Source organism: Lygodium microphyllum, chromosome 20 (genome assembly GCF_053477565.2).
Source record: "Lygodium microphyllum isolate KBCC chromosome 20, Lygodium_microphyllum_v1.1.10, whole genome shotgun sequence".
In the NCBI taxonomy this organism is placed as follows: domain Eukaryota; kingdom Viridiplantae; phylum Streptophyta; class Polypodiopsida; order Schizaeales; family Lygodiaceae; genus Lygodium; species Lygodium microphyllum.
Genome location: NC_141154.1, coordinates 140,006,779 through 140,078,867, shown reverse-complemented (window position 1 = coordinate 140,078,867; position 72,089 = coordinate 140,006,779).

Genomic DNA, 72,089 nt, shown 5'->3' with positions numbered 1-72,089 from the left:
GATGACAATGGTCAAAGATGGTAAGCATTAGACCCATGAAGAATAGACATGTGAATGCAATCCAGGCTAGAAAGATGAAAGATATTGTGCCTCTAGTGGAAGCCGAAATCAATGGGCAGAGAGTGTCAAAGACATATGTGGATGGAGGTGCAGAGATTTGTGTCATGACAGAAAAGTTGATGCATCGTTTGGGATTAGAGGTAAATGAAACTACTAAATTTGGGGCCAAAATGGCTAACAATGTGGTAGTAAATTGTTTGGGAGTTATAAAGAAGGTCAAGGTAAAGGTGTGTGGAGTGCAATTGGAGCTTGACATGTATGTGATGCCAGTGAAGGGGGATGGCTATCCGCTCATTCTTGGGCGCCCATGGCTAATGGGAATGAAAGCCAGACAAGATTGGGAGACAGGGGCTTTAGAGCTCAGGCCACAAAAGGGGCTGCATAAAAAATGGAAGAGCACTATCTACAACATGAAGGAGGGCCGACAAGAGGATCTTGTGTTAGAAACCACCGCTGATGAATGGAGTTCCAGCGAGGGTTGGTCATCTATGACAGAGGGAGAGTCTTCTAATGAGGAGGAAGAAAGCTCTCTAGAAGTGATGGGGATTACATTAAAAGGGCCTTCTGGTAGTGAAATTCCGCAGCAGCTTCCAAAGGTCTAGAAGGAGGGGTTAGAAAAAATGTTGGCTAAGGATCTATCAGTTGAGGAGAAGGCAGCCTACATGGAAGTGGTAATAAAACACTCTGCACTTTTTATTTCTGATTATGAACACATCACAGGTGTGACAGCAGTACAACATCACATTAATCTAAAAGAGGGAGCACGACCAGTGGTGCAGCGACTACGACGATTGGGAGTAGTTCAACAAAACGCTCTACTCACTGAGGTGCAACGACTTTTAAAGGCAGGCTTCATCTATCCAATAGGGGACTCAGAGTGGATTTCACCTGTGGTGGTGATACCCAAGAAGAATGGAAAATGGAGGATTTGTGTGGATTACAAGCCGCTGAATGCTGCAACAAAGAGAGATCACTTTCCTCTTCCCTTTCAGGATGAAATACTCAACGAGGTGGCTGGGCATGGGAGATACACTGTTTGTGATGGGTATTCAGGTTATTTCCAGATTCGAATAGCTGAGGAGGATCAACAGAAGACCACCTTCATTACACCTTGGGGTTGTTTTGCTTACAAAGTAATGCCATTTGGGTTAACAAATGCCCCAGCTACCTTCCAGCGATTCATGAATTATGTCTTCCAGCCATATTTTGGAAAATCCATTAGGGTCTTTATTGATGACTTTTGTATTTATAGTTCTAAGGCTTTACATCTAGGAAAGGTGGATGAACCTTTCAACCGACTCACACAAATGGGGGGGCAGTTAAACCATGAGAAGTGTCGCATTGGCGAAAGCAGTGTAACTTTGTTAGGGCATGTCGTAAGTGAGAGGGGCATTGAAGCAGATCCAAACAAAGTTAAGGCCCTATTGGCGGTGCCATCACCATCTTCTGTGAAGCAACTAACCTCTTTCATTCAGAAGGTGCGATATATGGGGCGATTCATTCATCTCCTCTCCCAATTAATATTTCCACTACAATAGTTAACCCACTCTAAGGAGCTCCTGTGGAGTGACGACAGCGAAAGGTGCTTTCACGAGGTGAAGAAGGCTCTTAGCACCCTTCCTATAATTTTACAGCCTTGTTGGGATCAGGAGTTTTTTGTCAATTCGAGTTTTGGGAAAGATGCTCTAGGGGCAGCACTAATACAAAAAGATGCTAAAACTGGCCTAATGAGACCGGTTTACTTTTCTAGTAGAGTAATGACAGCATCAGAATGAGGTACAAGATGGTTGAGCTGATGGTTTTGTCTCTAATGTTTGCTGTAAGAAAGTTTCGTCCTTATCTTCTTCCTAGGCCATTCACAGTGATCACGACAGAAGAGCATTTTCCCTATGCCTTACAGCACATGAATGTTTCAGCTAGAATCGCTAAGTGGGTGATACAACTCCAAGAGTTTGACTACACCTTCAAGGTGGAGGATTCTACTCGAGCTTGCCTAGCTGATTTGTTGACCCATAGATGCCATCGAAAGAAGGAAAAGGAGAAGGGAAAGGTAAAAGAGGAGACACCTCCTCTTGAGGAGCCGCCACGGGTGGAGAATGCCCATGCTCTCTACTTCGATGGGGCCTACAAGCGTATCAAAGACAGAGCGGCAGCAGGAATAGTGGTGTTCAGTCCCGAAGGTGACAAACTTTATGGAGAAGGTATCAGCTTGGAGGATGTCCATTCTAACAATGAGGCAGAATATCAAGCCTTGCTTTTAGGTTTGAGGTGGTGTCTCTCACATGGTATCACTCGGCTTAATGTTTTTGGGGATTCTATGCTCATTGTTAAGCAAATGAAAGGAATCTGGGCTTGTAAAAATGATAACTTAGCAGTGAAAATGAGGGAAGCTAAAACTCTCATGAGAAAGCTACAGAAAGCCCAAATCTATTTTGTGCCAAGGCACACAAATGGCGACGCAGATGCTCTAGCAGCTGAAAAATTGAAAGAGGCAATGGTGGGCATCATTGCAGTAAAGCTTCCCTTGTTTCAAGGCAAGTTTCAACTACAAGATGTGTTTTATTTTCTCGAGCAAGGTGAGGCACCTACACATATGAGTAAAAGTGAGAAAATGTGGCTAGCTATTAAGGCCACTAAATACCGCTTGATAAATGATGTATTGTATTGCAAAGGAAAGGATGCAATGCTTAGAAGGGTGCCAACAGCAAAGGAGATTATAGATGTGATTAAGAGCTGCCATGAAGGGGTTTGTGGCGGACATTTTGCTCAAGAAATAACCAGTAGGAAGATTCTCCAAGCCGGTTTTGTGTGGCCTAGTCTACACCAAGATGTGCAACATTGGTGCCGCACTTGTGACAATTGCCAAAAGGCCGGACCAAGGAAGCTAGTGCATGAGGAACAAAATCCCATAACTACATATGGCCCATTTGAGAAATGGGGGATTGATGCAATAGGGCCACTCCCACGAACTCAATCTGGCAAGGAATACATCATAATGGGAGTGGACTACATGACGAGGTGGGCAGAGGCTTCAGCAACTAGTAGGATCACAGCCCAAGAAGTGGGAAAATTTGTGTTTGAGAATATTTGTTGCAGGTTTGGTACACCTTTGGAAATTATCTCTGATCGGGGTCCTGGTTTTAGGGCAAACCTAGTAGGGGAGCTAATGGAAAGGCTAAAAATCAAGCACAGACATTCTACTCCCTACTACCCACAGTGCAATGGTTTAGTCGAAAAAGTAAATGGGTTGATTTGTAAGATAATTACCAAGCAAGTACACATGCACCCCAAGCACTGGGATAAAAAATTGAATGCAGCTCTTTGGGCCTACAGGACTTCATTTAGAACCTCGCTTGGCTATACTCCATTTCACCTCGTCTATGGTCAAGAAGCTTTGCTTCCTATAGAGGTGGAACTGGCCAGTTTGCGTGTTTTAGTAGCCAGTCAAGAGAAGAATCAAGATAAGAAGTTAGAGGAAAGGATCTTGGATCTAGAGAGGCTAGAGTTAGATAGAGAAGCAGGAGTCCAACACTATTCCATGCAGGCTGAAGAGAGGAGGAAGACCTTTAATAAGAAGTTGGCTAGCAAACACATAAGGGAAGGATCACTTGTGCTACGCTATGATAACCGCTTTGATAATAGAAAGGATGCTAAACTTGTGTTCAAGTGGGAAGGGCCATTCATGGTCATAAGGAGATATCCAAATGGCAGCTATAAGCTAGGTGACATGGATGGGAAGGTTCACAAGACAAGGGTAAATGGATGGCGACTGAAGCCTTATTTTCAAAGAAATATGAACACTTTCGAGCAGTCATTCAATGAAGAGCCACCAATGAGGGGGTGTAGTCCTCCTTGTTCTATTGGACCATCATTATCAAGCTAGAGGCATGAATGCCTCTAGCCTAAGGGGAGAGCTAATGATCCGGGTTTTTTACAACCCGGATTATTACCACAAAATTTTGGCCAAAGCCCCTATCAAGAGCCTACCATATCACTCTGGGTTTACTCGTCAAGCACTAGGTATGCTACATTGCTTCTCGATTACGATAACTCTAGCAAATGGGGGGAACAAGTTCTTAGGAGGCATGTCAATGTAAAGGGTAAAAGGGATGCTTATCTTAGTGAAGATGAAAATGGATTACACCTAGGAGTTGAGTGAATGCATAGATTTTTCAAAGGACTAGCCTCCAACTACACATGGGCCCCGTCTGCATCACTAAGATTTGGAATCTATCACCATCATTAGAGGACACCTCACCCTTGCACACAAGTCAATATCCACATCATGGTGTCATTTGGATCTTGCACAAAAGCTTACAAGCATGGACCCCTTTTGTCACATGCTTATATGTATTTATATACATATGGGGGACTAAAGTCAAAGCAGCTTTTAGAAGCCATTTTTTATAATCTCAATAACTCCCAAGAAAAAGCGAATTTCAAGAAAATTCCCGCGAAACCCGATCGGTTTTGACCTGGTCTACAAAGTTGCAGAAGAAACTTTTTTCAAATTCCTCACAGATTTGAAGTTACAAAGGCGCAGACTGCTGGCTACATGCAATTTTCTTCTCTCTTTCACCACACCAACTTTCCACTCTATCCTTCTTGTAAATATATTATAATAATGTGCTTTGGGCACCCACCTCTTGTAATCTAGCTCCATTTCTCTATTTTGCCTACCACCACCCTTGGCTTCTTGCATGATGATCAAGGTAGGGACTTGTCCCATCCACTACTCTCCATATTTTCAAAGATGCCATACATCATCTAGGATTATGCTAATCAAGAAGATTAGATTAATCTAATCCCTCATGGAGGCTATATAAAGAGCCCATGGAGAATGAAGGGGGGGAGGACAATGACAAGCCCATGAGAGCACTCTAGAATACCCTCATCTCTTGGAGGTGAGCTATGAGTGAGTTCTTTCATTATGTAGCCTAATGGCAAGCTTCCTCTACCTCTTCTTCTATTATCTCCCTCTCCTCTCATCTTCTCATTCCATGTAGCATAATGGCAAGCTTCTTCTACCTCTTCTCCTCTTCTCTCCCTCTCCTCTCATCTCTCTCTCTTATATTCCAATATGGTGTCTAGTACATATGTTCTCTCTTGTAAATTTGTGTCTTGGTTTTCTTGATTCTCTTTGAGAAAATGGATGTCCTAGTCCATCCTCCCTTTGGCTAGGTGGTGCCCCTCTTTAGTTCTCTTAGTGAGGATTGGAGGTTGGATGGGTAAGAGGCAACCCGTTCATCATTTCAGCCCTCAAAGGGAAGGGACATCTCATGGACCATGCCGGAGGGTTTACGATCATTACAGCCTGCAGGGTCCATCGTCTGAGAACGTGTAGTGTGTGTGGGATTTCACACCACTACGAGTCACGACCGATTGTCAAAATATGTTGCGGTCCTGGCAACTTGTGGAAAGCTATCCCCCTTTTTTCTTTTGGAAACGATAAGTTGTATTCATAAAGGTAAAAAAGAGAAGTATTACAGAGTTTGGAGTCTTGGACTTGTGTAGGAGTCCAGCCTTACACTTAGCAGCCTAGTAGCTATTTACATAACCATTGACCATCAGCTATGAGAACTTTCACACAGTGCGTTTAAAAATGCACTATCGGAAACCCAACACCTTCACACGACATGGTAGGCGTACTATACTAAAACTAACGGAGGCTCCGTGAGTTTCTGCTAGAGCAAAAGTTTGCAAATTGTTTGATCGTTTCACATAACTATGCCGATGGGAAGGAACACTCCGTCTGCAACCTGTTCCTTCCTCTGACACACCGTGTGTTTCAGTCCCAGTTGGGGAACGCACAGTGGGAAAGTCCCCTATTTACATAACCAGTGACCATCAAAGCTTGGCGTGGCTCTCCATGACATTGAGGGTGTTGAGTGTAGGCTTTTCAAACATGGCCAAGAACAAGGCTTCCCTGCACTCCATCTTCAATCTTCTTTCCTCATGAACAAAAAACTTCTTCATCTTGATCCCCAAGCCTTCGTAAGGATCTTCTTTCTTCTTCTTTTGGGCTGAAGGGTGTTTACTGCAATCTTTAGCCAGCTGCTTACCTTTTATCTTTGCCTGTAATAGAAATTCATTACTACAATCTTTAGCCAGCTGCTTACCTTTTATCTTTGCCTGTAATAGAAATTCATCAGCTTTAAAGCTATGCATCGGATCCTCATTAACTTGTTCAAACATTTATTTATTACGACACAAGTAGATTTGCCACAGATATAGACTTTGCAACCAGTTCCAAATGACGAGGATGTAGTCCGTAGGCTTCCCCAAGAATAAGCTCTTTCCACTACTGTCCAGGTTATTGACGAGGGGTGAAAGGGAGAGATCATGGATTGGAGCAGGTTGAGGGCGTTGCCATTGAAATGACATGTAAAGAAAAGATGGGGGATGGTCTCTTCTTCTTTGTGATAGTGTGGGCATAATCTTGTGCCTATCCTTAATTTCTTATCTCTAGAACATGTCCAAACCACTTCATCAGAATCAGCCACATTAAACAGGAGTTTTTCAGTTGAATGCTCGGTAGCGAGATCATGGGGAATCTGTATGACCACTGATGGTTGGTCCAATTCATATTGCATCTCTTTTTTAGCTTGCTCCCAATCTTATTGGGTGTTTCTTTCTTCTCTTGGATAGGTAATAATGGCTTGTCATCCAGCCTAGCAGATTGCTCTGTAATTGAATTCCTTATTCGGTTGGATTGTCCTGCTAATATGGGCCCCCCCAGCAATCCTGTCTCTATTGGAGTAGTGTTAATTCATCTCTTGTCAGTTGAAACTGGTCAACCAGAGTAGCAAGGTCCATCCATCTTCTTAGGTTGTAGTTCCACATGTCTCCATTTTTGGATTCCCTTCCTAGATATCTTGTGTGCAAGTGGAGTTTTGTCCTCCTCTACTATTCCATGAAATATGCTGAACCATATTGAGTCAGAAGCACTGTAGGGAAGTGTGAAGTTGTAATTTTGAGAGATTCCCACTTGATCTTTGAAGGAGAACTAGGCACTCCAAATACTCCTCAATTAGATTTGAGCACCCTTTGATTCTCACTTTGACCTAACTAAATGCTACTATGAGGGGGTCCAACTCTTTCCATCCGGGGAGATTAATTAGTGAGAAGTTTTTACAGCTGTGCTTAATCAGTACTACCCAGTTTTCCTGCTCATGTTGGAATGCCCTAGGAATCCACTTGGCAGCCATCTTGTTAGCTAATTTGTCAAGATTTGGGAGACCTAGTCCAACCAGCTCCTTTGGGTGAGTGCAGTCTTCCCATGCCACTTTTAGAATTTTGAACTGCTCACTGCTCCCTGACCACAGAAAATTTATGGCAAGTGCTTTAGAAGGCTAGCTTTAGAAGGCCTCCAGCAAGCTAAACAAAAGATTGTTGGTGGTACTAGAATATGCTTTAACACCACCATTCTTCCTACAAAGGAGCATTGCAAGCCATTTAGGTATTCGAGCTTCTTTTTGACTTTATTCAGCACCCATTCCCAGCATTGCTTCAAGGATACACCGGGATCCCCAGGAGTCTGAAGACTTTTCCTTCTTCCAATTCTTTGCACCCTACATCCAACAGCCACAATGGAAGGGGATTAATGAGAGTCTTAATTTCTGTTTTACTAGGATTTACAACCGAGCCTGAAGCTAGACAAAATTCTTGGATGCATCTTGAGAAGGCCTCAACTGAAGAGGGGTCATTGATGACTGAGCCATTCGTGTCATCTTCAAACAAATTAAGTACTAGCTCAATGTTATTAGGAAGTTGTATTCCTTTTAACGTGCCTTCTTTAACCTCTTCCTCTATTAGCCATCCCAATGCATTAGATACTATCGCAAAGAGTAGAGGGCCTAAGGGACAGCCCTGTCTTATGGACCTGTAAAAAGGGAAGGGGGTAGAGAGCTCACCATTAATGGCTACTTTAGCACTAGCATTGCCAAGTAATGTACTTACAAATCCTATGAATCTTCCTCCCATTCCCATTCCTTTTAACCTGCCTTCTTTAACCTCTTCCTCTATTAGCCATCCCAATGCATTAGATGCTATCGCAAAGAGTAGAGAGGCTAAGGGATAGCCCTGTCTTATGGACCTGTAAAAAGGGAAGGGGGTAGAGAGGTCACCATTAATGGCTACTTTAGCACTAGCATTTCCAAATAATGTACTTACAAATCCTATGAATCTTCCTCTCATTCCCATATCCTACAGGAGTTGAAGAACAAAGCACCAGTCAAGTCTGTCATATGCTTTATCAAAATCTATTTTAAAAAACAAAAAATCTTGTTTTTTCTTCTGGGCATATTCAAACCCTTCCTAGAGACTATTAACAGCATCAAGGATATATCCGCCTTTACTGTAGTTGTAAATCCATGCAAATGACTTATAGTCTAGTAAGCTTTCTCTCAAAACTAGAGGCTTAGAAAGTTTTGTTAGAGTAGTACATCACTCTATCTCTCCCTCTCTCACATGGCTACGGGTATCCATTTATTAGATGTCAGAGCTATACCCATATTGTTATTTATAGACCTTGAATTTGAAGGGTATAGAACACAATGAAAAGAGGGGCTTTATTCACAAGAATGGTATAAATAAAATTTCCCTTTAAAATATTCTACCCTTGCAATCTCTTTCACAATAATTTAGGTTCTATAATAAAGCTCTTCAAAATTAAAAAGTTGGGACGTCCTTACTGTCCTAAAAATTGTACATATATCAACATTTGTAGTTGAAAGGGGGGAACAACTCGGCTTTTTTAAAGCAAATGGGGAAAAACAAGCAAAGGCCTTCTCTTTTAAGTATTGTAGCCTTCGAATCTCTTTCACAATGACATTCAAGTTTTAATATGGCTCTTAAAACCAAAATTTAAGTTGTCTTGAGGGTCATATTGCACCACGGCTAGTGGGGGAAATAATTGCTACTCCCCCACTAGCCCTAGGGTCCCACCCTTTGGTAATGCTCACGAAAAACCTTTTCCCCATCCAATGGAAAAAAGGAGAAGGTTGAAATATGAATGATTTTTAGGGGGTGGGATGACAATAGTTTGGTTTTATTACTAAAATCTAAAAAATAGTTAGTCTTGATGAGGACAAACTTAACTTTCAACTAGTTTTTCCGAAATCCAGCAAGGAAAGATACATTAAAGCTTGATTTTCTATGAACATTGCCCTGCGGTCTTGGGGGGAGTGGGGGTATAGTAACATTGGCATTCCTCTATTGGCACCCCCTCAAAAGGGGATGTTAACAGAATGATAGCGGGGTCTAGGGTTTAGGGTTTAGTGTTTCACTAATTTGATAATAACTTTCACATGGATTATTTATAGGAAATAAGATTAATCAATTCTAGATTAATAACTATGCTAGAAAAAATTTGAATAATCTTATTTCACGCTTTTGAGTAATTTAAAAATGGCGTTACCAAGAAAGCCATAAAAGTAGTATTATTTTTTCTTCAATTGATATAATACCTATATGGATGACTTTCATACACGTCAAAGTATTTTGATAAAAAGTTTGGAGTGCTAAACATTTATTGATAAATTTGTCAAATACCATCTTTTCATAAAACACTCTTTATGATACCCCTCAAAAAATATACTTGCTAAACCAAAAAGCATATTTGTAAATTTTTTGAACTCCTACCTTGTGTTGACTACAAATCCTTGAAAGGAATTCTATTGATATTATATACTTAAAGAGAAATAACTATTCTAAGAAGGTATACAAATAACCACAATTATGGCTTTTTTGCTATAAGACTAGTGTTAAGGCCATAAAACCCTCCCCATTGGTTTGTATCTTTTTCTTTTCATAGTTTGGACTTTTGCCACAATCAATAAGTGGCTTCTTCTTTGTGTGCCCTTTACCCTTTCTCCCAAGGCACAACCACTCCATTAGTGGGAAAAGGTTATCCTCACTCACATCCTTATGAGGGCCTAATCGTACGTAGGGTTAGTGCAGAGAGTAAAATGCTACTATCCCCACTACCTTGTGGTCCCACCTTACAGTGGGGGGTGAAGAGGGTTCTCTTAACCCCCATCCTCTCCAAAGAGGAGATGCTAGTAACATGCTAGTAGGGTTAACCTCATTCAAGGCTTCTCATTGTGGTTGCAAGCATGCCATGTGTCATATTTGAAGTTGACAGTTCCTACTTTTCTAACCAATCAAGGGGTATGTTGCTAGGAGAAATTTTTTGATTTAGCTTGAGAGGCGTACACTGAGTGGTACGTCCATGAGAGGCAGATTCCTTTGTAGATCTAGCTTGAGAGACATACACTGGTATGTCTGTGAGAGGTGGATTATTTTGAGCTTGAGAGGTATATGTCTGTGGAAGATATGTCTTTGAGAGGCGTTTAGCTTGAGAGGCATATGTTTGTGAGAGGCAATCTGAGAGGCATATGTTGTCGTAGGGTTTCGTGATTGGCCATAACCACTGGGGTTCTTGCAAGAATCACAAGACGGAAGACGAGAGAAGGGAAGAAAATAGTGACACCAAAGAACTCTTTAATTGCGAGTAAACTCTGTACAATGAAACATTGAGAAAATCTCAAATCAAAACAAAACTCAAAAATACACTCGGGACGAGGTGACCTCAATGGGCATAAGGCACCCCATTAATCAATTTTACTCTTTATCCAATCATCAACCCACAATGGTGAGTCGATGTTGCAGGGTTTCGTGATTGGCAACAACCACCGGGGGTCTTGCAAGAATCGCAAGATAGAAGACGAGAGAAGGGAAGAAAATAGTGACACCAAAGAACTCTTTAATTACGATTAAACTCTGTACAATGAAACACTGAGAAAATCTCAAATCAAAACAAAACTCAAAAATACACTCGAGACGAGGCGACCTCAATGGGCATGAGGCACCCCAGTAATGAATTTTACTCTTTATCCAATCATCAACCTGCAATGGTGAGTCGACACTCGGATAGCCCATGACCTCCAAAATACATCTTTACCTCTTATATAGAGCACTTTTCCTTGTTTTCCAAACACAAAAGCTTGCTTTTGCCTTCCTTGCCCTGCTTTTTGCCTTTCCTATTTTCGTTTTTCTGTACGCCCTGAGTCTAGCTGCAACTTGTTTCAGCCATAACTTTGTCATATGAACTCCGAATATGGTTGTTCAAGTACTCAAAACGATTGGAACACACTTGATCTACAAGCCATCATGTACAGAATTACAAAAATCCTTCAAAAATAGTTGAAACGACGCTTTTCGTAAAACTCATCATTTTCTTCTATCTTTGGGTTTGGACGACTTATTCAACTTAAAATAAGTCACAATATGTGTTTGGTTCTATCCAAAGTTCTCAAACAATCATTTAAACTTAATATGAAATTTTTATACTATTTTGGTAGGCCAGTTCTGCTTTTGTTGAAAATCCTCTAAAGATCCTGTTCACACTGCCTTAGGTCATGAAGCTCTTGTTTCTATAACTCATAAAATTCCACATATATTGAACTGGCTTCGGGTTTTCATACGTGGACGCGCAACACCACGACAATATCCATGAGCAACCCATAACTTGAGAGGCGTGTATCTATGAGAGGCGTATTTATTGACCAGGTGGATATTTGTGTGGTGATAAGTGATATTTGATATTTTAATGTTGCAAAAAATGATTTCTTATTTATGATTCTAATACTAATTTATTTAATGTTACACTTGGTTGACGTGTAAGAACAGGTAAGGATATGCTTGCGATGTCGTGACGCTGCACATCCATAGGCTGAAAACCCCGTAGGGACTCCACAAAACCGGATTACAAGCCGAACTACGAATACCATCTAGATGACCGCCATTCGACTTGTTTGAGTTTTCTTTGTGTGATGCGTATGTATGCATGCTTTATTTTCGTATGCATGAACTTATCGTGTTTCCTAGTGTGATTTTTTGTTGTGTCTGTGTGTAAACAAACCCATTATGTCTCATTTTAAATAACCGCTTGAGTGTATTTAAGCTTGCGTGTGTGAATGACTACATGTGTGTGTTAAAAATAATCCAAAAGGATGCCATGGATTTAATATTAAAGTTGCCAAGAATTCAAGTACAAAGACGGTAAGAATTTTGTATATCCGCAGAAGAAAACCGAGGAAACAAGCTCTTAAGGTGAGAAAGCCCTCTAACATAAACTAGTTCACTTCATTGAAGTATGAACACCTCAAAGTTGGGTTAATTTAATCTAGTTCACTAGAAGAGTTGTGAAAGTGGTTTTCCCTATGATTGCTAACGATATTGGGAGGCTTCTAAAAAAGCTCTAGAATGAGCTTTTTGACTGCAATTTTTACGAAGGAAAGAAAGTGTTTTTGCAGGGCACTAATCGTGGGAGGTCGTGAGTATGCTTTTGCAGCCCGTAAACTACACGAAGGCAAATTAAGAGGTATTTGAGATCAAATGATGACCAAACGGTTCATTTGCTGATATGATTACCAAGCTTAAGAAAATCATAAGCTTAAAAAGCTTATAACAGCAAGTTAAAAAATTTATCTTGCTTATGAACCTTATAAAAAGGCATAAGAGAAGGCTTCTATCTGTGGAGAATAAGAGGGAGGAGGGAAGCTACTGAAGAAAAAGAATTGACAGTGAATGTAAGCTAGAGCCTAAGCATACAAAGCAATAGGCTGGGTTGAGCATCAACATATTTTGGATTTACAATATCAATTTGATTTATGTCAAAGGATGTATATGGCATAAGGGAGACGAGTCAAACTCCAAGCAAACTTGGAGTGTTGTCTTGCACTTGAAGACCCAAGCTGTGCATAGGTTATGGTATGGATATTACGTGAGTGCGCATACATATTTATGTATTACTTTAGCTAGAAGACTGTCGGTCTGATTCCTCGTAAGGGTGCTGAAGCAAGGGATACAACAAGATGGACATATGCAAGTGGCTTAGGGTGACAGGTCTAACCATAGGCAAGGTGTGCTCCCTAGGTATGTCCTGCCCTTGATGTGCCCTGAGTGGTGGTGGGGAAATATGCGAGGGTTAGGAGATTAGGGATGGAGCCAGCCAACCGAGATCGCTAGGCATACCTAATTTGAGGACCCCTAGGTGTGGTGCCATGATTGTGCATGCATTTTTATTTTTAGTTCTCTTTTCTTTTCTTCTCCCTTTTCTTTCTTTTGGGTGGAATAACATAATCAATGCTATACAATGAGGCTTTCAACCATTCAGATGGGGAGAACAATGTTGGGGTTCAAGCTAAGACTGATGAATACTGTAGAGTGATTACTCCATAAGCCTCGATGATAGAGGACATGTGTTGATGAAGAGACATACTTGGAATTCGTGGCCAACCCCAATATTTCTTGTTGAAACAATAGAGGATTTGAGGTAGTAGGTACAGTCCTTCTTGCCTGGCAGGATCAGCTTCTTGTTGTCTGGTTTCATCTTGCAAACCCATGGAATGCATCAAGAATTCTTCACATCCTTGTCGTTAGATGTCCTGTGTTTTTTAGCACTTGGTTGTTGACAAGCTTGCTGTTTGCTATGAGCTCACCATTTTTCACGTATTTGTCTACAATCACTTGATAAAAATTGAGAGCATGTGTAGTAGAATCCACAAAAATTATAACTTGACAATTGGTTGAGTCTCTTACCAGATTCGAAGCCGCTGCTTCGCTGGTTCATCCCCCGCACATAAGAGTGATATTTTTTCAAGTGACACAGGGATCGTGATCTTGTGGTGTGCGTGGATTTTTTCTATTTTTGGTTTCATTTATACACAAGTGTTGAAAACAAGTTTTATTTATATACATGCTTATGGCTCAATGTTCTCCAAGAGGATAAAAGCCAATTGTAGAACTTAGGATTATACTCAAGTGTAGCATAGATATCAAGGAATCGTGGTATTTTTGCTAGCAAAAATAAATATTTTGCAACATCAAGTAGTAGAGTTCCTTGTCCAAGCCGGCTAGCGATAAGTAGCTCCTCCTTTGTGAGAATTTTATCAAGAAGGGGATACTCTAGACTAGTCCCTGTTAAGACCACACCTCAAACAGCAGCTAGTACTCGAAGGGAGATAGGAGTTACATATGTCGAATCTCTTTGGGATTGCGTCATGGCTCACCGCTTCTCCGACATTGTCATGAGTTGGGCTCCTAGCTCAGTCATTGAGATGTGCTTTTGAAACCAATATTTCTCAAATTGGCTTCATCCTTTTGCTTTTCATTTAAGCTAGTTTATTTCTAAGAGGTCTAGTTGGCAAAGCACTTCATTGAATATGATAGTCAAGCAGTGCTCCTCGGCTTCTTCGTCTAAGATGTGTCACATGCGTTTATCTAGAAGATCGTCATAGTGCATGCCAAGATGTTCCTGCTTTTTCCATGATAATGGATATGCTAGGTATTCTTCGTGCTCTTTGGGCAACGTGCCTATGTCAGCATGGACATAGATACGTGCAAACAATTTCAGCCTAGCATCGAACTCTGTAAGGCACTCTGTGACATCTCTATTTTCTTTGCAAGTCTCCTCAGTTTCCATCTCCTTTAAGGTTCTAAGCATTGCTTTGGGCTTCAGCGTGGCTGGGGGCTCAGGTTGCAATGGGCAAGATTGGTCAACTACAAGGTTGCGTGCGCTTTTGGGGTCCTCATGTTTCTCCTGAGGCTATCTAGCTACCATATTGTGTTTCTCGTTGGATGTGACAAGTGTGGTCACAATTAATGGTTGCGATTGTGTCAAGTTCATTCTAGATTCATCCTCATGCTCTCTGCTAGCGATGGATTGAGCTCTGATAATTTTGAGTTGGGCTGGAAGCTTATGCAGGGTTGAGCGTGGCTTGAGAGACATTAACTAAATAATGGAGGAAAAATACCTGCTACACTGGCGGGTATATAAGATGTAAGGGACTTGACTTCTCTCCCTCTCTCCAGCTTTCATGGCTTCCTTCCTTCCTTTTCTGTCTTTCTCTCTCTTCTTTTAGTATTTCTCTCTCCTTGTCACTCTCTTTCTCTCTCTTTTGCTTCTCTTCTTCTCTCTTCTGCAAACTTCTCTCTTCCCAGTCCTCTCCTTGACAACTGGTATTAGAGCAATAGGTTCTTGATCTAGTTGGCCAACATTCCATTCAGTTATTCTTTTTCAGTCACACAGATCTAAGAGCCACAGGTACATAGGTACAACATGACATGGAGCAGCATTGTAGTTATCAAGAATCTCTGGATCACAAGGATTGCAAGTTAGGAGCATTAATGGTGGCATGGACCAAGTTTGGAGGCTAGAAGACCAAATTTAGCCTCTGATGGGTCATTTTTGGCAAATTTTGAATGTATTTTCCTAAAAACAATGGTAAATGGAGTAGAAGAGGGTATAGTCTTGGTTACTCTTCAGGAGGAGTCTTCTCTCTCTTCATTAGCTCCTGTCAAGCTTCCATGGAGGAAAACCAGTTCACCTTTTTTCCCTCCCATATCCATTGATCAAAAGGCTTCTACCAGAGCTTGCTAGGGACTTTAAGCTTCATTTCAAGCAACCATTTCATCATTTCCACTCTACCCTGGCCTTTAGGAGGCAGCCCAAAAATCATGAAATACTTCACACTGCCTTACTTGATCAAAATCCCAGCACTCTTGAGCTCCAGCTCCTCAGAAATTGCCATTTCTACCTTCTCTAGCAAGTTATGAACAGTTGGAAGCTTTGTTGCATCATTCTTTGACTCTCTTGACTCTCTAAAACCCTAATGCTAGAATAACCATGAAATTTCTCTCTAAGGTCTTCAAATCTTGAGGGCTTTTGCTTCTTTTGGTCCTAGGAGCTCGTGGCTACAGGTACATTTGAATATTAGAGCACTAAGAAGCATGGATTGAAGGAGGAAGCATTGGGACAACCATATCCATAGTGCAAGAACCTCAAGATTCTTCAAGTTACCTTCAATTTTTGGTCATGAGGCTTCAAGATTGGAGTCTACAAAACCATTGGAGCTTGCTTACAAGTTTGGAAGAGCCTTTGATGCTTGGAAGGCACTATGGGATACATTTATGAAAGATCTCCCTTCTATGCCCATCAATGCAGCTATGAGCTATTGAGAGCTCAATCCTTCCATCCCAATTGGAGAAACTATTGAGGGTCAAGTTGCCAAGGGAAGTGAAAAATTTAGTACTCAAATATGCCCAGCTATACATGTTCAGCTTGCCGAAAATTGTGGGTAGAATGTAGACTTAATTGCACTTGGCATGGGGCCAATAGACATTGTGTTAGGTTGTGATTGGCGAAAGACTTTGGGTACCATTTCTATGGATTTTTGTTTGCTGTATATGCAATTTTTTAGTGTTGGATAGCTTGTTTACTTGCACGGAATCAAAGCAAGAGTGAATATCAACTCATTATAGCCAAACAAATTACGAAAGGGTTCAAGAAACACTCTTAGATTTTTGTATTGTAGTTAAATTTTAAAGGCTCTTCTTGACGAGTACAGTGATTTATTTCAACTACCTATAGCACTACCTCCCAAGAGAGCAGTTGACCACCCCATTGATTTGGAACCACACTCAAAGTCGGTGAATAAGCCTCCTTACTACAGGTTGTCCAAATGTGAAAGAGAAGAAGTAGCCAAGCAGGTCAAGGATTTATTGGATATGGGTTTCATATAGGCCAGCTCATGTCCCTATGCATCACATGTCTTGTTGGTAAAAAAGATAGATGGCTCATTTAGAATGTGCATAGACTATAGAGATTTGAATAAAATCACCGTGAAGAACATTTACCCTATCCCCAGGGTGGATGACTTATTGGATGAGTTGAAAGAGGCTAAATATGTCACAAAGATTGATTTCAGATCCGACTACCATAAGATATGCATGTGTGAAAGGGATGAGATTAAGACAACATTCAACATTGATCATGGGGGCTTTATCACTTCTTGGTTTGCCCTTTGGTTCGACAAATGCACCCGCTACTTTTTGGAGCCTAATGAGTAAAACACTTTAGCTATTTTTATTCAGATTTGTGTTGGTATTTTTTAATGACATTCTCATCTATAGCCGTTCATTGGAAGCTCATCTATTGCACATGAGGCAAGTATTGGATGTACTTAAACAGCATAGACTCTTTGCTAAGGAGTCAAAATGTTCATTCATGTAGACTGAGGTAGAGTATTTGGGCCACATTGTTAGTGAGGCAGGCATTACAACTTATCCAAACAAAGTGCAATGTGTCAGAGATCTGCCTACACATGCAAATACCACCTCTTTGAGCGAATTATTCGGTCTTTCTTCATTCTATTGTAGATTTATTCGACATTACACCACTATTGCAGTTCCTCTCATTTGATAGGCTGAAGAAAGAAGTATTTCTCTGGGATGCCATTGCAGATAGAAGCTTTAATCAGCTAAAAGATTTGCTTACTTTAGCCTTGGTCTTGCTTTGCCCTCATTTCTCCAAGGAATTTACCATTTAGTGTGATGCCAGTGGGTGAGGTATTGCTGCAAGAACATGGGGTAATAACTTTTGAAAATTGGAAACTTGTTGAAAATGAGATGGTAATAAATGTTTATGATCAGGAAATGCTACCTGTTCTTCATGCCATAAAGAAATGGCACCATTACCTATATGGCAGCAAGTTTAGAGTCAAGAGTGACCATAGGGTCCTCAAATATTTCTTATCTCAGTCCAACCTTACTCCTAAGCAACGTAGATGGATGGCCACATTGCAAAATTATGACTTTGACATTGCTCATACTCATGGGAAAGACAATGTAGTGGATGATTCCTTGTCTGGAATTGGTGGGCTTGTAAAGTCTCTGCCATCATAGAATTACATAGTGATTGGATACATGAGCTTCAGGAGGCTTACCTATTGGATGCTAATTTCAGCAATATATTTCAAAAATTACAGCAAGGTCAACGTACAGAAAACTCTCCATTTCAGTTAAAAAATGGGCTTTTATGGCTAATGGCAGGATTGCTATCCCTCACACTTCCCCATTTAAGCTGAAGATCATGCAGGAAATGCATTCAGCACCTACAACTGGTCATTTGGGAGTGTTCAAAACCTATGACCAAATGGCCAAGAGTTTTCATTGGAAGGGCCTTTGGAGAGATGTTAAAGAATCTATCCTGAGCTGTGTGCCTTGTCAGCAAAACAAGGATAGCACATTAAAGTCGAGTGGGTTGTTGTAGCCATTACCTATTCTCGAGGGCAAGTGGACTCATATAACCATGGATTTTATTACAGGTCTGCCCCCCCACCAAGAAAGGGTGGAATAGCATCTATGTGGTGGTGGATAGGCTCACAAAGGCGGCTCATTTTATCCTCACTAAAGCCTAATTTACTGCATCACAAGTAGCCAGTCAGTTTATGGAACATGTGTTCGAATTGCATGGTTTATCGCAGGTCATCGTACATGATCGGGATACAAAATTTATGAACAATTTGGTTAGATCACTTGTAAGGGTATAACCCTCAAGGGATTCGTATAAGCATAAGTAGTTAGTATAACGAACACCTCAAAGTGCTAGCTAGGGTTTAGCATGTTAGAAATTCTGCCTAGTATCGCACTTGGTCGCCAAGTTGAGACCCTCAAACCCAAAAGCCCTACCCACAATTCACAGAATGTTTGGGTTAAATTGGATGCCCATACACTAACGATCTAGGGTTTTACCCTAAGGATTGATCGACCTAATACTAAACTTTTGATTGAGTCTAGAATCCCTAGGACCAAGCGTGGTGACCTTGTAAGGTTAGGGATTGGCTTGGGTAAGAAGACACCCCAAACCCTATATCCTGACTAAACACATTTCTTGACCAAGGAACATCATTGATGGGAGATTGAACCCGCAAGTTAGATGCGACTCTTATGCAACAAGATTGCAATGTTGTATGGTTTTGTGTTAAATCACAAAGTAGAGTTGCCACTCTTTGGAACAAGGTTGGCAGGTTCTAGCACAAGTCTAACTTGCAAGAGGATGAGTAGACATCCTGCTACATCATCCTTCTTGGGCTGATTTGCCAAGTTAAGGGAAGTTATTTATTGCTTAGAAAGCAATTGACAAATCAAGTTAGAGCGACATAGTCGCCAGGATTTACTGTCTTAACTTAAGAAACCTAAGGTGTTTGCTAATTTGGGTTGACAGGGTATAAACCCTAACCCAAGGATAAAGGGGTAAATAAACAAACCCTTGGGGATCTTGCCAAGTCGCAATTGATCCCAGATCGAATGCTAGATGCATTCAAAGAGAAGGATTCACTCCTTAGTAGTTGGCCAAGTAAATGATCATCGGTTTGATTGTGTTTGTACAGTTTAGGAGCATTGTTTGTATTGCTTTGCTCAAGGAACTAAAAGATAAAAAAATAATCAATGCTTCAGGTTCAAGGCCTAGAGGGAGAGGCAACATCAGTTACCCCTAACTATCTGCTTGACCCTAACAAAGGGGGTTGTTAGCTACTTCGGGAACATGGACTGAACCTGAGAGGTCTCTCTGTTGGGTGCTATTTGGAGCAGGATGCTTGGGTGCTAGGGGGCTCTGGCCGTAAATCCCTTGCCTTTCGGGCCTTACATAAGAGGCCGACATGACTCGGGATTGGATCTCGAGGCCCGCATACTAGTCTACGGGCAGAATCTTGGATTAGTAATGCCTGTGGATTGCTGGATTGCCTTCGGGCGGATTATAGATTACCTTCGGGTGGATTATGGATTGCCTTCGGGCAGATTATGGATTTAGCCTTCGGGTTGGATTATTATATGATGTATTCCAAAGATAATAAGATAACTTGTTGAAAAGGAACTTGTTTGACACTGTTTTTCTATGTCAAGTGCTATGATTACGTGAAGGAACTGGTGACTAATTGGCTAATTAAGGAAGTTGTTTTATGCGTGTCCAACTAAATGTGGTAGGTAACTAGACAACTAAAGCAACCCCGAGGAAAGTGCGGTGGATGTAGCCATGGGTCCATCCTACGAATAGGTGGTCCCGCGATTGGCCAAGAAAATTTCTCAAAGAAATCGACAGCAAGGCACGTTGACCTAGAGTCTAGGTTACTAGAATCCCGATTTATGCTATTTTAGGGGAATGGAATGGGACTATGCCTTATGGTCAGAGAGGTCGAGCTTTGCATCCCTCTCGTTTCCCATTCTCCTTGAACCAAGTGTAGCATGAATCCGCTTCGACCCTGACGTTTCTGCGTAAAGTAGTTCGCCTGGGGTTTGACTCTAGCTGCCATTCTAGGAATTTGACCACTAGAAAAACCCTAATTCAGGTCGGTCCTAAGTGGAACAGCCGGAATGCTTCTGCTTCGTGGTAGACTCGGGCTCGCAAACCCCCTGACATTCCATGGGAGTGCCGGGCACACTTTTTGGACTCTCTTCCCGATGGGTTGCTAAGACGTATCCTACAAGTGAACAGGTGGACACGTTACAAATGCCTCATGGTTATTGATGAAGTTGTTGAAGAAGAACTATACTATTGGTAAAGACTTGTGTACATGTTGATGAAGCAATTTGTAACTTCTCAGAAGGCAGCACATAACCATTGGATGTTAAAGTTAACGTATATCTTGGTCGAATAAATTGGAACCTCATTGTGAATTATTTCCACGTGAATTATTTCTCCTTGTGAATTGATCACAAAATGATTCACAATAAGGTACCTTAGGGTTAACCAAGTTGGGTATACCCTACACCCGAATATAAAGGATCTTGCCAAGTTACAAGACATCTTGATAACGACTGCTGATACACTCAAAAAGGAAAGAACACTTCTTTAGCAGTTTGCCATACAACTGGGTTGATTAATGGAAATGTTTGTGCTTACTAGAGATTTTAGGGCTCTGTTTGAATTAAGAATTACAAATTAAACAAGTACCTATACTTCAGGTTAAAGGCCTGAATGGAGAGGCAGCTTCAATTACCCTGGACTGCCTGCCTGACCCTAACCAAGGGGGTTGTTGACCGCGCCGGGAACATGGACCGAACCCGCCGCGAGAGGTCTCTCCGTTGAGTTCTACTTGGAGTAGGAGGACGCTTGGGTGCCAGGGGGGGCTCTGGCCGTAAACCCCTCGCCTTCTGGGTCCTGCACAAGAGGCTAACGTGACTCGAGATTGGATCTCGAGGCCCGCATACTAGTTGACGGCTTGGAATAGTGATCCCTAGAGATTACTTGTTAGCCTTCGGGCAGATTATGGGAAATCCTATGGGCGGAACCCCTTGTATTTCAAAGATAAAATGATGAAATGTTAAAAGAACTTGCTTGATGTTGCTTTTCTATGTCACGTGATAAAATTACGTGAAGGAACCAGTGCTTAACAAGGTTAATTAAAGAAGCTGATTGTTATATGTCAAATTAATGTGTTAGATAATTACATAACTAAAACAAACCGAGGAAAGTGCGGAGGATGGGCCATGGGTCCGTCCTACGGTTGGGTGGTCCCGGTTAGCCGGGAACTTTTCTCAAAAATCTCGAAAGACAGCGGAATGATCATCATCATAAAAAAGAATAACAAGAGCGATGACCTAGAATTACATCTTACCCGATTTAAGTTGTTTTAGGGGAACGGAATGGGACTATGCTTTATGGCAGAGAGGTGGAGCTTTGCATCCCTCTCGTTTGCCATTCTCCTTGAACCAAGTGCAGCGTGAATCCGCTTCGGACCTGGCGTTTCTGCGTAAAGTAGTTCGCTTGAGTCTGACGCTAGTTGCTGTTAGCTAATGACCCATTAGGAAAACCCTAATTCTGGTCAATCCTAAGTGGGAACGGCCAGGATACTTCCACTACGTGGCAGACGCGGGAAGAACTAGATCGCAAAACCCGTAACATTCCATGGGAGTGCCGGGCTAAGCTTTCTAGACATCCTTTCCGATGGACTGCTAAGACGTGTCCTGGACGATATTAGGGGACACGTTATAGTTGGTATCAGAGCCGACCAACAACGGAATTGTTTTTATGATATCTCAATAAAATGAAGTAAAGAAATTGTTGCTGTCCAAACATTTCCTCATCTTCAATGCTGTCTTGCAGAACTATGAAGCGTGGAACAAGTTTTTGGTGTTTCGGGTCATGTTTATGACTACAATGCATTCTCCGCTTTATAGACAAAGAATTGGGATGATGAACATCTTGGAGCAGATTTATAATCCATCACCTTTATACATAGAACGAAGATGGACGGGGTCTTCAGGAATCTACTACATAGCTGCCCACCAGTTCGCTTATCTACAGATCAACCTAAAGAGGATCAAGTGGTTGGAAGACTTGAAAGCCATGAAGTTGTTCATTTTTGTGGAAGCTCACGTAAATTCGACTTTACATATTCAAGGTCCGAGGGTTGAAATGAACTCATATGTATATGAGGAAGTAACCCGTGTAATCCCAGCCGACAGGATTAAAGTGTTGGGCCGCCATGAGAAGTATGGATTCCAACGAAAAGGGTATCCTGAACTTCCAATGAATTATCGATTCCTAAAGATCCATGACCCAAAACCCTACTATTACACAGTTCTTGTAGACAAATGCAATACAACATTGTTCTCCCCAAACTGAATGTAATGATTGGATTATCATCCCACAAGATGTTGTATAAGGTTACGCCCATGTAAATATAAATAAAGGTTTCTTTTATCAATATCTGGCTGTGCATTAGAGTTGTTAAAAAGTTAAGTAGCTTCATGATTTATGAGATAGCTGAACTAAAGATAAGCTAACGTCAATTATCATATAATCACGTTAAGAAAACTTTTATCCAGGCACAACCCCAGGTACAGGTTCCAAATTCACCCCCTACATCAAGTACTGCTGTGACCCAGGAGAAGAAGTTCCTCCTCAAGCAGATAAAGCCACCCGAGTTTTGACGGGAGAGGCAGATTCGTCCAGTCTAATGCTGAAATTTGGATTGAATCTATGGAAGATTACTTTGAAGCAGCTGGTACTGCACCTACCAATCAGGCCATGCTCGCCAAGTTAAAACTCACCGGTGAAGCTAGGCTATGGTGGAAACAATGGTGCAAGGATCAAGGGGCTTTAGAGGGGTCCGTCACCTGGGAAAAGTTAAAGAAAGCCATGCAGGGGAGATATTTGCCACCTGCATATCGTACACAGAAAATGAATGAGTTCTACGAGCTAAAACAGCTAGGACTCACCCTTGACGCATACTACTCTAAATTTGTCTCACTCTTAAAGTATGCGCCACAGATGGACATGACGTAGCAGGTGTCCAAATTTTGCGCAGGCTTAAATCCACCCGTAAATACCCATCTCGAATCTATGCGTCCATCAGATCTTCAAGATGCACTCATTCAAGCGGCGCCTATAATTCAGGAGGTGCAAGCTAGACCAAGGGGTAACAAAACTTGGTCCTATAGTGACCCGAATAGAGGAGCATTCAGACCTCAAGTGAAGAGAGTTCAAGGTCACAATTAGGGACAAAGGAAGAAAGCAAGGACAAATAACGTCAATAACTTTGTTCCTACTCAAAGTAATGGCCGAAACCTCCGATGTTTCCACTGCAACGAACCCGGTCACTTTAAGAGGCAATGTCCCAAGCTCAGCGAGGGACGTCGTCAAACGCCTTTCCAAGGTGCAGGCCGCGGTCAAGGAGCCACCACCCGTGGAAGAGGAAGAACTGCTTGCATTACCAATAGGCAAAGATGCGAAGCAGAAGAAGAGGAAGATCCGACTATGGAAGCAGAATTCGAAAGAGCGACAGTCCATGCCACTTTACACAAGAAAGGGCCGAATCGCCAGTTCTCGGTGATTCAAACACCGTCGGACTATCAAGGTAAAGGTTTCAAAACCTTGATTGATTGTGGCAGTACACATTCCTTTATCTCACCAGCATGTGCAAAAAGATTAGGAATAGCCACAGTAGAAGCACCTACACTGCTTGTGGAATTGGCAAATAGTCGTGAGGTAACTTGTACCAGGCAAACTGCTAAGGAAGAATTCTTTTTGGGAGGAAAGACAACCTCAGTCAAATTCAGAGTCATGAATTTAGGTATCCATGAGTGTCTACTCGGGATGGATTGGCTTAAGCCTAATGACGCCAACATCCACTGTGGAAAGGGTCAAGTTTCCTTTCGAAACTCTGAAAAGGAGTTTGTCACAACTCAAGGTGAGGCAGGAGTGCCAAGAATCCAATTAGCCAAAGTATCGCGGATCATAAAAGGAGTCAGAAAAGGATTATCCATTTACCTGATCAAACTCAATAAGTTAGATCAAAAGCAAGAGTCTCATGAAGGACCTTCTTGGCTAAAGGAATATGTTGACATATTCCCTGAGGAATTGATTGAACTTCCGCCTCCAAGAGAAGTAGATCATGAAATTAGGCTAGTGCCTGGAGCTGCACCAGTTGCAAAGAGACCTTATAGAATGTCCATACCTGAAGCAATTAAGTTGAAGGAACAGCTCAAGCAACTGTTGGATCAGGGTTACATCCGGCCTAGCAACTCACCGTGGGGAGCTCCAGTACTATTCCAGAAAAAGAAAGATGGGACACTTCGACTATGTATTGATTACCGAGGGTTGAATCAATCAACAGTCAAGAACAAGTATCCTATCCCTAGAATAGATGAGCTCCTTGATCGTCTTCAAGGTGCAAAGATCTTCTCCAAGATTGATCTCAGGTCAGGTTACTATCAAATAAGGATCAAGGAAGAAGATATTCCAAAAACGGCCTTCAATACAAGATATGGGCACTTTGAGTTCTTGGTTATGTCATTCAGGCTTACAAATGCACCTGCCACCTTCAATAGGTTAATGCAAGATATTTTTAGACCATATCTTGATGATTTCGTGCTTGTCTTCTTCGATGACACTTTAGTCTATTCTAAACAGGAAGAAGATCATGAACCTCAACTTTGGATTGTCCTTGAGACAATGAGGTCCCATAAGCTGTATGCAAAAATGAAGAAGTGTGCATTCTTTAAGCGTCAAATTGAATATCTAGGATTCATAGTATCATCAGAAGGAATATCAGTAGACCCAGCCAAAGTCAGAGATGTGCTTGAATGGCCAATACCAGTATCCGTCAAAGAAATACGTAGCTTTCTTGGCTTGACAGGATGGTATAGGGTCTTTATAAAAAACTATGCTTTGATTGCAGCACCTCTTACAGAATTATTAAAGAAGCAGACTTCTATTACATGGTCAACTTCTGAACAAAATAGCTTCGACAAATTGAAGCAAAGTTTGGTATCAGCACCTATTCTAAAACTTCATGACCTCAATAAGGAGTTCGAGGTAGTAACTGATGCCAGCATTCTTGCCTTGGGATGTGTACTTATGCAGGAAGGTCATCCAGTAGCATACTCTTCAAGGAAATTGAAGAGTCATGAAAAGAATTATGCCACGCATGAACTGGAATTACTAGCTGTCATCTATGCTCTAAAGCTTTGGAGACACTACCTGCTGGGTAACAAGTTTACTCTAGTAACCGATCATAAGAGTCTCAAATGGATTTTTACCCAGAACGAGCTCAACATGAGGCAATGTCGGTGGATTGAAGTATTGGAGGAATATGATTTTGAAATCAAGTACCGACGAGGGAAAGAGAATGTAGTTGCCGATGCAAGGCATTCCTAAATTCCCTAATCTTGCAGAATCCATCAACGGCCAGATCTCTGGCTACAAAGGTATCTATGCCAAACAACCCTATACTTGAACTAGCTAGAGAGGAAGCATGCCATGATTTGGCCTACCAAACAATGATAAAAGAAATATCTACCAAGGAGCATAATCAGAAGTTACAAGCTAAGTTTCAGGAATTTTCCATTGATAATGGACTTGTCTACTATAGAACAAGGCTGTGTATACCAATAAGCCAGTCACTTAAGCAGAAGATATTATGGGAAGCTCATGATTCTCCTTTCGCAGGACATCCTGGCTATGCAAAAACTCTTAATGTAGTTAGGAAGAGCTACCACTGGGAGAGGCTCAAAGGTGACGTTCTCAAGTATGTCACTGAATGTTTGTCTTGCCAACGTATCAAGGCCGAACATGTCATGATGCCATGGAAACTGCAACCGCTTGACATTTCCCAAATGAACTGGGAATTCATCAGTATGGATTTTGTTGTGGGCTTACCCCAAGTCCAAGGAGGATACAATTCCATTATGGTTGTGGTTGACATGCTTACCAAGGTTGCACACCTGATTCCAGTAAAGACAAACTATAGAGCCTCCGACATTGCAAGATTGTTTATCAAGGAGATAATCAAGCTACATGGGTTACCTAAAAGAATCATTAGTGATCGAGATTCTCTCTTCACATCCCACTTCTGGAGAGCTATCTTTGAAGCTATTGTGACTCAACTCTATTTTAGCACCGCCTACCATCCCCAAATGGATGGACAAACAGAGCAAGTGAATCAAATCATTGATAATATGCTTAGGGCATACTGCTGTCGAGAGCTGAAGGGGTGGATTCAATACTTGCCATTAGTTGAATTTTCCTACAATGCTTCTTACCATCAGAGCATTCAAATGACCCCTTTCCAGGCATTGTATGGTCATGATTGTCGAAGTCCCCTAAACTTTTCTGATCCAACCCTAAGAGTTGAAGCTTCAAGACAAATGTTGGAGGACATGGATGATCAAATAAGGTCAATAAGACAAGACATACAAGCAGCCAAGGATAGACAAAAGGCATATGCAGATTTGAAACATCAAGAGAGGGTCTTCAAAGAAGGAGACATGGTCTTCATTCGTGTACGCCCTAAAAAGAGTTCTCTATCCCTAGGAGAATGCAAGAAGCTAAGTTCCTAAGAACCTAAAGGTTCACAATGTATTCCATATCAACCTCTTAAAAAAATATGTACCCAACCCTAATCATGTACTTGATGACCAACAAATTGTAATGCCTAGTCAAGGAGTCCTTGAACTAAGGCTCGATAGGATCTTAGATGTTAGGGAGAGACAGTTAAGCTCTAGAACCTTGAGAGAATGCATCGTCCAGTGGAAAGATTATCCCGAAGAGGATGACACTTGGATAGATGAAAGCTCTCTCAACCATCAATATCCCTAGTTTACTTCGAGATGAGGACATCTCGATTCCTCCAAGGGGGAGAGAATGTAATATTTCCATTATGAGAATATTTCTAAACCCATGTGATAGTCATGCAAGGGAATTCCAACATCCAAAAATACGCCGATGGTGTGATTTTCGAATTACATACTACGTATCTTGATCTCCACTTGCATAAACGAGTTAAAAGAATTTACGTAGGAACCTCCTCCTAGAAAGCCAAAAGGATAACCTTTAGAATAAGGGAAATTTTTTTTCTTATTATTATTTCCCCCCTTTTTCCCCCAGCGACTATCGTGCTGGAGGGGAGGGGAATAGCAAGGATGACTAAGCATCCTTGCTGGGGGTCGTAGAGGGGATAAGCTCATGCACGAGCCGCGTGGGGGAGGGGAGGTACCTCTCCCTCTCCCATATAAACCCCTGTGGGAGGAAGGGAAGGATTAGGGAGAAAGAGAGAGAGACGGGCAGCCTTCGCTCTGCTGAAACCACGAGTTGAGAAGGGGACGAGCTCTGTTGGTTGCCTGGGAGATCAAGAGAGAGGAGGAAGCACCGCGTAAGGCCACATCATCCACCAAGAGTGGAGGGAGGAGACGCCAGGCTGGGCCGACAGCCACCAGTCAATGATTCGTCCTTTATTCCCCCCACGTACCTTCGTAAACCCTCTAGAAGGCCCTTGGAAGCTTCCAAGGGGCCTTCTTGAGCCCCTTTCCCACACCTTTACTTATCCCCCCCCCCCCCCCCCCCCTCCAGGGATTCTAAATCCCCCCCTAAGCCCCTTATTCTCCCCCCCTCCCGGGATTCTAAATCCCCCCCTCAGCCCCTTATTCCTTCCCCCCTCCTGGGGTTTTAAACCCCCGTAAGGCCTTGTTTCCCCCCCTCCCGGTATAATCCCCTCCTAAGCCTTGTTCTTCCCCCCCCCCCCCCCCCCCCCCAGATTTTTAATCCCCCAAAAGTCATTAACCCCCCGGGTTTAAATTTTCCCCCTAAGCCCCTTGTTTCCCCTTCTGGTTTTAATTTCCCCCCTAAGCCCTTGCCCTTTTTCCCTCCGGATTTTTCTTTAAACTATTCAAGTCACACCCCTAAAGCTTACTTTGTCCTTAGGCTACCTTGCAGACTTCCATTTTTCTTGCATAAATTCCTTCACTCACTTTTCAAATCTTTTTGTGCAAGTGCTCTCGTAGCTCAGCTTTGTATTCTAAGTCTTATCAAACAAGCCGGTGTCCACACACGCCCATGTCCTAAAAATCCGTCATCATCACGGCCTCGTATGGTACCCCGTAAGGAAGAATATAGCCGTGAGATAAAAGATAGGGAGGGAAGCAGAGGAAGTGAAAAGAGGGAGTGAAGGAGGAAGAGTGGGAAAAAGGTAAAAGATAAGGAAGGAGAAGACGGTGGAATTCCAAGAAGAAAAAGGAAAAGGCTATCTCACATTCGAACTACGATGCCGCCGAAGAAAGTCCAAGGTGTAGCGGCAGGAGGGTCATCTCCCGGTATCCATGTGGATATCTCCCCTCAAAGCCAAGTTTTTCCTCTTGGTGTTAATTTGGTTTTAAGTCAATCATGCAAAGAAAAATTGTTAAGGGAAGATATATTTGTTCGAGTTTTTTTTTTAACGAAGGAGTTAGCCTAGGGACGACAATGTATACAAATTATCTTTCTTCAAATTGCATCAAGCATTATAAAATTATAGGCAAGATTAACCATTTACTATAGTAATATATTCCTAAAGTGTAGAAATTATATCTTGCACCATTAGTTTTATTCCTTTCGCAACGAATCATGGTAAAATGGCTAAATTCATGGAAGGTTTCTTCGATGCTCAAATTACTAGGGAGTTATCTTTGCTAGTTGCACATCTTAGCAAGGCAACTGTTGTTATTTGGCATGAGTTCATCTTTAAAGAAAACGAAAGTTAATGTTAGGAATTAACAAGTATAAAAATTAGATATACGAACTCATTTGGAAAGAAAATGCAATGGGAAACTGCTGGATGACACTCTTTCCCCCCCCCCCCCCCCCCCGCTATTTAGGACTTGGGACTAATAAAGTGTGTATACACCAATTTCACAGCTAGGCCTTTTTGTCCAAAGGAGAAATTGTCACTCTTTGTATCACCTTGGCATTATGCTATATGCCAAATTAAATTGTATTGATTGGGAAAGTTAATTGTCACAAGGATAGTCAAACCGTGACAAGACGATTAAGATTACCTTCCAAAAGATAACTGAACCAATCTAAACATAGAAACATTCATACCCTAAACACTGGACTACTTTCCTTACCGCAGGGACAATAAATTCATAAAGATAAGAAACTAGGGTTCGTCCCTAAGGTTCTTAAATGAAGAAACCCTAGGCCGTCAGCTTAAGGAATCTAAACAGATTATTCCATCACCGGACTTGCGCAACATGTATGAAATCATTTTGTGATCAATTCACAAGGAGAAAAGGGAAAAACCCTCTTCAAGGATGGCAAATCCTTACACAAGTTATCTTGCAAAAAGATGTAGTTTTTGGATATCCTTCTAAATAAGGAAAGTTGTAAAAAAGAAACTAGCACATCTAAGGTACCTTAGGGTTAACCAAGTTGGGTATACCCTACACCCGAATATTAAGGATCTTGCCAAGTTACAAGACATCTTGAAAATGACTGCTGATACACTCAAAAAGGAAAGAACACTTCTTTCGCAGTTTGCCATACAACTGGGTTGATTAATGGAAATGTTTGTGCTTACTAGAGATTTTAGGGCTCTGTTTGAATTAAGAATTACAAATTAAACAAGTACCTATACTTCAGGTTAAAGGCCTGAAGGGGGAGGCAGCTTCAGTTACCCTGAACTGCCTACCTGACCCTAACCAAGGGGGTTGTTGACCGTGCCAGGAACGTGGACCGAACCCGCCGCGAGAGGTCTCTCCGTTGAGTTCTACTTGGAGTAGGAGGATGCTTGGGTGCCAGGGGGGGTCTGGCCGTAAACCCCTCGCCTTCCGGGTCCTGCACAAGAGGCTAACGTTACTCGGGATTGGATCTCGAGGCCCGCATACTAGTTGATGGGCGAAAGCTTGGAATAGTGATCCCTGGAGATTACTTGTTAGCCTTCGGGCAGATTATGGAAAAGCCTACGGGCGGAACCCCTTGCATTTCAAAGATAAAATGATGAAATGTTAAAAGAACTTGCTTGATGTTGCTTTTGTAACTCTTCATTCGAAAGGAATTTATCACTCAAGGGATGATTTTGGGCAGGTTCAAAAAGTTTGATAATGTAAATAGTCAAAGCACTCATAGGGAAGTAGGGGCTATATATATCAAATCATGCATAAAAGATCAGTAAATAACAGGGCTAAAATCAGTGTTTGAAGGAAGCAGAGGGTTCTACCTATTTCTTATGCATATTATCAAGTGGAACCATTCTCAATTGATGGTATCTAACATATGCTATAGTGAATTTAGGGTTATATCTTGCTTTGAGAGGTCTATGCTTGGGATTGGGCTTATGTATAGTAGATGTTTTTATGTAAACAAAGTATTTTTTGAGCTATTGACTCAGATTGGGCTATCCTCCCTGTAAACATAGTTTGAGATGTTGCCTTTCCATTCCAATACTTCCACTTTCTCTTTTCTTATCTTGCAGTGCTCAATGTAAAATGAGGAAATCATATGAAGCTCCTTAGTTTTAGCCTTGGACATAAGCTTCGTGACTTCTTCCACTATTGTTGAATAATGCAAGCATATGTATTCTTGTTCTTTCCACGTGAATGGATTTTCCAAGAGCTTCTTATGTTCCCCAGTAGGAACTCCAATGTTGGCATGAGGAGAAGCACAAGCAAGTGAGGTTAGTGTATCATTGATTTTGGCAAGGTACTCTCTTGCGAGTTGATCATCTTATTGTACCATCTCTTTAAGTCATTGCTTGATCAACTTAGGCTTTAGATTTGGGGGAGGTTTTGGATTTAAGAACATGTCTTATGAATCATTGGATTCATTAGGATCTTTGTGCTAAATTTTCTATCCTCATGTGATACGGAAGCTCTAGAGACTTGTAGCTCAGATAAATTGATAGGCCTGGTCCTAGCCAAAGGCTATGACTCTATGGGCTCCACAGTGAGCTGGGAAGTAGTAACTACATATTCCATGGATTGGTCAATCTTGGTAGTCAAAGATGACTACACACTTGGATCCTCAGACTTGTCTATTGCTTGTCAACATTTAAGACTCCATTGCATCCTTCTTTAGATGTTTTCCTTCATCTTGACTAGCATCACATGAGTGTGGCTACTTTGTCTCCTCCTCGTGAGTTGATGACTTCTCAAACACCACAAATTTTCCTGATGGATTATTAAATCCCTAAAGTGTTGCACTTTAGTGACTGTAAGCTTATGTGTCTTTTCTCAATAGACATGTATAGTATAATTACTAGCTTCTTAGTCTCTAACTTGTTTGTTTTCATCTCCTCCATTGTCCTGGTTTGTGCCCTAGATCTACTTTTGGTCCCTTCTTTTTCCTTGATTTTGATGAACCTTGGGCTATGGTCAGTGGAGGTGGTTGTGCAAGCAGTTTTAGCAACTAGATCCATCGATTTCCTATATAATATCCTTAAGGACGCAGTTGCACTTTGGGAACCCACCACAATATTGTGCTAACTCTCGTGATGCTTTCGATTGTATGCCCTAGGTCTCCTCTTCCTTTTGGATACCGTTCTTTTTCAATGGTTGTAGAAGTTGTTGTGTTGTAGCAACTTGGATCTTTCCTTCAATTCTAGGAGAATTCTTACTAAGTAATTCTCTCTCGATTTTCTCTTCTCCTCTTGTGCCTTGAATAGTTTCTTGAACTCGTTGTTCATCCTCACTAGGACTCTTATATGACTTTGAGACAAGCTTCTTTCCCTTCATTGGATAAGAGACAAGGTTGCCTTTACTAAAAGTGATGCTTATCTTGACACTTGATAAGCTCAAGTATATCCAGTATGCTGCATAATCCACATTTTTTTGCATGCTTGAAAGGTTTTCCAAGTAGTACTTCCTTCCCCATGTCTTCTCAATTTGGAAGGACGTAAAATGTGATGGGTACACTTCTAGTTTTGATGGTCATGATAATTTTACATTTTTCTAAGAGGGAATATGACGAGCCTTTGTAAGGTTTGATAGCTACATTTTTTGGGATAAATTTAGGTTGGCTCATCCAAGATGTTGTAATCTAAATCTTCATCTATAAGAGCATCAATAACAAACTCTTGCTTGGTAGTTTTTTTAACCCTAAAGTATGCAAGAGGTATTAGCTTTTCGTCTTTTGATTCTCTATATGTGGCTTTAACATTTTGGATGTTAGGCTTGGTAGACGTGAGTGGGGTGCTACTAGATTTCTTACATTTAGGAAAATCATGATACATGTGATTGATGCCACACTCAATGCAACTTAGATTAGCCTTTGGGCATTTGTTAGTCTCCATCAAGTCCACTAGCCTTGGTCGTGGCTCTTGTTTTATTCGAGGACTCATAGACTTGCACTTTAGTCTACTCTTTAAGCACGTCAATCAAATATCAAGCTCTCAATAGCCAAATGAAAAACACTTCAACTCTTCTTGCAATGTCAAGTTTTTTTGTGATTTGTTCTTGTATGTATGCTTCCTTTTTTTTTTGAATCTCTAGGATTGTTTACTCTTTCTTGTTCTCTCAAATGATTTCCTTTTTTGAAGTTCTACCTTTCAATTTTTTAATGATGATTTTCTCAAATATATGGTTCAATGATCTTCCTTTTGTCAAATTTCCTCTTGATCTTGCACTAATCACAATTATCTTGGGCCTCACCTTCACATGTTTCTATATTTAACCTCTTTAGGCCTCATAATTGTGGACCTCTTGGATTTTCTGATCCAATTGGTCTTAGAAGTTTGGATGCATCCATCCTTGGTCCTTGTGACACTCAACTTCTCAAGCTCTAAGCAATTGTCCTTCTAATCAAATTGGGTCATGAACAACAAAGCATTTTGATTGAGGTCGGTTCAAGGTCAAGTATCTCAATCAATGAAGTGAGTAAAACTCACTTGACTTTGGCTCAAAGCAGATAGAATATGAGTAATTAGGGTCTAGTCTTGGAATTTTCAACACAGCACTTGGGTCTAAGCTTTGATGATGTTGCAATTGTCGACTCAATCATTTTCTTCTCTACAAAATGCCTTGGTATTGGTGCACTATTGAGTTTTGCCTAGTGGGGCATGGCTAATTGCATGTAAACCTATGAAGGTTAGGTCTAGGATGTGAACCTAAAGTCCAGATGATCTAAAAGGAACGGCACCATATAGATGGCCTAAAGAAAGTGAATCTAAGCAAAACCTATCATAGGTTGAACTTTGTGTATAGGGAATTTAGTGAATGAGACCTAACCTCAGAGGATAGGATGTGTTTGTGGATGTGGCTAAATGTGTACCTAAGGTGTTATAAACCCTATCTAAAGCTACTTGTAATGGATGGCTAGGATCAAAATTTCTAAGTTGTAATGTCATAGTACTAACGAAGGAAATTCGGTATGGCAGCCTCTATACTATGCCAAACTCCCTTCTGCCACAAAGTCAATGAGATAAGGGCACCACCTAGTCATGGAAGAGCGGACTAGGACGCTATACAAGAGGGAGAGGAGATTGTAAGGGAGAAGAGATGAAAACTAAGAGAGGAAGAGAGAGAGAGTGAGTGAGAATGAGAGAACTACGAAAAAATAGATGAATCAATAAACTTAAGAGATGGAGAAACCTGAGGACATAACCAATATACACAATATGGACACCAATATCCTGGGCTTATTACATTGTAGAGCACACATAAGTTATAGTAAGAGAAGGAATTCCATAAGCTCATGAAGGTGAATGGGGAAGGCTCAATAGGGCTGAAGGAGGCCTCTTTGCTCTCTCTCTTCTTACAAATTACAAAGGAGAAGGCCTCTTTATATAGGCCTTGAGGGTGTTTAGGGAGGAGGTTAAGGTGTAATAGGAATTAACACCACCAAAGCTGCATTAAGGCGGTTCCACCAATATGGAAGCTCCATCTAGATGTTTTGTTGACCAATTTGTACTTAATCAAGCTCCATCATAGATGAGTTGTCTCCATTCTCCCCCCCATAGCTTGAGTCCAAGAGCTCTCCTATAAAAAAATATAGAGAATCTTCATAAAATAAGATCATATCTAGCAATAATAGAGAGAGAGTAATGAGAGTTCATACATTACTACTACAACTAAGGATGATTTGAGGGTGATTTAGGAGGGGAATTCTAATGGTTTATTAGCTTGAGAGAGAGGATAAGAGAGGGGAAAGGATTGGGGTCAAATGAATGATGTTTTATGGAAGTGTTAAGTGTGGGGAAGAAAGTATGGATGTGTATTAAATTGGGAGGTGGTCTCCACTGCAGTTGAAAAAAGTTGGCATCCACCATTTTGGCCATATCTCTTGATTCGTAGCTCCAAAAAATTATAAAAAAATACCACTCGAAACTTCAGCTCACGCGCTACAACTTTCATGTTGAAAAGTTTTTTTGGATCGGAGTGGAAGTATTTTTAAAAAATCTTACAAAATCATGTGCCTGATTTTTCTTCCACTAATACTTCCAAGAAGGGTCCCATTTGGTTGAATTGTCATAAGGCTCCAAAGTCATGACATTATGAGCCTCACATGCCCTTTGGATGGCTCCAAATCCATTTCATATCTTTCCTTTTCACATTATACATTTTTCCTTCACCTTCCTCCATTGATCTTTACTCTTCACCCCCCCTTGGTAAACCGGTCCATGAAATATTTTCATCCAGTGATGTCTTGGATTTCCCAAGAGGTTGTTCCCACCCTCTTCTTTATTTCAAAGCTCCAAATGTACAAAAAATCAACAAAATGTTAGACAAATATTTTTTGTGATTTTCTCGGATCATATAGCTCCCCCCAACCTGGCTAGAGGTATTTATGCCTCTAGACACTCTTTGGTATCTTGAGCTAACCCCACCCTAATGTGATAGGGTTTTAAGCGCCATCCATTTACACTGGTCTTGTGAGCTTTTCCCTCAATGTCTTGAAGTTTGTAGGAGCCATTGTTGAATTTTTTTGTGACCCAAAACGGTCCCTCCCACCGGTAGAGAAACTTGCCATCCTTTCTTTTATCAAAGCGATTGTCATATCGAAGCACTAAAGATCCCTCCTTGATATTTTTATCTGTTAGCTTCTTGTTGAAATTTTCTCTACGCTTCTCAGCTTCCTGGGAGTAGTGGTTGATGGCTTCTTCACGATCCAATTGTAGCCTCTCTAGGTCCAGTAATCTTTGATGTAACTTCTCCTTTTGAGAGCCTACTGTGCCACCTAATACTTGAAGGCTAGCTAATTTTACCTCAATAGGCAAAAGAGCCTCTTGTCCATAAACTAGATGAAAAGGTGTGAACCCTAACATGGTTTTGAAGGAGGTTCTGTAAGCCCATAGAGCTCCACTAAGGTGCTTGTCCCAATCCCGGGGCCTTGAATGTACCTGTTTGCTGATGATTTTACAAATCATTCCATTTACCTTTTCGACCAATCCATTGCATTGAGGGTAGTAAGGGGTAGAGTGTCGTCGTTGAATATTTAGCTTTTGCATGAGTTCACCCACCACATTAGCTCTAAACCCTGGTCCTCTATCTGATAGTATTTCAAGAGGGGTACCAAACCTACAACAAATGTGGTCAAAGATGAATTTACTCACTTCCTTAGCAGTGATTCTTCTAGTTGGCATAGCCTTGGCCCATCTAGTCATGTAATCTACCCCCATGATAATATACTCTTTTCCTGATGGAGTGCGTGGTAGAGGCCCTATGGCATCAATTCCCCACTTCTCAAAGGGTCCATAGACCTTGATTGGGGTTTGGGGTTCTGCTATAAGCCGTCGTGGTCCTGATTTCTGACATTCTTCACATGTTTGACACCAATATTTGACATCTCGGTGTAGACTGGGCCAAGTAAAGCCGGCTTGTAGAACCTTTCTACTTGTGATGTCGTGTGCAAAGTGGCCTCCACACACATCATCATGGCAAGCTTTTAAGATTTCTTCAATTTCCCATTTTGACGGCACTTTCCTAAGCACACCATCCTTACCAAGACAATACAAACTGTCATTTACTATGCGATATCTTGTAGCCTTCCGAGCTAGCCACTGTCTTTCTCCCTTAGTCAGGTGTTTGGGAGCTTCTCCTTGTTCTAAGAGATGTAGAATATCTTCTAATTCTTCCTTGCCTTGTCGAAGTGGGGGTTTGATAGCCACTGCTCCCACCATTGACTCATTCAACTTTGATGATGCTAGATGGTCGGCATCTTTGTTCTGGTCTCTTGGCACATGATGTACTTGTGCCTCCCTAAATCTTCTCATAAGAGATTTGGCCTCTCTCATTTTACTAGAGAGGTTTGTATTTTTGCATGCCCATGTACCTTGCATTTGCCTTACCAATAGCATGGAGTCTCCAAAAGCATTCAATCTCTCGATTGAATTACTAAGACACCAACAAAGACCATGAATTAAAGCTTGATATTCTGCCTCATTGTTAGAGTGGACACCTTCCAAGATGATTCCTTCACAATAGATTTTCTCTCCTAAAGGAGAGAAAACAACAATGCCTGCGGCTGTCTTATCCTTAGTTCTCTTGTATGCACCATCAAAGTAGAGGCTATAAGCATCTACAAGAGTTTTTATGGATGGGGGTGGTGGAAGGTTCTTTCTTTTCACCACGAGTTTTTTCTCATAGCACCTATTTGTCAAAATATCAGCCAAGCATGCCTGAGTTGTTTTTTCAACCTGCACTGTATAGTCAAACTCTTGAAGTCGGACCACCCACTTTGCTATTTTGTCAGAGATTTCCATATGTTGTAGTGCATAGGGAAACATATCCTCCACAGTGATGATCACAAACCTCTTTCGAAGTAAATATGGCCGAAATTTGGTTACTGCAAACATAAGGGCCAACACTAGTTGTTCCATGGAGGTGTAAGCCTTCTCTGAGGCTTTCATCAGGCGGCTGGCAAAATACACAGGCCTCATGAAGGATGTTTTTGGATCTTTTTGTAGGAGAGCAGCACCAATGGCCTCTTCTCCCACACTAGGGTTTACAAAGAATGTTTCTTCCCAACAAGGCTGGAGGATTATAGGAAGTGACCCCAACATTTTCTTTATCTCCTTAAAATGTCCTTCACTCTGTTCACTCCATACAAGTGTTTCTTGGCGTGTCAGTTGCTGCAGGGGGTATATGGCCTGAGAGAGTAAGTGTATAAATCTACCCAAATATCTTAGCTTTTGTAAGAAGGAGACCAATTGTTTGATGGAGGTTGGGGAAGGTAGTGCTAGCAATGTTTCTACCTTATTTGGATCTACCTCAATTCCTTCAATTGACACTACATGCCCTAGTAGTGTAACCTTGCTTTCCCCAATGTGACATTTATCCTTATTTAGTTGTCCACCCAACCTAGCTAAGCGAGTAAATCCTTCATCAACCTTGCGTAGATGTACGTTCCTTGAGCTGTAAATACAAAAGTCATCTATGAAAACCCTTATGGACTTACCAAAGTAAGGTTGGAAAACCATATTCATGAATCGATTGAAATCTTCAGGTTCGAGACCCCTTTAGTTCTCACAAGGTTACTGGGGCATTTGTGAGACCAAAGGGCATGACCCGAAAGGCAAAACAGCCCCATGGTGTGATGAAAGTGGTCTTCTTTTGATCCTCCTCTGCAATGCGAATCTAGAAGTAGCCAGAGTAGCCATCACACACCGTATACCGCTCATGTCCCGCTACTTCATTCAAGATTTCATCCTGAAATGGTAGAGGGAAGTGGTCCCTCTTTGTTGCAGCATTTAGTGGCTTGTAATCTATGCATACTCGCCACTTACCATTTTTCTTTGGCCTCACTACTACTGGGGAGACCCATTCTGAATCTTCCACTGGGTATATGAATCCTGCATTCAAGAGTCTCTTCACCTCCATCAACAGTGCATCTTGTTGCACAACTCCCAGTCTTCTCAATCTTTGTACTATAGGTTTGCTTCCTTCTTTGATTTGGATGTGATGCTTCACTGCAGTGACACCTGTAATGTGAGTATAATCAGAAATAAACAATGATGCATGCTTCTTGAGAACATTCACATAACCCTCCCTTTCTTCATCCGTTATATCGTTGGATATCATCTTCTCTAGGCTAGCATCCCACACATCTTCTCCTTGGATTCTTGGGTTGTCTTCTAATAAGGTAGGTTCTTTTAAGGTGACGCCCATAACTTCGAGAGTGCTATCACTCTCTCCACTTGAACTCTCTTCCTCTTCTACTGATGAGGAACATCCACTTGAGCTCCACTCATCGGCAGACGTTTCTAGTTCAAGGTTCTCTTGACGCCCACTCTTCAAGTTGTAAACCACCTTTTGATCGTGGCCACCCACCTTACGTGGCCTCAACTCCAGATCTCCTGTTGCCCAATCTTGCCTAGCTCCGATGCCCATAAGCCAAGGTCTCCCTAGGATGAGGGGATATCCTTTCCCCTTTACTGGCATCACATAAACATCCACTGCTGCAGTGATTCCAAAAACAGAAACTCTCAAAGCTTTCACTACACCCACACATGTGACCGCATCATTGTTGGCCATCTTTGCCCTGAAGGTTGAGGATTCCATTACTTCTAAACCTAATTGATGCATAAACTTTTCTGTCATGACACAAACCTCTGCTCCACTATCGATGTATGTTTTTCGAATCCGTTGACCTTTAATTTGAGCCTCCACTATAGGCACTATATCTTTGAGTCCATATGCCTTGATTGCACTAACCATTTTACCTTGCCTTGCCCTTGTGCTTACCATTTTTTACCATTGTCGTCGTAGCTTTGGAGAGGCATGAAGTAGTTGTGGCCAAGTAATTTTTGGCCCTTGAGAGCTCACGTCTGCTACCAGATCATAAGGTTGTGTCCGAGAACCCAAAGGGAAGTCAGAGATATCAATTTTAGACCTAGTTCGAGTCTTTCTCTTCTTCCCTTCATCTCCAAGTGCCCGTGATGTACTTGCCTCATTGGTTGCTTCCTTGCTTGCCTCAGTCTGGACATGTACCCGCTTGATAGGCATGGTCTCTACTACATCTACCTTCATCTTACCTCTTGCTATTTCTTCTTGGAGCCTTCTATCCCTGACCACCTCCTCTATTTTTATGACATTAACATTTGGTTGAACAACAGGGGTTTCAGCTTGAACATAAGGTGGTTGTAAAATTGCAGGTCGTGATTGCTCTTGCTCTTGAGTCCTAGCACGAGGAGGGCTTACTTGTTGTCGAGGACCTCTGGCAGGGTGATCATATCTTCTAGGGTGAGGACAATTGTACATGCCATGTCCATTTTCTCCACAATTGTAACACAACATCTCCCTTGCTTGTCGCCGCATTTGTGATCGATTCCCACCATTCCCCTTGATAGGTCTTCTTGCACCTTGCACAAGATTCACTCTCAAACCCTCTAGTTGATTAGTAAGATTGTTTATTTGTTGGATCATGTCTTCTTGACCTCTAACAAGGCCTGGTGCATTAGATACATTTGGGGAAACTTGAGAGGCCTCCATAGTTGTGATGTTGTTTGCCAAACCTGCTTGGCTAGCTTGGGCTTGGTACAGAATCTTTCGATTATTTTCCCTAGTGATTCTCAAAGCATCTTCAAAAGTGTTTGGAAATTTCACCTTTACCTTCTCCCTGAGCAAGGGATACAAACCTAAAATAAATCGATCCTTTTGAAGGCAGTTTGGAGCTCTCTCTCCAGAGTTCAGTGAGTCCGACCACTGCCCCCAAAGCTTCAAAAACCCTTCCTCATAAGTTGCATAACCATAAGGATCACTTTGATGGAGGGCCAAAAGCTGTTGCCATAACTCTTCAGCTGAGTTAGTTTGTTGAAATCTCTGCAAGAAAGCTGCCTTCAATCCTTCCCATTCAGCTCTTTGGGCCGGATTTAGAGTTTGGAACCACATTCTAGCTTCTTTCTTGAGCACCAAAGGAAAAGCCCTCAACTTTAATGCTTCATCATCCCTCCCAGAGACAAGGAAGGCCATCTCAAGGTTGTCCAAAAAATCCAATGCATTTTCTCCATTGCGCCCAAAGAAGCTTGGAAATGCCATGTTGCCTTAGTAGAGTACAAAGATGAACACGTCTAAACTTAAGTTGTATTTTATGAGGGGAAGGATGAATGGGTTTACAGATGCATTGATTTCAGCAAGACGTCTAGGCCCCAATATGCTTCTAATAATGCCTTGGAATCTAAGCTTTGTGCTAGCTACAATATGCACAGTTTGTATAGCAAGTGGACGGATAGGTCCATACAACTCGTTGTGATTCATGAGAAACTATTATAATAGGATAAAGACATGTACATTGAAGGATGCATTGTAGTCTAGCATTGGGAAGATTATAGGTTCTGGTGATACAAGAATCTCCCTTAATCTTTCAGCCCCAAAGTACATGACAAGACGCTGCTGGAAGAAAATCTTCCTACTGATGCATACATTAACTTGGATGTTTTGTACAGAGTGGAAGGTGTAGAAATTCGGGCCATTATTATTATTCATGAGTAGAAACTACTTAAGGGAGTAGAGGAAATGCACTTTCTTGAATTATGAAGGATTTTTCCCAGAATATTTCTTTTGGGATTCCACCAACTTTGCTATACGGAGAATTTGCTCACCAATGATTGTTCTTGCCTTGGTGTGTCCATCCTCGGCGACATATATTTCATAAGGTGTGATGGCCACCTTTTCAACCACACCCAACCTTCGAGCTAACAACAGTTGAAGGTAGTCTTCATACTTTGCACTTCTACAAAACTCCACACCGTTCATGCATAGTTGTCCTCCTTTGATGTGGATTAGGCCAGAGAAAGAGAGGGATTTGATGATTTGGAGATGAGGACCTCTCGGAAGGGCTTTCACTTTGTTTGCAAAACACTCACCACAATTATGAGAACCTAGCAATTGATGGCAACATATTTTTTCCCCTTGTGAGATAATGGAATTTCTAAAGTGAACACCTTTTACCCTCATGCGTGCCGTCATCCGATAGGCATACTTTCTTTCTTGGGCTTCCTTGGGAGACCATTGTGGGAGTTGTGGACTTCGATCAGCTTCAAAAAGAGTTGGTGAAGGCGTTGGAGAAGAGCCACTTGGAGTACTTGTTGTAGAGGATGCACCACCATGTGTTGTATCGTCCCGCATGGATGAGAATATCCTTAGTGGGGGCACCAATTTATGACGAAGGAAATTCGGTATGGCAGCCTCTATACTATGCCAAACTCCCTTCTGCCACAAAGTGAATGAGATAAGGGCACCACCTAGTCATGGAAGAGCGGACTAGGACGCTATGCAAGAGGGAGAGGAGATTGTAAGGGAGAAGAGATGAAAACTAAGAGAGGAAGAGAGAGTGAGTGAGTGAGAATGAGAGAACTACGAAAAAATAGATGAATCAATAAACTTAAGAGATGGAGAAACCTGAGGATATAACCAATATACACAATATGGACACCAATATCCTGGGCTTATTACATTGTAGAGCACACATAAGCTATAGTAAGAGAAGGAATTCCATAAGCTCATGAAGGTGAATGGGGAAGGCTCAATAGGGCTGAAGGAGGCTTCTTTGCTCTCTCTCTTCTTACAAATTACAAAGGAGAAGGCCTCTTTATATAGACCTTGAGGGTGTTTAGGGAGGAGGTTAAGATGTAATAGGAATTAACACCACCAAAGCTGCATTAAGGCGGTTCCACCAATATGGAAGCTCCATCTAGATGTTTTGTTGACCAATTTGTACTTAATCAAGCTCCATCATAGGTGAGTTGTCTCCATTCTCCCCCCCATAGCTTGAGTCCAAGAGCTCTCCTATAAAAAAATATAGAGAATCTTCATAAAATAAGATCATATCTAGCAATAATAGAGAGAGAGTAATGAGAGTTCATACATTACTACTACAACTAAGGATGATTTGAGGGTGATTTAGGAGGGGAATTCTAATGGTTTATTAGCTTGAGAGAGAGGATAAGAGAGGGGAAAGGATTGGGGTCAAATGAATGATGTTTTATGGAAGTGTTAAGTGTGGGGAAGAAAGTATGGATGTGTATTAAATTGGGAGGTGGTCTCCACTGCAGTTGAAAAAAGTTGGCATCCACCATTTTGGCCATATCTCTTGACTCGTGGCTCCAAAAAATTATAAAAAAATACCAGCCGAAACTTCAGCTCACGCGCTACAACTTTCATGTTGAAAAGTTTTTTTGGATCGGAGTGGAAGTATTTTTAAAAAATCTTACAAAATCATGTGCCTGATTTTTCTTCCACTAATGCTTCCAAGAAGGGTCCCATTTGGTTGAATTGTCATAAGGCTCCAAAGTCATGACATTATGAGCCTCACATGCCCTTTGGATGGCTCCAAATCCATTTCATATCTTTCCTTTTCACATTATACATTTTTCCTTCAATTTCCTCCATTGATCTTTACTCTTCACCCCCCCTTGGTAAACCGGCCCATGAAATATTTTCATCCAGTGATGTCTTGGATTTCCCAAGAGGTTTTTCCCACCCTCTTCTTTATTTCAAAGCTCCAAATGTACAAAAAATCAACAAAATGTTAGACAAATATTTTTTGTGATTTTCTCGGATCAAGTACAAAGTATACTGGCAGACTTGTGTGCAAGAGGTCTAAACTAAGAGGGAATGCAAGAGACTAATTTATGGTTAAAGTGAATGCATCTACAGGTGGAATTCCCTAAGGGTGAAGCTCTACCCTTGATATGAGGATGCTTAATGAGGCCTTGGAAAAAGTGGTAGACACTTGTACTGGGAGCCAAATCCCAACTGATCCACAAGCCAATGTGAATGATAATGAGATGCAAGAGATACTTGGGTGCAACTTACACAATGGTGCAATGGTGTAAGGTGGATATCTTAATGCTTGAGTGACAAGGGTTAAACCCTTATAGTTTGCACCTCTAGGCAGGAAGGCTTATGACCTTTAGGATAACAGTTTGTGTAGGTTGATGCACCTAAGCTAAGAGGCTAAAAGGATATCCTAAGGTGAAGGATTGATGCTCATAGGAAAAGATACTTCTAATTGACTTGGCTGGCCTAAATTCGGCACCTAAAATGATTGACTAAAGTGCAAATGACCTCTAGTGTCCTACATGACCTCTGTGACGTAGGGACCTATAATGAATGCAAGGGCAAGTGTGTACTTGGGTGCCTTTAATGTGCAAATGAGACTTTGTGCAAAAGGGATGGTGCTACCCTCATGCTCTAAAACTACTCTCACATTGCTTTTGTGCTCTAAGGCTAAGATGTATATATTCCTAATGAATGAAAGGGTTTGTGTCTCACCCTCGTGGTGGCTGTCCTAGTGGTAGAGGTGCCTTGGACTTATACTCACACAATGGTGTGTACCCATGGATCCTTGAGGACTAGTCTCTAATGAATGTGTTGGGTAACCTATGTGCATGATGTGTTCCTACCATGTGCTTAAATGCCCTATTATACCAAGTGAGAGGGTCAATCCTAACGTATCTAAGTGCACATAAAGGAATCTATCCCTATGTGCCTATCCTATGTGCCTTAAGTGCACTAAGATGAAGTGGCTATAGTGCACCTAAAGGAGTGTCTCCCTGTGTCCCTATTCTGGGGGTGTTCATGTAAATCCTCTATATCATGTGCATTCAAGGCCTATTTAAAATACCCTTATGTGTGAATTTTTCTTGAATAAAACACTCCCATTTCCATTCAATTTGTGATTAACCCCTTTATATGGCACCCATCTGTATGTAAAAACTATGTAAAAATTGTATTTGAAAAATCCCTTCTTTTGAACCCATGTGATACGCTTACATATTTATGAGTGGTCCCTTCCTCCCCTCGAGTGCCTATCCTAGGCACCTTAAGTGTATTAAGATGAGTTGCCTATAGTCCACAAAATGCTCTTAGAAGGGTGCCCTAAGCATGTTGAATCGCTTTGGACGTGAGTGCTCTAGTGCCCCCTATTTCCTAGATATGAATGAATGTACGATGTGTCAATGTATTCCCAAGTATTTATAAGGTGTGCCTTCCTAGTTTGGTCAAATGAATAGTGCTCGATGTGTCCTAATCGCTTTGCACTTTGTGCCAACCAGTTCTTATGTGTGACACTAAATGTGTTACCTAAGTAACTAAAGTAATCAAATGGACTAATGTCTCTAACGTACCTAAGTCCTACCATGTGTCTAAGTGATTGTGTTCGTGTACACAATAGTAGATGGCTTGTGCACTAATGGCAATGACTTGTGCAGAGCACAATGATGACTCATGTAGAGTTGTGGTTGACATAGATTCATGCACATGCAACAATGGTGTTTATGTGAGCTTTTCACAAGGGAAAAGTGATTGACTATGAATGGTTTTATAAAATCTACTATACCAAAGGGGGAAATGTTGAAAGGAATAAACCTAGAGTGGTTACACAAGGGCTTTCTCAAAGCATGGGGTATATTATGCCTAAAAGACTTATCATTTCTCTTGCTACTATAACCAAAAGGAATATGTCATACTAAATAAATTTATATAATACGTTCTTAAGTGGGGCACTAGAAGAGGAGGTATACATGGCTTAACAACCTAATCATGTAAAAAAAGGCAAAAAGAACTTGGTTTACAAGCTTAGAAAAGCTCATACATGCTAGGAGAAGCCCTTAGATCATGTTATACAAGGATACATTCACACCTTATAGCTATTGGTTCTAATAAGCACAATGAAACAATACAATTTTCTATAAGGTATGCAATTGTGATAGTTCTAGTATTATATGTGGATGATGTGCTAAGTATAGGTAATACTAAAGCACGATGACTAAAGTAAAACCTTAGCTTTCCTCAATACTTGACATAAAAGATCTAGAAATGACTATGTAGGAACTCTTACATTATATAATGCTACTTTGCTAGAGGCTCTTGCAATAAATGTAGTTCATCATCAAAGGGAAAGTCATTGTCTTCTTATTAGAGAGAAAATAGGTGATGGAGAAATTGTATTACAGCATTGCAACACAAAGAATAACATGGCTAACATCTTCCAAAAACCGTAAGGTGGAGATCTCTTGATAAAACATAGAGCTCATTTTCCAATAAAGAAAAATCCATTAAGGGAAGAATGATTAACAAGTAAGGGAATGCTCCTTGGCTCCTTTCCAGTTATAGAAAGACCTCAAAATATATATACATAGATGCATCTTTCACATTTATAAGCTTAATTTAGCATGGAGATGATGTTGACCTTGAGAGAATATGTTAAAGATTGGAGCCCCACATTATCCTTAGAATTTGTGAATGGCGTCAAATATAAATTAAAAAATGTGTTATTCATGTAAAAGTAAAAGTTAAACATTAATTATCATCAAAATGTACTCTTATATTAGAGCCAAGATTTCAAGTAGCAATATTGAAAGAAGGCCTTGGTGACTTGATATATCAAAATTTAACTGTTAATATTCTCTAAGGTTTTATTGTCTAATAAATATATGATTAAATGGTTTAATTACTAACTTATCTAGATGCTCATACGTTTATTCCAACATGTTATGGCAAATAGAATATGAGAGTTGGGTATATAAAGACTTTGAGTACTTCTAATCTCACCATAGCTACCATGCGATACAGCTCTAATAGCTCATCTTTTTTTGCTATTTTTTTCACACAGCCAAGTAGCCCACTCCAATTCCTTTACATTTATTCCCACTAGAAATCCTAGATACCTAAATAGGTGGCCTCTTCCTATTATCTTCCCATTTCAGCCCAAGTTTTCCAAATCATCTTCAATCATACTCACTAGTGGAGACTTTCCAAGATTTACTTTGAACTTGGCTAATTTCTTATGTGTTTAGGACACACCATTTGTGTTATTTATTGCTTGAAGAAAATAAAAGAAGAATCATCAAATAATCAAAGGTACCACTATGATCTATATTTAGTTTTTTATTTGGTTTATTCTTTTATAATCATAGTTTGCTATAATAATAGTCCAAATTCTATATTGTGTTTTTAATACATGTTTCTTTTCATCTTGATGCAAATTTTGATGTGGTGGGGGCTATCATCTCAAGATCCCAACCCTGAGGATGAGAGAGAGAATGATGGCTGAGGAAGAGGCCTTCTTTGGGCATCCTCTCACCCCAATTGAGCAGTATGAGTACATGACTAACCCTAGGCCTTCTCAACCGGACCTGACATCTTGGCACTTGTGGCTTGTCTTATTCTATCAGGCCAATGGCAAGGACAAGGCAGACAGCCAGAAAGGTTATATAGACATGAAGAATCGTTGAGGAAGGAGAAAGCTCTCAACAGATCTTCTAGAGGCCGAGCCTTAGAGGTTCCAGAGGTTCCAAAGGCTGGGCCATCAGAGGCTCCTGAGATTGTTGCACCTGAGATTCCTCTCACACCTAGGTTTGTTCAGTCTTCAGTTATGGAATCAAAGCAATCTAGTGCAGAGGATGCATCTTCTCTTGATGCTCAAGGTGAACAACCTTCGCTTGGAGGTGGGAGCTATTCATCACTATGGCAGTGGTGGTCACATGACCTATCTTGCGGATTTCGTAAGATTTCTTATCTTGAAACCCTAAACTTACTATCTTTTATACTAGTGTAATTGTAAATGAAATTCTGACATCGGTTTGTATGTTTTATGATGTAGCATTCCATCACGAATCGCCAACCAAGTGCGCTGGAGATAGCATATGGGGAGATGCATGGTCTAAACCCCCTCATCGATAAACTCTATGCTTGCGGCGGTCTGGTATGTCTTAATGGTACTTATGTTTATTTTGTGTTTAATGTGTTTTCTTGTTCATTCCTATGTTTATGTTTATTTTGTGTTGCAAAACCCCTTTGCACATGGTCAAGAGTGGATAGAGGCTCAAAGCAAGAGGTAGAGTCTTTGGGTCTTTGGCCCACAATAGAGGGAGGTATAAAAAATCCAAATGGGGCGATTTGGTCGTCGCATTTTGGATTAGGAGGTGTCGATAAATGGGAGGCTGACTTTATAAGTATCCAATTTTTTATTTTAGTTTTTATATATGATTGTTTGGTATTGATTGTATCTACTACTCTTGGTATTTTCATTTTATAGTTGAGTATTGTTGGCTAACTACCCACTAGCCGCGAGACCAGCTATAAGTGTCATCATAGCAGGCATGATAAGATGGACGTACTTTTGGGAGCAGGGTGTCATCACAAGCATCAATGGTGAACTCATTGTACAAAGAATTTGTTAAGTCATTTCTTTTGTGAAATAATTTGAAAGTTCTTAGTTATTCTAAGATTGAATTATGTATATCTATAGGGGTAACAATGCAATGAGTTGGTTGGAGAGGGAGGGAGTGATAAAGTAAGAAGTAATGCAGAGAGCGAAGAGCACAATGTTGAGGAGAGTGATGGTGATAAGAGTGATCAGAGTGATGAAGATAATGATGAAGAGGAAGAGGGTAATAGTGATAGCTCTTCAAAGGACATATGAACTTTGATGTATACAGTAGTATACTAGGTACTTGAAGCCATACAAAAGCCATAATAGATGGTTGAAAATCATGTAAATATGATATTTTGTACATTTTAAGTAATACAAGGTACTTTTGATTATTTTGGTTGTGTACATTTGATTGTCTCAATCTATGTTAATGTGTGTATTCTTTTCTTAATATGTGGATATAATTTGTAAAACTAACACCCAAGAGTACATAAGAAGGAAATAAAAAAACCAGGGAGCTGTTGGTTGAAGACCTGTGGCTCGAGTCAGAGGTCAGCAACAATCAGTAGCTCTCTTTTTTCTTGCGTGCACAAAAGCACATTTATAGTCGCATGAGAAAGTATGTGAAAATTCATGCAAATTCACATTTAAATAATCATTTATAATGTCGTAAAAATTGCAACTAAAGCACATTTACAGATGCATAAAAATTGCACTTATATGATGTGAAATAAGCCCAATCACATTCGTGGGTCTTCTAACACTCAATTAAGCTCTTGGATCTTCTAACACTTAATTAATCAAGAGCTTAGACACACTCATAATTTTCTTTTTTGTAGTTAAAAAAATGTATCAATACAATCATCTGTGGATCTAATCCTTCGTAGTGATCCCCTTACTTAAAAGTTGATGTTTTTATATATCCTACATAAGCAATCCAACTAGGTTTCATATTCAAATAAGTGTAAATAGAAAAGAGAGGAGAGAGATGAAGCAACCAAGAGTGCACACACAAAAAAAATGGAGACTTGAGCACATAGAGAAGTAGGGCTGAAATCTTCTTTCTTCTTTCACACAAAATAACTTAGTCTACAACATGATGAAAGACTAATATAAAAGTACTACAACATATGTACATTTGGTCACTAAGTGTGAACCCTGCTAAGGAAAGATGAGGTGGCACAGTGAATGTACTATAACCATAAGTGAATTACGTGGGTATAGTCTAGTTGTAGAATCACTGCATATCGTCCATGTTGGTCACCTAACATGCTAGTGAGTAAAGTCCTATCACATTACCAAGGCATATAGTGGACACCAGGTCATGTAGATCTTGACATCTCAATAAGATTAAGATTTTGCCACATGGTCAAATCTTTACTTCTTATTTGAAACTGGAACTTGGGAGATTCCCAAAGTCTCAAATATAGTATTATTCTCTCTAACCCTAGAAAGCAAGAACATAAGATTAGCTTCAAGGTGAAGTCACCTATCTTACCTTCTTGCATTTGCATTGAAGACCAATGGCTCAAAGGCTTGAAGATGGTTTCACAATCCAAGCAACACGATCCAATGCCGTTGCTCCTTTGCATCTGCCACCAAACACGCTCATGTTGAGAAAAGAAGATAGAGAAGAGGAAGAATGAGAGAAAGAAGATGAAAAAGAGCTTCACCTTGCTAGATTCATCACTCTCTCACAAACTCACAACATCACATACAACCTCAAACTTAAACCTCTTTGTTAATCATAAAACGAGATAGACAATCGATGGGCAAAGCCACAAACAAGGCAAAGGTATAAGGTGTACAATAATTTTTTAGGAATGCTTGTAGCCATATAATTGTTTGTAATATTATTTTGAGAGCTGGGCACAACACTCACGCAAATTGCAATATTCTTTGCTAAGAATAAAGACCGGCTCAATGAGGGTATGGGCATGAGCTCCATTCATTCTTGCAATGATTGGTATACTCTAAATATGCAAGCTTAAATTGGAAAAGCCCAGCCAAGAGCCAAACAAAAAGGATAGATACCCAACTTAAGGGAAAGCCCAAATTCAAATCCCTATGTATAAAAGTTGGAAAGTGAATGGACGAGACCGTCCTTGTGTGTGCAAACTTGTGAGCTCCATTCTTTGTGCTCTTGTTCTATTCTCTTGTGTGCATCACGTTGAGAGTGAGGGAGGGTGAGAGTGTGAGAGTGAGGGACTGAGAGAGTGAAGCTACTCTATCACCTTGCATTCTTCTCTTCTTCCTCTTCTTCTTCTTCCCAGTTGGAGTGTGAGAGGTAGAGTTGAGGTGAGGTTGGGACGTCTCTTCTTCCTCTCTGCATCTCCTCTCTTTGTGGAGCCCCGAGGAATGGATCGATGGCAATTGAGCGACAGAGCTAAGTGAGAGAGTCACCATCAATCCATTACAACTTGGTCCCGATGGTTTCTTTTGTTGCTGTTGTGAGAGAGACATTGGAAGAGGGAGGTGAGAGACTACGTGGGAGATAGTTGCCCCTAGACTGTTGAGACTTTTGAAATAATAGGAGCTCCATGAGGTCCTAGCTATTGAGCGAGGTTGAAGCATGACATTTTGCTTCCATTTCCAGGACCGGAGAATCATTTATCCAAGGCATTTGCCTCTCTACTGTGCATAGGATAAGAGATGGCCAATGAGATGCGGGTGGGAGATCGAGGGTGGTTCAACTTCTACTCGCATGATGACTGTTTTTTGAAATGTGTATGGCTAGATTAGGAAGGATAGATTAGGAAGGGAAAGAATAGAGTTGTTGTTCTTTGTGTCATAATGATGTTGATGCTTTTTGTGTTATAGTGAGTTGTGTAGGTGCTTAGGATAGGAATAGAATAGATTAGGTACAACCTCATTGCCAAGAATAAGAGCATATTATTGATAGCAAGCACAAGAGCGGCTCCGACTAGACTATGTAGCCTATCGACCATGGTCCACTACCAGTTCAAGATACCAGTATGTGCACATTAGTATACAATACAATTACAAGAGAGGGAATAGTGCTACATTGCAATAAGAGAAGCTGATACAATCATCATTGATGAAATGTCCATGTTAACAAGGAAAATGTTCGATATAATAGTCTATTAAATAGTGAGTATTTGCCAAGGCTTGCTGCTTAGTCCATTTAACAAGAAGCTCATGATATTGTTTGGTGACCTTGCACAGTTATCGTTGATCTACAGCCACCAACTAACTTCTGCCAACAATGTCACATCACCTCCTTATCATACTGGACACATGGAGAAGACCACACTCTCCAAACTTCAGTTTGACAAGCACATGACTTGCCATTCCTACAGTTTCTGCAAGTGATCAGGCATCGATGCCCAACAAAGCAAGAGATACATGAATGTTTGCATCAGTGCATGATCGAGGAGAAGGACGTGTTGGAATTTGTAGACCAGAAAACATTGTTCATATACACACACAAGGAAGACGTTCACAACTACAATAAGCAGACTCTACAAAAATACTTCACAGCCGACCAGATCCACATGATCAATGTTCAGACAAATGCAAACGACGATCCAGTCTCGGATACATACTATGGAACTCCAGGGAAGGAAGTTACAGTGGTGGAGACCTAAGCATGATAGGAAGCCTCCTCCTGGATAGAGTTGAGAGTTGACATGCGAGAGACCATGCCAGAGTGGCCACTTGAGAGGAAGACGCAAACAAATGAGAGAGAACACAAAAGAAAAGAGTCCAAAACTCAAAAGTGAAAGAAAAAAAATTAAAATTGAAAGTAAGTCACAATAAAAATCTATGCCAAAGAGGAGTAAAGTGTCAAACTCTTTTGAGCAAGGAGGAATGCCGCGATAACTACCTGGAGAGAGAGAGAGAGAGAGAGGTTGCATGTCAGGGAATGTCCGTAGGGAGTTAAGGTAGCATGCGACAATATTGTGCCTTGGAAAGGGGGATGAAAGTACAATTAATAATAGCACTTGAATTGAGAGAGAAATAATAGCCTAGGAAATGTAGCTACCCAACTATGCCACCCGATACTAGTAAAGAACAAGAAGGGCAATCTTTGAGTGAAGATGTGTTTTTGAGAAAAGAAGGTAAGAGAAGAGAGGGAGACTCTGAGAGAGAGAGAGAGGACAACACAAGATACGAGCACTTACCTCTGAGGTGGACCACCATTTGATGGGGTCTTCTCTCTCCCTTGAAGCAATCAATAGCTCCATCGAACATAAACGGTGCATTAGATACTTAGCCTACAATCCTAGAAGTCTTGAGCAAAGAGTGTTGTGGGAAGCGAGACAAGGAAGAGGGATTGTGCTTGACAGACTAGAGCTCAAGTCCATCCGATAGCACCTCCCCAAGTATGCCACTATAGAGTGTAACTCATAAGGCTCATCCGATAGCCCCATTATAGACTGTATTCGACAACTCACCGATAGCCCACTTATGCTAAACCTCTTGTGAGGTTACCAAAAGACCACAAAAAAATGATAGCTTGACATTAACTCAATGGCCCTAATCTTCCCAAGAGTGCAAGCTAAGTGGTATCGAGAGTCGAGAGCACTCGGTACTCTCAAGTGAAAGGGATTCAACCAAGACCCCCTTGAGAGTCGATAGCTTGACAAACGAGAGTCGCCTCACTGATGAGGAAGGAGATTCTCTGCATCTGATAGACACCATCCAATAGACTACACGAGACTGCTCAAAGACCATCCCACAGCACACATGGCTTTGTTGCTACCACCCACACAAATTGCCACTTGAGTACAGCCTTCCCACTACTAGCCAATGACTCATTTGAGTTGACACACATTGCTTGTGTATCTCTAGAGCGACTATCCACCACAGATAGGTAGTCTCAAGGCTCCAACATGGATGGGTTGTCTCAAGGCTCCCATTCAACACCCTTTGGCTAGAAGCAGCACTGGTAAAGCTCCTTTATACCATGTCACTCCACTCGATAGTGGAGGTTAGCCCCTTACCATCCGGTGCTTACCTCAGTCATTGAATGGTGAGATGAATCCCCAATTCTTAGCTTGACTTGCAAGCAAGGCCAAGACAGTACCACACAACACCATCATAGCCCACAAGGCTCCATCTAACTAGCCGCAATCTAAGCACAAATCCCTTTGCACAAATAACCACCTACCATCCTTTAGCAACAAATGCACATCTGAGTGGCCACAATCTAAGCACAAATCCCTTTGCACAAATTACCACCTACCATCCTTTAGCAACAAGCTCCATCTGTTGTTGTTACAAGGGAGAGAGGCAAGCGTACACTTACCTGGTGGGCTATTCAAATGGTTAGGGATGGGAAAGGATGGAGAAAGCACACACAAGTATAGAAGGACAAGGTAGGCTCACGACCCCATCACTAGTTCACATAGAGCCCACCAATTGGCTCAGTAATCTGATAGTCCGAGGGCAACCACATTGGCTGCCGATAGCCATTAATACGTGGAACCCGAGACAATGAGCAAGAAGCGTGTGAGTGTGTTCATGACAGCTCGATAGCTCAATACCCACCCAGCAGGAGTGCACCTGGCTCACAGATCGGATAGCAACATCATTCTCATTCGGCAGGCATTCAATAACTAACATCCTATGCAATCTGACAGTGGTGAGAGTGATGTTCACCTTTGATCGATGGGCATCTCGACATTTGATAGATAGTGACAAAAGAGTAAGTTGAGTGGCATTCAACAAAGGGAGATAGCCCCATTGGCATTCAACAGACGAGACAAGGATCTGATGGTAGGCGTTCAACTCATTCGATAGCCGCACCTCGGCATTAACCTCATTCGATAGATCATACCCGTCAGTCACTCAGCAACACTACACTCGGCAGCTCATACTTGACGAATAGCAATCGATGGGTGACGCCACTCCATATGACACAATCAACAGCTTGTATGACACGTTCAACAGCTTGATGTTAACTCCCTCGACATGCATCACAAAGCTTTGTCCAGTGACTTCCACTAAGAGAAAGTCGAATCATGGGAGTTGCCACACGTGGGCTCACCTCCTCCAACTTCGCCTGCTCTCTCAGTCACTAGCTCTTGTGGGCACAAGTTGGAGAAGTGACCGGCAATGGCCTATCAAGACGATTCTGGCTGCAAAGTCACTGATGATAGGCCGTAGATCGCTACACTTGGAAAGAAGACGACAACTACCACATGCCTCAACGACAATCAAGAGGACGTTTCTCTTGTCGCACACATCCACGAGAGGCAGGACCCACGCTTGACGGCCACAATCTAGTCACAAGGACCGAAATCTGCTAACCACACTAGATGAACCGGGGAGGGTACCTTACCACCTATCAACCCTCCTACCAAGACCTTCACACTCTGGCAGCTTCTAGCTACACTCAAGTGCCTTTTTGCTCACGTCAGTGTGACCAGAATCATCAAGGGGCTCACCCCAATGCATGATCCCCAACTTGGGCATACATAGCATCAAGCACCCCCTCTGGCAAGAATTGGCTAAGACATCACTGGGATTTCACAAGGAAGAACACTCATGCACCACGTGCTAGAGTGGATAGCGAGAGAGCAAGGGCAAGTAAAATGAAATAGTACAATTCAAGCGTGAAGCGTAGCTTGAGGGATTGAGTTAAGTTGACTAAGAGTCAAAAGAGAGTGCCAAGAGCCAAGGGAAATTATCGAGAGGGCACGTTAAGTTTTACAATGAGACTAGGGAACCATGCAAAAAGCCAACATGCAAAACAAACAAGAGGACAAGTTTAGAAGGGCTTGAGAACAAACATAGGATACATGAGTACATGGAATCATCAAGGGTTCAGGCCCACAAGTGCTTGCACATTCTTGCGTAAAGAAGTTTTACCACTAGGTCAACTCTGGGCTACAAATTTGCAAACCCTAACATGTCGAAGGTAGGACCCCTAAATCTAGGAAAAAATCTAAGGAGGATCTAAATTAGTCAACCCACCTTAGTAACCTCGGAGTCCAAATGTGATGATAAACCAAGTAAGAAAGCAAGGGCAAATCCAAGAGAAATGGAGGACTAGGATGACGGTCGTAAACCTAGGAGAATCCCAAGGGGTGGATACAAGTCTCTTGACTAACTGGACAGTAAGGGTACCAAAACTGTTATGTGCACACTCACATGTGGGGCAAGTGGGGGTCCATGTCCCCTGCCAACACCCAAGCACCACTAGTACGACACAAAGGTTTAGAGAGATCAGTCCAATAATCATAGAATGAATAGCCACGCTAATCAAGGAGGCATGACTTACACCAAGACTAACCATACGGACAAGCAACATCAAACTCTAGAACTTGTCAAGGACACACCACGACCCATGCGTAATTTCCAAGAGATGATTGGAAAAGGCACACTTTGATTGAGTACGGCAAGCTTAGAATGCCTTTCCCAAGAGTGGCTCATTGAGAGCAAGAATCTATGCACACCGATGAATGTGGCTCTCTCAAATCATTAGAATGAGCAAGGTTTGCAAAAGCAACTTAGCAACATGAGGAGGAAGATCCTAGGTATGGGGGTAACCGAGTCCTCTTGCACTCCCTCTATCGATCCGCTAACTAACTTCAAGATCCCTAAGGAAACATGCCTTGGTACATGCAAAAACCTTTTCACCGTTAAAATGAGGATAACAGATGGGATGGAACCACAAGGATGTACTCTTAGAGACACTCAGGATCTCCTCATAGGCTCCCAGGATGACATCAAGCTTGACAATGATGGCCATATGACTGAGGAATCTATGCTTATTGATAGGTTTGCAATCCTTTAACCACAAGCCAATAATGTACCCATGTGTAGGACAGAACCTAGCCATGCCATGCAAGGAAGTAGCAAGTCCATCTTTTATGAAATCGACCAAGTTTGATTAGAAGAGTCCCATAACCTCCTCCATAAACTAGAGCTTCAAATAACACTCCCACAATTGTTCTACCATAGCACCCCCCTCATGTCTTTGACATGGATAGAGGATTTCAAGAGCAAAGAAGAAGAGGAGCTTGATGTCGAGCTAGCTGATATCAGCAGTGTTCCAAAGGTGGGGCCCACTAACCACAAAAGTGCTAGGAAGGTAGGACCAGAGTTGAAGGACTCTTCAAGGATCACAAAACTTGGAAATAACTCCTTAAAAGTGTACACTCTGGAACATGCTGTAGGGGACCTTATGCAAGTCATCACGGAGACCATACCAAGCAAACTCCAAGGGCATGCAGCACAAAGTGCCACTACGAAGTACTTAAGGATGGACATGCAGTTTGTGCTCCATGGAGCCAACTCCATCAGTGTCGATTATGGGCCTCTAGCAACTCCAATGGAGAGACAAGGCACACGTATCATGATAAAGAATGCAGTGAAGAAGGCAATGCGACCACCAAGAAAAACAGCCTTAGGAGACAAAGAGCACCCCAACTGGATGGGATTGTCGTGTGTAGGAACTATATTCATTCCAAGGAGGTACCTCATTAGTATCTAGCAAAGCAAGAAGCCTCTCTTGCAAGTTATGACAACCAAAGATGCTATCAACATAGCATCACATGCATGTGCCATGATTGCCCTTGAAATCAAGTAACTAGTGGCAATCAAGCTAAATTTGGGGGGCATATCATTTCAAAAGGAAAGCTAGAAATCATTGACCTCGACTCAGATGATGAAGAGATCGTACGACCTGCCTATCTTAAGGTTAGCCTAACTCCAAAACGGATGCACATGATAGAAGCTCTCATTGATGAAGGGGCACATTATAACATCTTAACATACAAGGCATGGACTGAAATTGGATAGCTCAACCTTGTGCTCTCAACCAACGCAATGATTACCCTATACGGGGACTCCCTTTTGCCCTCCTAGGCAAGTGTAAGATTCTAACGACCCTAGAGATTGAAAGATTTCCAATGATGTTGTATGTGCTTCCCAGTTTACAAAAAAGATGTCGATAAGGAGATCCTACTAGGAGAACCTTTCACGCGTTCAGCTAAGTGTGAGGTGGACTTCAAAGCGCATCGAATACACTTGACCCTACCTGGTGTCAATATCATCATGGTCTTTACCAAAGGAAATCTTGCCATTGGTGAAGCAAAGGGCAAGCAACCAATCTTTGAACCCGATAGAAACCCTAGAGAGGAGAGTTAGATAGTTCTGATAGAGAACTCCTAAGAGCACAAGAGGAAAGACAAATCCCGATTAGCACAAAGCATCCTAGTCCTAGTCCAAATGTCAAGGCATCTAACAACTCCAATGCAGCTCTCAATGCTACTTTAAATAGACCACCGTGCAGGAAACGACGAAGATCTTTGGGGTACCACTACAAGTGCCAACAAAGAGCTAGCACAACACCATGATGGATACCCAAAGCATTACTGCGTGCCCAAGGGTATTACACAGGAATTTCTAGATTTGGATACCTAAAGCACCTACATCACCACATCTGTCAAGCAAAGCCTAGCTCTTACCCAATGTAAGCAAATGCAAGAGACGACCCAAACATAGACCACCGTCTAGGGTAAAATCCCTAAGCCAATAGTATAGTTCTTCTTCTTCAACAACTTCATCAATAACCATGAGGCATTTGTAACGTGTCCACCTGTTCACTTGCAGGACACGTCTTAGCAGCCCATCAGGAAGAGAGTCCAAAAAGCACCGCCCGGCACTCCCATGGAATGTCACGGGGTTTGCAATCCCGAGTCTGCCATGAAGCGAAAGCATTCCGGACATTCCCACTTAGGACCGACCTGAATCAAGGTTTTTCTAGTGGTCGAATTCCTAGAATGGCAGCTAGCATCGACGAACTACTTTACGTAGAAACATCAGGGTCGAAGCAGATTGATGCTGCACTTGGTTCAAGGAGAATGGGAAATGAGAAGGATGCAAAGCTCGACCTCTCTGCCCATAAGGCATAGTCCCATTCCATTCCCCTGAAACAGCATAAATCGGGATTCTAGTAACTTAGACTCTAGGTCAACGTGCCTTGCTGTCGATTTCTTTGAGAAAATTTCTTGGCCAACCGAGACCACCCATCTGTAGGACGGACCCATGGCCAGATCCACCGCACTTTCCTCGGGGCTGCTTTAGTTGTCTAATTACCTACCACATTTAGTTGGACACGCATAAAACAACTTCCTTAATTAGCCAATTAGTCACCAGTTCCTTCACGTAATCTTAGCACTTGACATAGAAAAACGGTGTCAAACAAGTTCCTTTTCAAGAAGTTATCTTATTATCTTTGGAATACATCATATAATAATCCAACCCGAAGGCTAATCCATAATCCGCCCGAAGGCAATCCATAATCCGCCCGAAGGTAATCTATAATCCGCCCGAAGGCAATCCAGCAATCCACAGGCATTACTAATCCAAGATTCTACCCGTAGACTAGTATGCGGGCCTCGAGATCCAATCCCGAGTCACGTCGGCTTCTTATGCAAGGCCCGGAAGGCAAGGGATTTATGGTCAGAGCCCCCTAGCACCCAAGTGTCCTCCTACTCCTCCAAGTAGCACCCAACGGAGAGACCTCTCATGGCAGGTTCGGTCCACGTTCCCGACGCAGCTAACAATCCCCTTGGTTAGGTCAAGTAGACAGTTAGGGTTAACTAATGCTGCCTCTCCCTCCAGTCCTTGAACCTGAAGCATTGAATATTTTTCCATCTTTTAGTTCCTTGAGCAAAGCAATACAAACAGTGCTTCTAAACTGTACAAACACAATCAAACCAGTGGTCGTTTACTTGGCCAACTACTAAGGAGTGAATCCTTCTCTCTGAATGCATCTAGCATTTGATCTGGGATCAATTGTGACTTGGCAATATCCCCAAGGGTTTGTTTGTTTACCCCTTTATCCTTGGGTTAGGGTTTATACCCTGTCAACCCAAATTAGCAAACACCTTAGGTTTCTTAAGTTAAGACAGTAAATCCTGGCGACTATGTCGCTCTAACTTGATTTGTCAATTGCTTGCCAAGCAATAAATAACTTCCCTTAACTTGGCAAATCAGCCCAAGAAGGGTGATGTAGCAAGATGTCTACTCATCCTCTTGCAAGTTAGACTTGCGCTAGAACCTGCTAACCTTGTTCCAAATAGTGGCAACTCTACTTTGTGATTTAACACAAAACCATGCGACATTGCAATCTTGTTGCATAGGAGTCGCATCTAACTTGTGGGTTCAATCTCACATCAATGACGTTCCTTGGTCAAGAAATATGTTTAATCAGGATGTAGGATTTGGGGTGTCTTCTTACCCAACCCAATCCCTAACCTTACAACGTCACCACGCTTGGTCCTAGGGGTTCTAAACTCAATCGGAAGTTTAGTATTAGGTCGATCGATCCTTAGGGTAAAACCCTAGATCGTTAGTGTATGGGCATCCAATTTTACCCAAACATTCTGTGAATTCTGGGTAGGACTTTTGGGTTTGAGGGTCTCGACTTGGCGACCAAGTGCGATACTAGGTAGAATTTCTAACATGCTAAACCCTAGCTAGCACTTTGAGGTGTTCGTTATACTAACTAGTTATCCTTATACGAATCCCTTGAGGGTTATACCCTTACAAGTGATCTAACCAAATTGTTCATAGATTTTGTATCCCGATCATGTACGATGACCTACAATAAACCATGCAATTCGAACACATGTTCCATAAACTGACTGGCTACTTGTGATGTAGTAAATTAGGCTTTAGTGAGGATAAAATGAGCCGCCTTTGTGAGCCTATCCACCACCACATAGATGTTATTTCACCCTTTCTTGGTGGGGGGCAGACTTGTAATAAAATCCATGGTTATATGAGTCCACTTACCCTCAAGAATAGGTAATGGCTGCAACAACCCACTCGACTTTAATGTGCTATCCTTGTTTTGCTGACAAGGCACATAGCTCAGGATAGATTCTTTAACATCTCTCCAAAGGCCCTTCCAATGAAAACTCTTGGCCATTTGGTCATAAGTTTTAAACACTCCCAAATGACCAGTTGTAGGTGTTGAATGCATTTCCTACATGATCTTCAGCTTAAGTGGGGAAGTGTGAGGGATAGCAATCCTGCCATTAGCCATAAAAGCCCATTTTTTAACTGAAATGGAGAGTTTTCTGTACGTTGACCTTGCTGTAATTTTTGAAAATATTGCTGAAATTAGCATCCAATAGGTAAGCCTCCTAAAGCTCATGTATCCAATCACTATGTAATTCTATGATGGCAGAGACTTTACAAGCCCACCAATTCTAGACAAGGAATCATCCACTACATTGTCTTTCCCATGAGTATGAGCAATGTCAAAGTCATAATTTTGCAATGTGGCCATCCATCTACGTTGCTTAGGAGTAAGGTTGGACTGAGATAAGAAATATTTGAGGACCCTATGGTCACTCTTGACTCTAAACTTGCTGCCATATAGGTAAAGGTGCCATTTCTTTATGGCATGAAGAACATGTAGCATTTCCTGATCATAAACATTTATTACCATCTCATTTTCAACAAGTTTCCAACTTTCAAAAGTTATTACTCCATGTTCTTGCAGCAATACCTCACCCACTTGCATCACACTAAATGGTAAATTCCTTGGAGAAATCAGGGCAAAGCAAGACCAAGGCTAAAGTAAGAAAATCTTTTAGTTGATTAAAGCTTCTATCTGCAATGGCATCCCAGAGAAATACTTCTTTCTTCAGCCTATCAAATGAGAGGAACTGCAATAGTGGCGTAATGTGGAATAAATCTGCATTAGAATGAAGAAAGACCGAATAATTCTCTCAAAGAGGTGGTATTTGCATGTGTAGGCCAATCTCTGACACATTGCACTTTGTTTGGATAAGCTCTAATGCCTGCCTCACTAACAATGTGGCCCAAATACTCTACCTCAGTCTGCATGAATGAACATTTTGACTCCTTAGCAAAGAGTCTATGCTGTTTAAGTACATCCAATACTTGCCTCATGCGCAATAGATGAGCTTCCAATGAACGACTATAGATGAGAATGTCATAAAAAAATACCAACACAAATCTGAATAAAAATAGCTAAAGTGTTTTACTCATTAGGCTCTGAAAAGTAGCGGGTGCATTTGTCGAACCAAAGGGCATAACCAATAAGTGATAAAGCCCCCATGATCAATGTTGAATGCTATCTTAATCTCATCGCTTTCACGCATGCATATCTTATGGTAGCCGGATCTCAAATCAATCTTTGTGACATATTTAGCCCCTTTCAACTCATCCAATAAGTCATCCACCCTGGGGATAGGGTATCTGTTCTTCACGGTGATTTTATTCAAATCTCTATAGTCTATGCACATTCTAAATGAGCCATCTATCTTTTTTACCAACAAGACATGTGATGCATAGGGACATGAGCTGGCCTATATGAAACCCATATCCAATAAATCCTTGACTTGCTTGGCTACTTCTTCTCTTTCACATTTGGATAGCCTGTAGTAAGGAGGCTTATTCACCGACTTTGAGTGTGGTTCCAAATCAATGGCGTGGTCAACTGCTCTCTTGGGAGGTAGTGCTATAGGTAGTTGAAATAAATCACTGTACTCGTCAAGAAGAGCCTTTAAAATTTAACTACAATACAAAAATCTAAGAGCGTTTCTTGAACCCTTTCGTAAGTTGTTTGGCTGTAATGAGTTGATATTCACTCTTGCTTTGATTCCATGCAAGCGAACAAGCTATCCAGCATTGAAAAATTGCATATACAGCAAACAAAAATCCATAGAAATGGTACCCAAAGTCTTCAGCCAATCACAACCTAACACAATGTCTATTGGCCCGATGCCAAGTGCAATTAAGTCTACATTCGGCCCACAATTTTCAGCAAGCTGAACATGTATAGTTGGGCATATTTGAGTACTAATTTCTTCACTCCCCTTGGCAACTTGACCCTTAGTAGTTTCTCCAATTGGGATGGAAGGATTGAGCTCTCAATAGCTCATAGCTGCATTGATGGGCATAGAAGGGAGATCTTCCATAAATGTATCCCATAGTGCCTTCCAAGCATCGAAGGCTCTTCCAAACTTATAAGGAAGCTCCAATGGTTTTGTAGACTCCAATCTTGAAGCCTCATGACAAAAAATTGAAGGTAACTTGAAGAATCTTGAGGTTCTTGCACTATGGATATGGTTGTCCCAATGCTTCCTCCTTCAATCCATGCTTCTTGATGCTCTAATCTTCAAATGTACCTGTAGCCACGAGCTCCTAGGACCAAAAGAAGCAAAAGCCCTCAAGATTTGAAGACCTTAGAGAGAAATTTCATGGTTATTCTAGCATTAGGGTTTTAGAGAGTCAAGAGAGTCAAAGAATGATGCAGCGAAGCTTCCAGCTGTTCACAACTTGCTGGAGAAGGTAGGAATGGCAATTTCTGAGGAGCTGGAGCTCAAGAGTGCTGGGATTTTGATCAAGTAAGGCAGTGTGAAGTATGTCATGATTTTTGGGCTGCCTCCTGAAGGCCAGGGTAGAGTGGAAATGATGAAATGGTTGCTTGAAATGAAGCTTAAAGTCCCTAGCAAGCTCTGGTAGAAGCCTTTTGATCAATGGAGATGGGAGGGAAAAAAGGTGAACTGGTTTTCCTCCATGGAAGCTTGACAGGAGCTCGAGAATGAAGAGAGAGAAGACTCCTTCTGAAGAGTAACCAAGTCTATACCCTCTTCTACTCCATTTACCATTGTTTTTAGGAAAATACATTCAAAATTTGCCAAAAATGACCCATCAGTGGCTAAATTTGGTCTTCTAGCCTCCAAACTTGGTCCATGCCACCATTAATGCTCCTAACTTGCAGTCCTTGTGGTCGAGAGATTCTTGATAACTACAATGCTGCTCCATGTCATGTTGTACCTGTGTACCTGTGGCTCTTAGATCTGTGTGACTGAAAAAGAATAACTGAATGGAATGTTGGCCAACTAGATCAAGAACCTATTGCTCTAATACCAGTTGTCAAGGAGAGGACTGGGAAGAGAGAAAGAGGAGAGACAAGGAGAGAGAAATACTAGAAGAAGAGAGAGAAAGACAGAAAAGGAAGGAACGAAGCCATGAAAGCTGGAGAGAGGGAGAGAATATGAAGGAGACTTGTTATTATAATTTGATGATAAAAATGTCAAGTCCCTTACATCTTATATACCCGCCAGTGTAGCAAGTATTTTTCCTCCATTATTTAGTCAATGTCTCTCAAGCCACGCTCAACCCTACATAAGCTTCCAGCCCAACTCAAACTTATCAGAGCTCAATCCATCACTAGCAAAGAGCATGAGGATGAATCTAGAATGGACTTGACACAATCGCAACCATTAATTGTGACCACACTTGTCACATCCAACGAGAAACACAATATGGTAGCTAGAGAGCCTCAGGAGAAACATGAGGACTCCAAAAGCGCAGGCAACCTTGTAGTTGACCAATCTTGCCCATTGCAACCTGAGCCCCCAACCACGCTGAAGCCCAAAGCAATGCTTAGAACCTTAAAGGAGATGGCAACTGAGGAGACTTGCAGAGAAAATAGAGATGTCACAGAGTGCCTTACAAAGTTCGATGCTAGGCTGAAATTATTTGCACGTATCTATGTCCATGCCGACATGGGCACGCTACCCAAAGATCACGAAGAATACTTAGCATATCCATTATCATGGAAAGAGCAGGAACATATTGGCATGCACTATGAAGAGCTTCTAGATAACTGCATGTGACACATCTCAGACGAAGAAGCCGAGGAGCACTGCTTGGCTCTCATATTCAATGAAGTGCTTTGCCAACTAGACCTCTTAGAAATAAACTGGCTTAAATGAAAAGCAGAAGGATGAAGCCAATTCGAGAAATATTGGTTTCAAAAGCACATCTCAATGGCTGAGCTAGGAGCCCAACTCATGACAATGTCGGAGAGGCGGTGAGCCATGAGGCAATCCCAAAGAGATTCGACATATGTAACTCCTATCTCCCTTCGAGTACTAGCTGCTATTCGAGGTGTGGACTTAACTGGGACTAGTCTAGAGTATCCCCTTCTTGATAAAATTCTCACAAAGCAAGAGCTACTTATTGCTAGCCGGCTTGGACAAGGAACTGTACTACTTGATGTTGCAAAATATTTATTTTTGCTAGCAAAAATACCACGATTCCTTGATATCTGTGCTACACTTGAGTATAATCCTAAGTTCTACAATTGGCTTTTATCCTCTTGGAGAACATTGAGCCATAAGCATGTATATAAATAAAACTTGTTTTCAACACTTGTGTATAAATGAAACCAAAAATAGAAAAAATCCACGCACACCACAAGATCACGATCCCTGTGTCACTTGAAAAAATATCACTCTTATGTGCGGGGGATGAACCAGCGAAGCAGCGGCTTTGAATCTGGTAAGAGACTCAACCAATTGTCAAGTTATAATTTTTGTGGATTCTACTACACATGCTCTCAATTTTTATCAAGTGATTGTAGACAAATAGGTGAAAAATGTTAAGCTCATAGCAAACAGCAAGCTTGTCAACAACCAAGTGCTAAAAAACACAGGAGAGCTGACGACAAGGTTCTTAATGCATTCCATGGGTTTGCAAGATGAAACCAGACAACAAGAAGCTGATCCTGCCAGGCAAGAAGGACTGTACCTCTATTGTTTCAACAAGAAATATTGGGGTTGGCCACGAATTCCAAGTATGTCTCTTCATCAACACACATCCTCTATCATCGAGGCTTATGGAGCAATCACTCTACAGTATTCATCAGTCTCATCTTGAACCCCAACATTGTTCTCCCCATTTGAATGGTTGAAAGCCTCATTGTATAGCATTGATTATGTTATTCCACCCAAAAGAAAGAAAAGGGAGAAGAAAAGAAAAGAGAACTAAAAATAAAAATGCATGCACAATCATGGCACCACACCTAGGGGTCCTCAAATTAGGTATGCCTAGCAACCTCGGTTGGCTGGCTCCATCCCTAATCTCCTAACCCTCACATATTCCCCCACCACCACTCAGGGCACATCAAGGGCAGGACATACCTAGGGAGCACACCTTGCCTATGGTTAGACCTATCACCCTAAGCCACTTGCATATGTCCATCTTGTTGTATCCCTTGCTTCAGCAAGGGACTGCACCATTACGAGGAATCAGACTGGCAGTCTTCTAGCTAAAGTAATACATAAATATGTATGCACACTCACGTAATATCCATACCATAACCTATGCACAGCTTGGGTCTTCAAGTGCAAGACAACACTCCAAGTTTGCTTGGAGCTTGACTCGCCTCCCTTATGCCATATACATCCTTTGACATAAATCAAATTGAAATTGTAAATCCAAAATATGTTGATGCTCAACCTAGCCTATTGCTTTGTATGCTTAGGCTATGGCTTACATTCACTATCAATTCTTTGTCTTCAGTAGCTTCCCTCCTCCCTCTTATTCTCCACAGATAGAAGCCTTCTCTTATGCCTTTTTATAAGGTTCATAAGCAAGAGAAAATTTCTAACTTGTTGTTATAAGCTTTTTAAGCTTATGATTTTCTTAAGCTTGGTAATCGTATCAGCAAATGAACCGTTTTCTCATCATTTGATCTCAAATACCTCTCAATTTGCCTTCGCGTAGTTTACGGGCTGCAAAAACATACTCACGACCTCCCACGATTAGTGCCCTGCAAAAACACTTTCTTTCCTTCGTAAAAATTGTAGTCAAAAAGCTCATTCTAGAGCTTTTTTAGAAGCCTCCCAATATCCCAATATCATTAGCAATCATAGGGAAAACCACTTTCACAACTCTTCTAGTGAACTAGATTAATTTAACCCAACTTTGAGGTGTTCATACTTCAATGAAGTGAACTAGTTTATGTTAGAGGGCTTTCTCACCTTAAGAGCTTGTTTCCTCGATTTTCTTCTACGGATATGCAAAATTCTTACCGTCTTTGTACTTGAATTCTTGGCAACTTCAATATTAAATCCATGGCATCCTTTTGGATTATTTTTAACACACACATGCAGTCATTCACACACGCAAGCTCAAATACACTCAAGCGGTTATTTAAAATGAGACATAATGGGTTTGTTTACACACACACAACAAAAAATCACACTAGGAAACACGATAAATTCACGTATACGAAAATAAAGCATGTAGACATACCTAGCACACAAAGAAAACTCAAACAAGTCGAATGGCGGTCATCTAGATGGTATTCGTAGTTCGGCTTGTAATCCGGTTTCGTGGAGTCCCTACGGGGTTTTCAGCCTGTGGATGTGCAGCGTCACGACGTCGCAAACATATCCTTACCTGTTCTTACATATCAACCAAGTGTAACATTAAATAAATTAGTATTAGAATCATAAATAAGAAATCATTTTTTGCAATACTAAAATATCAAATATCACTTATCACCACACAAATATCCACCTGGTCAATAAATACGCCTCTCATAGACACACGCCTCTCAAGTTATGGGTTGTTCATGGATGTTGTCGTGGCGTTGCGCATCCATCATCCATGTATGAAAACCCGAAGGCAGTTCAATATATGTGGAATTTTATGAGTTATAGAAACAAGAGCTTCATGACCTAAGGCAGTGTGAACAGGATCTTTAGAGGATTTTCAGCAACAAGCAGAACTGGTCTACCAAAATAGTATAAAACTTTCATATTAAGTTTAAATGACTATTTAAGAACTTTGGATAGAACCAAACACATATTGTGACTTATTTTAAGTTGAATAATTCGTCCAAGCCCAAAGATAGAAGAAAATGATGAGTTTTACGAAAAGTGTCGTTTCGACTATTTTTGAAGGATTTTCGTAATTCTGTACATGATGGCTTGTAGATCAAGTGTGTTCCAATCGTTTTGAGTACTTGAACAACCATATTTGGAGTTCGTATGACAAAGTTATGGCTAAAACAAGTTGCAGCTAGACTCAGGGCCTGCAGAAAAACGAAAATAGGAAAAGCAAAAAGCAGGGCAAGGAAGGAAAAAGCAAGCTTTTGTGTTTGGAAAACAAGGAAAAGAGCTTCGATATAAGAGGTAAAGATGTATTTTGGAGGTCATGGGCTATCCGAGTGTCGACTCGCCATTGCAGGTTGATGATTGGATAAAGAGTAAAATTCATTACTGGGGTGCCTCATGTCCATTGAGGTCGCCTCGTCTTGAGTGTATTTTTGAGTTTTGTTTTGATTTGAGATTTTCTCAGTGTTTCATTGTACAGAGTTTAATCGTAATTAAAGAGTTCTTTGGTGTCACTATTTTCTTCCCTTCTCTCGTCTTCCGTTTTGCGATTCTTGCAAGAACCCCGATGGTTGTGGCCAATCACGAAACCCTACGACATCGACTCACCATTGCGGGTTGATGATTGGATAAAGAGTAAAATTGATTACCGGGGTGCCTTATGCCCATTGAGGTTGCCTCATCCCGAGTATATTTTTGAGTTTTATTTTGATTTGAGATTTTCTCGGTGTTTCATTGTACAGAGTTTACTCATAATTAAAGAGTTCTTTGGTGTCACTATTTTCTTCCCTTCTCTCGTCTTCCGTCTTGTGATTCTTGCAAGAACCCCGGTGGTTATGGCCAATCACGAAACCCTCTTCACCCCCCACTGTAAGGTGGGACCACAAGGTAGTGGGGACAGTAGCATTTTACTCTCCGCACTAACCCTACGTACGATTAGGCCCTCATAAGGATGTGAGTGAGGATAACCTTTTCCCACTAATGGAGTGGTTGTGCCTTGGGAGAAAGGGTAAAGGGCACACAAAGAAGAAGCCACTTATTGATTGTGGCAAAAGTCCAAACTATGAAAAGAAAAAGATACAAACCAATGGGGAGGGTTTTATGGCCGTAACACTAGTCTTATAGCAAAAAAGCCATAATTGTGGTTATTTGTATACCTTCTTAGAATAGTTATTTCTCTTTAAGTATATAATATAAATAGAATTCCTTTCAAGGATTTGTAGTCAACACAAGGTAGGAGTTCAAAAAATTTACAAAGATGCTTTTTGGTTTAGAAAGTATATTTTTTGAGGGGTATCATAAAGAGTGTTTTATGAAAAGATGGTTCAATTTGACAAATTTATCAATAAATGTTTAGCACTCCAAACTTTTTATCAAAATACTTTGACGTGTATGAAAGTCATCCATATAGGTATTATATCAATTGAAGAAAATTTGTCAACTTTTTGAAGTACTTGAAGTTAGGGTTGTAGAGAAAAAATAATACTACTTTTATGGCTTTCTTGGTAATGCCATTTTTTAAATTACTCAAAAGCGTGAAATAAGATTATTCAATTTTTTTCTAGCATAGTTATTAATCTAGAATTGATTAATCTTATTTCTTGTAAATAATCCATGTGAAAGTTATTATCAAATTAGTGAAACACTAAACCCTAAACCCTAGACCCCGTTATCATTCTGTTAACATCCCCTTTTGAGGGTGTGCCAACAGGGGAATGCCAATGTTACTATACCCCCACTCCCCCCAAGACCACAGGGCAATGTTCATAGAAAATCAAGCTTTAATGTATCTTTCCTCGCTGGATTTCGGAAAAACTAGTTGAAAGTTAAGTTTGTCCTCATCAAGACTAACTATTTTTTAGATTTTAGTAATAAAACCAAACTATTGTCATCCCACCCCCTAAAAATCATTCATATTTCAACCTCCTCCTTTTTTCCATTGGATGGGGAAAAGGTTTTTCGTGAGCATTACCAAAGGGTGGGACCCTAGGGCTAGTGGGGGAGTAGCAACTATTTCCCCCACTAGTCGGGGTGCAATATGACCCTCAAGACAACTTAAATTTTGGTTTTAAGAGCCATATTAAAACTTGAATGTCATTGTGAAAGAGGTTCAAAGGGTACGATACTTAAAAGAGAAGGCCTTTGGTTGTTTTTCCCCATCTGCTTTAAAAAAGCCGAGTTGTTCCCCCCTTTCAACTACAAATGTTGATATATGTACAATTTTTAGGACAGTCAGGACGTCCCAACTTTTTAATTTTGAAGAGCTTTATTATAGAACCTAAATTATTGTGAAAGAGATTGCAAGGGTAGAATACTTTAAAGGGAATTTTTATTTCTACCATTCTTGTGAATAAAGCCCCTCTTTTCATTGTGTTCTATAACCTTCAAATTCAAGGTCTATAAATAACAATATGGGTATAGCTCTGACATCTAATAAATGGACACATGTAGCCATGTGAGAGAGGGAGAGATAGAGAGATGTACTACTCTAACAAAACTTTGTGAGCCTCTAGTTTTGAGAGAAAGCTTACTAGACTATAAGTCATTTGCATGGATTTACAACTACAGTAAAGGCGGATATATCCTTGATGCCATTAATAGTCTCAGGGAAGGGTTTGAATATGCCCAGAAGAAAAAACAAGATTTTTTGTTTTTTAAAATAGATTTTGATAAAGCATATGACAGACTTGACTGGTGCTTTGTTCTTCAACTCGTGTAGGATATGGGAATGGGTGGAAGATTCATAGGATTTGTAAGTACATTATTTGGCAATGCTAGTGCTAAAGTAGCCATTAATGGTGAGCTCTCTACCCCCTTCCCTTTTTACAGGTCCATAAGACAAGGCTATCCCTTAGCCCCTCTGCTCTTTGCGATAGCATCTAATGCATTGGGATGGCTAATAGAGGAAGAGGTTAAAGAAGGCAGGTTAAAAGGAATACAACTTCCTAATAACATTGAGCTAGTACTTAATTTGTTTGAAGATGACACGAATGGCTCAGTCAACAATGACCCCTCTTCAATTGAGGCCTTCTCAAGATGCATCCAAGAATTTTGTCTAGCTTCAAGCTCGGTTGTAAATCCTAGTAAAACAGAAATTAAGACTCTCATTAATCCCCCTCCATTGTGGCTGCTGGATGTAGGGTGCAAAGAATTGGAAGAAGGAAAAGTCTTCAAACTCCTGGGGATCCCGGTGTATCCTTGAAGCAATGCTGGGAATGGGTGCTGAATAAAGTCAAAAAGAAGCTCGAATACCTAAATGGCTTGCAGTGCTCCTTTGTAGGAAGAATGGTGGTGTTAAAGTATATTCTAGTACCACCAATAATCTTTTGTTTAGCTTGTTGGAGGCCTTCTAAAGCTAGCCTAAAACAATTGGAAGCACTTGCCATAAATTTTCTGTGGTCAGGGAGCAGTGAGCAGTTCAAAATTCTAAAAGTGGCATGGGAAGACTGCACTCACCCAAAGGAGCTGGCTGGACTAGGTCTCCCAAATCTTGACAAATTAGCTAACAAGATGGCTGCCAAGTGGATTCCTAGGGCATTCCAACATGAGAAGGAAAACTGGGTAGTACTGATCAAGCACAGCTGTAAAAACTTCTCACTAATTAATCTCCCCAGATGGAAAGAGCTGGACCCCCTCATAGTAGCATTTAGTTAGGTCAAAGTGAGAATCAAAGGCTGCTCAGATATAATTGAGGAGTATTTGGAGTGCCTGGTTCTCCTCAAAGATCAAGTGGAAATTTCTCAAAATTACAACTTCACACTTCCCTACAGTGCTTTTGACTCAATATGGTTTAGCATATTTCATGGAATAGTAGAGGAGGACAAAACTCCACTTGCACACAAGATATCTAGGAAGGGAATCAGAAAATGGAGACATGTGGAACTACAACCTAAGAAGATGGATGGACCTTGCTACTCTGGTTGAACGGTTTCAACTGACAAGAGATGAATTAACACTACTCCAATAGAGACAGGATTGCTGGGGGGGGCCATATTAGCAGGACAATCCAACCAAATAAGGAATTCAATTACAGAGCAATCTGCTCGGCTGGATGACAAGCCATTATTACCTATCCAAGAAAAGAAAGAAACACCCAATAAGATCGGGAGCAAGCTGAAAAAGAGATGGCATATGAATTGGACCAACCATCAGTAGTCATACAGATTCACCATGATCTCGCTCTACCGAGCATTCAACTGAAAAACTCCTGTTTAATGTGGCTGATTCTGATGAAGTGGTTTGGACATGTTCTAGAGATAAGAAATTAAGGATAGGCACAGGATTATGCCCACACTGTCACAAAGAAGAAGAGACCATCCCCCATCTTTTCTTTACATGTCATTTCAATGGCAATGCCCTCAACCTGCTCCAATCCACGATCTCTCCCTTTCACCCCTCGTCAATAACCTGGACAGTGGAAAGAGCTTATTCTTGGGGAAATCTACGAACTACATCCTTGTCATTTGGAACTGGCTGCAAAGTCTATATCTGTGGCAAATCTACTTGTGTCGTAATAAATAAGTGTTTGAACAAGTTAATGAGGATCGGATGCATAGCTTTAAAGCTGATGAATTTCTATTACAGGCAAAGATAAAAGGTAAGCAGCTGGCTAAAGATTGCAGTAATGAATTTCTATTACAGGCAAAGATAAAAGGTAAGCAGCTGGCTAAAGATTGCAGTAAACACCCTTCAGCCCAAAAGAAGAAGAAAGAAGATCCTTACGAAGGCTTGGGGATCAAGATGAAGAAGTTTTTTGTTCATGAGGAAAGAAGATTGAAGATGGAGCACAGGGAAGCCTTGTTCTTGGCCATGTTTGAAAAGCCTACACTCAACACCCTCAATGTCATGGAGAGCCGCGCCAAGCTTTGATGGTCACTGGTTATGTAAATAGGGGACTTTCCCACTATGTGTTCCCCAACTAGGACTGAAAGACACGATGTGTCAGAGGAAGGAACAGGTTGCAGACGGAGTGTTCCTTCCCATCGGCATAGTTATGTGAAACGATCAAACAATTTGCAAACTTTTGCTCTAGCAGAAACTCACGGAGCCTCTGTCAGTTTTAGTATACTACGCCTACCATGTCGTGTGAAGGTGTTGGGTTTCCGATAGTGTGTTTTTAAACGCACTGTGTGAAAGTTCTCATAGCTGATGGTCAATGGTTATGTAAATAGCTACTAGGCTGCTAAGTGTAAGGCTGGACTCCTACACAAGTCCAAGACTCCAAACTCTGTAATACTTCTCTTTTTTACCTTTATGAATACAACTTATCGTTTCCCAAAAAAAAAAGGGGGATAGCTTTCCACAAGTTGCCAGGACCGCAACGTATTTTGACAATCGGTCGTGACTCGTAGTGGTGTGAAATCCCACACGCGCTGCACGTTCTCAGACGGCGGACCCTGCAGGCTGCAATGATCGTAAACCCTCCGGCATGCTCCACGAGATGTCCCTTCCCTTCTTGGTTTCTGTCTCAACAAAATTAAATTGTGATCAGATCATCAGCTGATCTGCACGACGACTGGCCCGGCGTCCGGTCCGATTTGCGCGTGATCATTGACAAGCTTTGCTGCAATGTATTTGTCCGGCTTGTATGCAGGACATTTTCAGCGCTTTTTGCCCTAGACGTTGAAAAACCTACCAATGAAAAGTCGAGTACGGCTGCAGGACGATCAGTGCTCACTGCTCGAGAAGGACCTCTCTCCGGAGTCCGAATGCCGAAAAGATGAACGGATGCACGACCTGCCCACCGCAAGCTCCACCTGGCTTCCTATTCTTCAGCTATATGGAGGGTCTATCAGATCGACTTTTGGGGGGTGACGTGAGCAATAATTGCGCTAATTTTTCTCGCTTGTAAATGTAAGATGACCTATGGCCCCAAAGGCACAATCATTAAGCGTCTAAGATGACCTATGGCCCCTGCCCCCTACGAATACATCGCACTGGCACTGATAAGGATGCCCCCTGCCCCCCGTGAATACAACATCGCACTGGTATCGCCCCACAAACCCTTGCAAAAAGGGTAGGTTTACCAATGAGGGCGTGGCGTACTGGATGAGGGAAAAGACGGGTTCGCTTCAACCTAGAACTTGTTCACCTCGACAAAAATCCTTCTCAATTCTTTGAAAGAAGGAAATAAATCCTCTTCAAATTTCTCAAAATATAGTTATATTTGTTAAATATATGTATAAGAT